The sequence below is a fragment of the Vanessa tameamea genome, chromosome 10, assembly GCF_037043105.1.
Source record: "Vanessa tameamea isolate UH-Manoa-2023 chromosome 10, ilVanTame1 primary haplotype, whole genome shotgun sequence".
Taxonomy (NCBI): domain Eukaryota; kingdom Metazoa; phylum Arthropoda; class Insecta; order Lepidoptera; family Nymphalidae; genus Vanessa; species Vanessa tameamea.
In genome coordinates, this window is record NC_087318.1 from 5,145,644 (window position 1) to 5,217,732 (window position 72,089).

The 72,089-nt window shown below is 29.9% G+C and overlaps 1 protein-coding gene across 1 annotated transcript; it reads right to left on the reverse strand.

Moving 5' to 3' along the window:
• Positions 1-1,546: 1,546 nt before the first annotated feature.
• LOC113391815 (zwei Ig domain protein zig-8-like) lies at positions 1,547-44,060 on the reverse strand. Its single transcript, XM_026627905.2, has 7 exons — positions 43,672-44,060; positions 24,791-24,885; positions 16,242-16,450; positions 12,890-13,100; positions 11,291-11,418; positions 5,171-5,339; positions 1,547-2,238 (listed from the first exon to the last, which is right to left on the reverse strand). The coding sequence occupies exons 2-7, from the start codon at positions 24,846-24,848 to the stop codon at positions 2,126-2,128; spliced, it is 888 nt and encodes a 295-aa protein (XP_026483690.1). The 5' UTR covers positions 24,849-24,885; positions 43,672-44,060; the 3' UTR covers positions 1,547-2,125.
• Positions 44,061-72,089: the final 28,029 nt, after the last annotated feature.

Consider the following 72,089-nt stretch of genomic DNA (forward strand, 5'->3'; position numbering starts at 1 on the left):
TTTCTTTTAATATAAAAATATAACTATAATATAAATAATAAAATTATTTTTTAAACTAAATAAAAAAAATACAATATTATATTTGGCTCATATAAATAAAATTATATAAGCCAAAGGTGTTGGATAAACAGTTCATTTTCGTGATCAAGCGTACCAGTTGTTCTTGTAGAATGAACGAAATCCAAATATTAAAACTTTTGCAAGAAGTATATTCATCAAATATAAATCTTAAATACACATTATGTGGGATTACAGCTTGGCTTGGATTGACGCGCATAAATTAAATAATAAATTTAATTATTATAAATGCGACCTAAAAGTATATTTTCATTAATTTATTTATTTTTACTTGTTGCCCGTCCCGACTTAGTATGGGTTAAAATCAAAGTTACATCTGTCAGTTCATTGAATTAAAATTCCAAAAATCGATATTAGACATTGTTGTAATATGTATGTTAAATTTCAAATTAAACACTATGGTAAGTTTCGGAGATCTTTTGATGATAGGTATTTCGCTCGCTGCTAAGAGTTTATGAAAATAGGATATCCAGATTGTATGTACGCGATTACTATGTATGCGACAGACGCGACGGCCACATGCCCGAAATCATATTCAAAGATAAATCCCATAAAATTACGTGTCAAATAAAGCCAATTTGATGGAGATTTAAATCATTTTTCTGTGTCTTATTTCAATTTATTGTTAACGGCCTAAAAAACTCACTTAACTAAATATTTGGATAAAAGTTTAGATTTTAAGTCTAATTTTTTTAGATATTCTTCATTTTAAGTATTTAAAGTCTATATTTTAATAAACAATTTTTACTGAAAAGAGTTAGTAAAAGTAAGAAATTGTCCATGTTGGCTTTCTATTGCTGTTTGAAGACGAGACATAATTGCGGCAAGTCGGAATGAGTGTTACCCGATGGAAACCATCCAGAATTATATAATATTTTTTAATCGATAACATATACTCGCAAAATTCGTATAATCGAGATATTTTGATATTAAATCCATGAAATTCTATGACATGTAGTTCAACGGGCGGCCATGTTGGCGGTGCATGCAGAAAGTCTGTTACAGATTACAATTTCGTGCGGAGGTACGGTAGTTCGTAATTTATATTTGTTTAATTGTATCATATTTTAGCGTTGCAGTCCAAGACTCACACTTAACTTACGTTGCTTTTATTTTATTTTATAATTTCTATTTATTGATCTATAATTTAAAAATTAATTGAAATGGATTGAGGGCTATGTATTTTCGCAAAAATCTGAAATCCACCCGGTGAAAAAAAAATGTATCGAAATAGCTTTTACACACTTTTCGTATGACTAAAAAACATAGTTATATGTTTAAAATATTCAATAATATAACTTTTATTTTGAAAGAAAAAATTATATTATGCAAAATTTAGTTTTTGAGTTATGTAATGATAAGTATATTTTTTCAACTTATCACTAGGTAACGTTTGTATGTATGTATGTGTGGGTGTGAAATGAGGGGGCGTGGGATGGGTTTTGATTGAATAAATACAAAGATAATATAAAAAAATTGTCTTTTATTTAAATCAACATCAAAGTTTTTAAAACAAGTAACTAGTCTATTACTTAATTCTTTCTACGAATATTTATGCTATTTAATTATGATACAACGATTGGAATTGAATTATACATTAGAAATATTCTAATGCTTAGTAAATTTATCGGATTCATTTACCCTGGTACTTAAGATATTATATGCGTCTTGGCACAGACGCATTTCATATTTGAGTTAATTCGATGTCTTACATCATAAAATTACAGATTGTAAAAATGTATCTATTGATGGTATTTTAATCATAAAATCGATATTTTTTTTACATATATAAGAATTGCATCTTGATGTTTCCTGTACATTATTGTGGTGTCATTCACAAAACAAATTTTAGAATCAGTTCAATTAAATGAAAAAAATAATCATAATTTAACTTGTTTTTTTTTTTTTTTATAAATGTCATGAATAAATACATTTTTTTTTATTTAATAAATATTTACAATATTATTTAAAATTTTACCAAACACAACGCTTACGCCACATCGTCTATATATCACTTAAGAGCACAATTAATAAACTATAATATGTTTTATATCACGATAACGGCTATGTATAATATTACAATAGCAACACACAAAATTGCGGGAAGTCCAAGGTCTCTCGTACAATGTGCTTTTCCTTGCATCGCAGCTGGAGTTTCACCTGTGAACAAAAAAAGGTTTTATAAGATAATATATTAATAATGAATACCCTAGTGTGTAAGTACTTATATTATCATTTTAGGAGGCATATTGAAGCGAAATCTAAGGTCACAGCGTACAATTATATTAAAATTTCAATTCAAAACAAATGCATTGCGTTAACACATTACATTCGATAATAATTTATTAATTTGTTCTAAGTTGTTAGGTATTTAATAATACGATTTCTCCCAAGATATTTTTAAATATTTGTTTTTTGTAAAAAAAATGTAATAATAAGTATTACTTTTTTTTTTGCTCCAAAATTACTCCATATTTAATATTATAAAATTTAACAGCAATTTAAATATACTTATATACATCGTCGACTAGTACAATGTCAGTAAAATTAAATTTTAGATTAAATATTAAAACACTGCAACTACAGCCAAAATACAGCGAGAAAACTATTTAAGTACATGAACATTTATGACAACATAAAAAAATAATATACTAGATTATACTCTAAAATAATAAAATTATATATATGTTATTAGTATCTTTTAATTAAAAAATCAACTTATATATTTTTTTAAATAAAACAGTATTCAAAAAAACTTCACAAGAATAATTATTACAGTATCCTTAATTTGTTGGCATTAAAATAGCAATAAAGATTACTTCGCCACAAAGTAAATAAAGCTGTCATAACCACAGTTATGACATTAATAATAAACTACTTCTAAAAACGACGCAGAAAGTCTACGTGCACGTACACGAAATGAAACTAACTTTCATTAAACTACAATTATTACATACGAGCCCGATATGAATTTTGTTTTTATGAAACCAAATCACGAAAATGCTAATTTTTTTAATTCACTCAACACAATTTATACTGTTATCACTACTAAAACAATAGCTTTTAATAGTACTAGTGTTATTCGATTTTTATGGTATTAATTCCAGAATCTCAAGTAAAGTTTAGGTGTTCATACCGAGGTATCGATCACTGATTTTATTTTAAGTAATATATGCGCAATGGTGAATGAAAACTATAGTAGAGTAGAGTGGAGAGTCTTAATTAGGAGCCAGTCCTTTCTAGACCTCGACCTTTCTTTTTAAGGTATAACTGAACCTATCATCAGTTTATAAAGAGTAATAAAATCGGTTAGGTCTCAAATATACTTGTAAATATATATTTGAGTAGCTCTACCCAATTTGAAATTATTTTGGTTTTCTTAACACCCTAAAGATTTTACGTTCACTTCAATTTTTAATTTTAAAGACTCGTACTAGCTTGGTCTCTTCATTGTGAAATTATTAATGTTATTATTATTTTTGCATGAACGGTTATAGTGTAATAATATTGGTTCGATCTTTTTATCTCTGATTGCTAGTATCTTGGTATTTTTTTCTCTTCCTTACTTTTATTTAAAACTGAGCTTGCCAATAATTGAATACAACACAAGTAAAAGTTAAATATTAAACGATTTAAATATAATATCTAATATTTATAATTTAAAGCTGTGCTTGCTCATATCAGGCGCATCGGCAGCTAAATTTTAACGTTGTTTAATTTAAGTAACCTTGAATTTCTCTTATTTCAATAAAATATTATGACGGGACCTTTACTGGCTTGTAAAATGTCGATTTTAAAATGTGTACGAGTACTGAAATAAATCATATATTGATTTTTATTTACTACTTATTTTATAGAAAATATTCTATCTTGTGCCGTTTAAATTTAATGTAGTAGTCGAGAAAATCTCGTTGGCTGAATGATAGCAGGATGACTAGATATAATACAGGAAGTCTATTCAGTGTTCAACTTTTACGCTCGAATCTAATAAATCCGCTTTTAAACTAAAATTGAGCAAGCGCCGGGTTGAATTTTCATTTGTTACAAAACATAATAAAATTTGTGGCTTGAAGCGTTTTTGAATAACTATTTCTATCAGAATTCAAATATTACTGACATAATTTGAGGTTAACACAATAAAATTTAATTTTAGTTCTAACTTCGGTACGTGCAATGATTAGATTTCGTGTTTTATGATTAACATCCAAATCTAAACCTTGTAATCATTCAATTGTTTTTTAATTATACATAATAAATTGTCACATTAATCAGTATTCTTGTAAAAATATAATGTTTGAGATAAAATTTTAAATAAAAATTAAATTTTTGAAAAGTGCTATTTATTATATTTATTCAGTTTTGCTTCCTATAATTTCACAATATTTTGTTTTGTGTAACGCTTATATATCAAAGATAAATATTTCAACAGCATTCGCCTTATGAAAATACAACATTTAGCAGTATTATTAATAATAACGGAATTACGCAATGCGCTTTGTTGTAAACAGAATTATCAATATTGTAAATGCATTATGCTGAACAAAATTTCGCCCCGAATTCAATTAGTGAATTGCCCGAATTTGACACTGTTCAATACACAGATTGAAATTTCATACACACCTCAATGAGCACTTGAGTAACAATATCGTAATTGAATACTTCAAGTAATATTAAGCTATTCAGTAACCAATAAAGTACATTGAGTGTACTGTAGGTAGTCTGCATAGATTTATGTATAGATAAAGATTCAATGATGTATAAAGCAACAAATAAGAGTACCAAAAACATAGGGACATCCATTGTGATTAATAATATTCATAGAATCAAAGTCGTCGAATATTTAATACATCGATTTTCCCCAAAAAGATTATATATATATATATACAAATCGTTATTAAAATGGTAACAAGTAAAGCACCAGTAATTTCTAAGAATCCAAATTTTTCAAAAATATGTAACACAGCAAAAATATTAATTACAAACATTTAGATTGTTATGAGCTGTTGTCGTATTTTTAATCTAGCATATACATTAATAATTTATTAATAACAAGCACTATTACTATAATTAAAAAAAAAACATTTCAACTTACCAGTAAGCACATGAACTCGCGCTGTAGCTGATTGAGCATTATCTGGGACGCACTGATAAGATCCAGCATCTGATGTGCGCGCCGCTTGCACAAGTAGCCTACTGCTACTATGGATCCCTTTTTCGGTGACAAGTGATATACCACCGCGTGTTGAATCGAAGTTTATCGTCTGTTAAAGTACATAAAATACTATTTAATTATTTATTTACTAGGCTATAATCCATGAAAGTTAAGTTACGGGGCAGCATGTCAATGTTTTACTGCTAGGGTACGCCTTCTCTCTTTTCAAGGTGAATATTTCGAAGCCATTTTAATGCGACAGATATACTAGATTTTGTCCGACATGTAAGTTATGTCACGATGTTTTCCTTTAGCATTGAATAAGAGATGAATTAAAGAATGAAATTCTGTATGTTTTTTCCGGTCCTGAACTCGTAATCATCGATTAAGATTGACTACAGGGCCATTTCGACTATTTGATTTACTGAATGATTATTCCACCGAAGTCACTAAGGACTGAATAAAATACTATATAAAGTATAGAAACATTATATACTTGTTATGATTTTAAGCAAAATCATATCATATCCACTTAAGGGCAAAAAAAAAGTAGAACAAAACAATTTTTAGAGCGCGTTATATTTCTATGTTTTTTTTTTATCTACGACAGCAATTATAAGTGGTCACCACTGCCCATAGATATGGGTGCCGTAAGAAATTTTAAACATTAACCTTAATCCAACTGAGATGTTATGTTACTTGTGCCTGTAGTTACATTGGTGATATCTTGAAACCCTCTAATATATAATTGTGTTTTAATTCCCACTACTACAAACAGATTTAGAATTTTACTTTTGACTTTGTGTTTAAAACCAATGAACGCCAACATCGCAATTGTGTGTCTCTTGATGCAGAATCTGTTTTTAACTCATTTAATTTTCATTGTAAAAATAAATAATTAATTTACTATCGTCATTAAATTATTTGATCAGTTAAATGTTTGACTAAGGTTAACGAAATGATTACACAAGCTACAATTATTATTGTTTACGCATAATAAACACTACATGTAGAACATACGTGAAGCGTAAATATGACACGGGTCGAATAATGAAATAACTTGAATAATAACAAAGTTGGTAAACGAAAGTTTGAAGCTGTCAGTAACAATGAGACTTTTGTGAGCTGTTCTACATATTCAACGTGTGTGCTCAGGATACTCGATTCTTCAAACTTTATAAATCAGCTTTCAAAGTATTAGTAGGCGAAAGCTGAAACTGTTATAGCCTTATGAAACATATATTTTATTCATTAATAAATTATATACAACTTTAAAAACATGCGTTTCCATTCTTATTTCAAAACGAAATGGTAATTTGAAACAGTCTTGCTGCGATATCAGTTACGGACAGAATTAATTCCAATTGAATGGAATGGAAATATTATCCGTATTAGTTGCGTTGGAAAAATAAATTCGACGTGTCTCTGTATATAGACTATAAAAACTATTTTTTAAAAAGGATTTTCAAAACAAAAAAAAATAAAATCAAATCAGATATTTGGTGGGGTTTTTTGCAACCAAATAGCAATACTGTGTATTAAGGGTGAGTACCCTTCAAACCGGTACACAACAGAGTCGAAGGACTCACAAGGAACATAACATCTTATTTGATGTGTATGGCGGGTGGTTACCAGTTACCATCAAGTGGTCCATTTGTCTACCAATACCAAAAAAAAAAATAACGAATGTAAAATAATAGCTGATACAAATTAAACTCTATTGAGTGCTTTATAAAATTATATATTTTTAAAAAATATGTCGCGTTCTTCGAAGTTTGTTAAATAGACTCGAGGATCTGACTAATTATAAAATACATAAGAAAATCAATACTAATATTATAAATGCGAAAGTAACTCTGTTATCTAATCACGCTTAAACCGATGAACCGATTTAGATGAAATTTCGCAGGGAGATAGTTTGAGTCCCGCGAAAGGACATAGGCTACTTTATTATTTCACTCATTGATAAAATTGAGGATGAGGGTTTGTATTCTATAGGTAGTTTTATTAATTCGCGTGGGTGTAGCCGCAAGTTCAGCTAGTATGTATATTTCATTAAAAAAAAAAATAAGGTCACGCTTTTCGATACTCTGGATAAAGGACTTTATGTAATAGTAAATTGAAAGCAGCCGGAATAAAATATTCAGAGTTTATTATCGTCCTCATCTTATAAGTTTATCAGTATGAAGAATCATTCGGTATTCGACAGATGTATTCCAGTGAAAATATTCGTAAATACAATAGTAAATATAGAATAGAATAAATTTCTCAAAACGCAGAAAGGCATACGAAATACAATTTGCCAGTTACCGCTACGGAACCAAGTTTGTTTGACGTGGCTTGTTGTTGTCGTAATACCGTATCGTGCAGAATGGAATATTTAACGAAATCCCAGAGGTTATTGTGAAAGCATCCAATTTACAGACCATTTGTGACGCCCAGAAACCAAATTGCGAATATACGAGTACTTTATTTACCTTGTCGTATATTAATTATGTTTTAGAAAAGGAACAATTGACTTAGTTACAGTAGAGATTTACAGTAGAGATAACAAGCTGAAATATTCACGCAAGGAAATAGAGTTATTCCTTATGTACGATTTTATATAATATTATTTTTGTTATTGCTTTATTCACACGGCATTTAAATAAAAAAATATATTTCTTGTCAATTTTATTGTGGCTGTTTCTTAATAAATAACATTAAGGGAAAGTCACTTCGCTTGAACCAAGTGTATCACGATACTTAATCCTCAATCCGTTATCATGAAATGTTACATGCACTATTTTTTTTATCTTTTTGGATATTGGGTATATAACACCTGAACTGAAAAATATACGAGCCAAGCTGTAGGTGGAAGCTAGTTCAGATATATGTTATAAAAATAACTTCACGTTTCATTTTACATTTGTTTTATTAATGAATTGTGAGACTTTGGCCCAGAGTATACGCTCTACGTATTTCCCACAATAAGTCATATTTTAGTAAGAACCATAAAATAGACGTTCATTCTTTTCCGCAATATCTTAAAAATAAATATTGTAAAAGATACGAAAACATCATGTCTTTGGGTAGCGAATATATATTTTATCTCAATGATATTCAAATCATTTCTGCTTGGTGAATATTTTTCATTATATTCGACTTGCCCCAGGCGAAATATTAAATACAATGCAATACTTATAATTTATAAAAAATATAAATCTCAAAAATAATCGTATTCTTTTCCGCAGTTTTATTATAAAAATCCTCTTATATCATGATTCAACATATCAAGTTTATATTATGTAATTACTTGATTTGGATATAAGTTGTTCGAATTTAATATCACGATTTATTCTTAGGAGTTGTCAAAGACATTCAATAATTGTTACATCAGTAGAAATCAAATTATTCTGGGAACGGTCCCAATTTTTATGGAAAAAGCGAAGATTTACAACTTCGAAAAAATGAAGAGTTAATAAAAGTATTATTCCAAGGAATAAAATTCATATTCTAGGTTACGGAGAATAGGATATACTTATACATACCGCTATAGGATATTTATTTCTCACGAATTAATAGAGTCTATCTAGCTTAGAACATTGACACGATTATATACGATACAATGAACGAGACATTTATTTACATAATCAGTAAGGTATGGATATATTGTGATATTCTTAGATTTTATTTCTAATTATTGTATGGGATTCGCAATGCCCTTTGTCGTTTAATAAATCAACGCGAGACCAGCCGTTATGCTGAACAGCCTTTTGACACTCTTAAGCGCATAGATTTAAGAGCGTAGTTTGTAAGCGTGGGAATTAATTTTAGAACACACACATAGGTACTTTTCAATAATACAGTTGCATTGTGCAGTGTATCGTACGCATCCCCGGAGATAATTAGTTGCTTGTTTTCGGTGCAACGAATAAATTAAATTTTCATTGCGCGTTCATAACGTAGAATTGATAAAAATACATTTAATTACGAGTAATGTATTAGCTATAAGGTTGTTACTCGCAAACGCAATTATAAATTATTTGTTAGCATAGGGTGCGGTCAGAGTGCATTAAGATGCCAAATATTCATTATGATTTTTATTGTTTCAACTGCTTTCGTCTAACTAAATAATAATAATTATTTTCTTGATATTTTAAGGTTAGTAGATATACCGAATTAAATTAAAGTAAAGACACATTAAATAATCACTTCTTAAATTTTATAAATATAAATAACGGAGTTAAATATAATTTTTTTTAATACTCTATTTTTAAGTAAAATATTCGAAATAAATATTTTAAATCAACTTCTCGTCCATTTCGGTACAAATACTATTTTTCATAGTGAGCAATTCGGTTTTACAAGAGGTCGCTCGACAACTGATGCGAGAATAGCACTTCTTAAACATATTTACGATGCTTGACAAAAATCACAGAATGCTATTGGAGTATTCTGAGATTTGTCTAAAGCATTTGATTGTGTAGAACACGAGACGCTTCTTTATAAGCTCAAATACTACGGTATTAAAGGTAAAGCTCTTGATCTCATTGCTTCATATTTAAGTCAAAGAGTCCAGCAAGTTTTCAATAATGGCATTAAGTTTTCTGGATCTACGTTATAAATGAGTGTTCCACAAGGATCAATTTTGGGTCCCTTTCTATTTCTAGTATATATAAATGATCTTCCTTTCTATGTTAAAGGTATTTGTGATATAATGTTGTTTGCTGACGATACTTCACTGATTTTTAAGGTAGACAGGAAAAAACTGACTATGACGATGTGAACGGTGCATTATCACAGATACACGATTGGTTTACAGTAAATAATTTAGTTTTGAATACTCAAAAAACAAAATGTGTAGTTTTTACCCTACCAAATTTTAGAAAGCAAAATTATAATATATCTATAAATAGTGGCCGTCTTGATGTAGCCAATACTACGGTTTTTTTTTATAGCATTGGATTCCAAACTTCAGTGGAGTCCTCATTTATCGTCCCTGACAGGAAGACTCAGCTCCGCAACATAAAAATTAACAATTGTGTCCCACGACACTCGCGCCCCACCCTTATGCTAACTTGTCTATGTGTGCGTAGACGTTTTGCGAAATTATAAGAGTCGGCTCGAAATAAAAATTGACGTGCTCTCACCTTGGGCTCTGGGGAGGGACTGAAAATTTATTGACAGCGATGTCGAATAATAAGTCAAAACCGTCAAATTATTTTCTCCATACTAAAATGTATGGACGACGAATGCCAAAAAGTAAGCAATATTTAAATAAAAATTACTATAATATTATGTGATATAATAGAAATTTAACACGGTGAACTTATTATTTACACTTTTGTGTCCACATTTAACCAAAAATACATGTATAAACTAGCAGCTAAATAGCTTAAAAAACGCTAATAGAAAAGGTCGATTTCAGTGTTTGGAGTGATGTTGACGATGAATTTACTGAGTTATTAATACAAATTTTATAAATATCACGCGGTGAAACTTGAGATCTATCTATTAAGATACTGAATGTCTTTTTTCATCCATAATCAATGCTCCAGTTTTAAGATATTTCGAAAATAGTAAGCGCTATTTAGGCGTTCCGCAAGGACTGTCCTCTTAAGGCATTGAGGATGTGGGGTTAGCGCGGGAAAGTTCACCATAACGTCCAATCGAGCAAGGTCAAAGTGTGAAGTAGATAAAAATAGACGTATATACAGATATACAATGTTCAAACCAAAAAAAAGGCTAAGCTAAGACATACCGTATTACGTATCGCATAGAAAAACAAATATTTTTGTTACGAAATCAATAACGCTTCAAAAGATTTATTTTCTCGTATCTAATTAAAAGAATTAAAACAAAATCAGATGAAATTAAATAGTATGCATTTTAACTAAATATAATAGTAATTTGTAGCTCATACAACTAGATCCCTAGTAAAAAATAAACGAGATAATTATGGTAACGTGTAAAATTAATGTGTATAATGCATATACTTAAAAAATACCAAACAATTAAGGTGTGGTATCACTTGTCGTATTTCACGAAAATTATATATTATTTATAAATCGAACATACCTTTCCTCTATGTGTCCAATTGATGGTGCTTGGAGGTTCTGGCGTGTGCCTCACTATGCACGTTAAGTTTATTGTAGAGCCAGCGTAGATAAACAAATCTGGACCACCCATTATTTCTGTTTCTGGTTCTGTAGGGACCAACATTTGTAAACGGTTAACAAGAGTATTTATTTATGTAAAAAATATTCAATATATTTAACCATATCTAACATAAATAGATAAGAATATATACAAAAAAAATAAACTTATGTAATATTTTACGATCATTAACAAAATATTATTACCGGCCTATCTTTCTTTTATTTTACGAGTTAGAATTAATTGATCAATACATTATTCTTTGTTAAAGTTTTTTGTATAAAAAAATATGTTAATGGATAGGTTCTTCCACTACAGTCAAATAGAGATTTCTTATTTGAATAGGTAGGAGCAAATATTCGTCGAGAGATTAGCTCTTTGACATGAACTCAAAAGTAAACAGAGCGTGTTTGGAAATGACAAGGAGCGTAAACAATTAAAAGCTTTTCATTATTTAACTAGGACTTCTGTACGCCTCGTTAATTCATCTAATATTTCCCTTATCTTGTCGAATGTGTTTGACCTTGAAATGTTTTAATCAAATTGTCGTCTCCTTATCAAACTTTAATATTAAAAATTTAATTACCAATGCTAGGAATGCAATCAAACACATATTTTGACGTTCTACGCCGTAATGTTTGCGTAGACGATGCTACGCCAGAAAAATTCAAAGTGTCAACAATAACTACATGTATGTACATCAATTGGATTAATGGTTTGGTACATGTATATGCCAAAAAAAAGCAATCCACAAAGTATGTAACAAATGCCATATATAATAAAATAAAATTAATAGTAAAGAATATAAAAGTAAGTCCAGAATATAACAAGTTAATGATCCATTAATAATATTCCATTGATCTAAATGCAAAATTATTATACAAAATGAATTAGGTAAGAAATACTTATTCATTTGCTTGTTGTTAAGGAATAAACTAAGCTTACAATGTTTTATGGGCTTCTAATTTTTGTTCGAGCCGCAATAGAAACATATAATAGGGGTGAGATAAGTGATCTATCAATGGGAAATCCGTGATTACTTTGTTTTATTTACTCCTAAATTCCACGCTTAATGAATTAAATTATGAAAAAAGTATTTGTCCAAATTTGTTTCGAATGTAACATACTAGTATTATGATATAATTAGAAGCATATCATTTTAATTATAATATTTAAATTTGGAATTCGAATTTATTCTTAACTTTAAATTTGAATTTTATGATTTATCTTTTTATTAATTATTCACACAGAAGTTGTAAAAAAAGGGAAAGATGTACTTTTGAATACTGAAACCTCTACCAAATACGACAAACGACCCAAATAATATTTTCTAGTATCTATTTGTAAAAATAAATGAAATGTTTCTTATATTATTTTGTAAGAAAACTTTTCACAATTCACACACGAAGTAGATAAAGAATTTAGATTCCAATTTATAACGAAGTGAATGCTGACCATTGAAATGGCCTGATTGTTTCTTTCATGAATAAACAAATAGTTTGCTACCGACCAAATTCTTACCCACTATATTGAGATACACCGCATGCCCAATCGGTGGTGTTGTTGATATTTGGCACTCGTATTGTCCAGAGTCTCTTCGCTGTGGGCTTCGTATACGTAACGCCCACTCTTCAGACCTCGGCTTGTGTTGCGCTTCGAAGCGTTGATCTGAAGTATACGTGTAGCGGCCAACGGTCAATAAATGGATGTCTCTATGACGCACCCATGACACCTGAATAAATATTGAGCGTATAAGTATTTTATTCTCACGGCATAGTTAAAAATAATGCATTTACCCTATTTTCGACTTTCAACTGTTCCTCTCAATTAGGCTTAAATAACGCGAATTATCGGCTTCGTAGTAACGTTATAAACGTGACAATGTTACACTCTTTGAAATTTGAAAACCTTTAAAACCTTAAAATGTTGTTGGTTTTATTAAAAAAAATACAATTTATAACTTTATATTTCACGATCTGATATTGATAATTAAACGTTTTAATTATAATTAAACTGCTATATCACCTATATTTATTTAATTACGTATTTTGGTTTGCTTATTTATTTTCATATATGTTTGATTACTTTTACTTGTACATTAGGAATAAATGAAGGAAAAATAAATTTATGAATAAAAAATAGAATTTCTTGAATATGTAATATTTGAATAGGACTACACCACAAATGTATTTTAAATTATTTTTTTCAACTACTCTGGTTTAAATTGAACATTAATATATACGACTACTCCAATGCGAGAGATATTGCAAAATAGGTTACGTAAATATTTTAGTACATGATCAAGTTTGCAAGGCCGGGTCTGAATGACGTTTTTATTTATATGCTTTGTGAAAACCACTACAGAAATACATTTTTCATTTGACCTTTTCTTTATTGTCCATTAACGTCCTTGAAATACATTATATTGTTTATCCTAGGGACTTTTCGACAGTTTTATTGTTAAACTTAAATAAAAAAGTGTAATAAAAACCTTTACTCTCACCACTGAGCAAAGGTTTCCCCTCTTTTTGATGAAAATATTCGGAGTTTATTTCACAATGTTCTAGAACAAGTTTGTAGATGTACGTGAAATTGATTCAACTCATGTTTGTTACCACACGATGTTTTTCTTCATTACCGTACAGATGAATTATAAACACAAATTAAGCACAAGCTAACTAAACTCTCAAAAATAACAAACAGTATGTTGTTATTAAATTTTGTAGTTACTGAGATGTGTGTTATATTCAGGTTACTGTATCTGTTTACTATTTAAAATATCTTATCCTTTCAAAAATAGTTGCTTCATGGAAGTTTAATCTTCAATCTTGATCAACTAGGTTTCCTTGCGAAGATTTTACACTCGACAGGTACAATAACGGATAGCAGGAAGTATTGTGATCTTATATTTTTATACAAACCTTCAATAAACTAAACTCTGATTTAGGAAAGGTATAAAGACAATGCTAAGGTTTTTGTCCACATAAGTATAATAACTTGGGCATGTATTATTAACTAAATACTAAGATTATTAAGATCTGGCGGTTGTCTATTGAAGAGTGTTACTATTCAGAGTATATTACTGAAACTCTAGCGAAGTATCGCGTCTACGCTAGCGAGGCAGCACTGGATTTTGTTTTGTTTTGTTAATAAATACTACTGAAAGATCATTATACTATATTGTGGACAAAAATTAGCTTGATATTTTTATTAATTTCCTACATATAGCGTTTAAGTTTATTGACAAGGTTTGTACTAAAACAAAAATAAATTTATGATATCAGATATTATTGTCACCTGTCGAGTGCTTATAAAATTTTAGAATAATTAGTTGAATCAAACAAGTTTGATCATATCCTGCTAAACTTCATTGAATTGACAAATACTCTTATCGAATATTATAAAGTTTCTGTTTGTCAAATTCGTCAACGATCAGTAATGAGAAACTGCCACATCTCTATAATTCTCACCTTTGGACTCATTTGATGACACTCCGATTAAGTTCAACAAGAAATAAATATTTAAGCTGTTGGTGTTTTAATTTTAATTACTTTAATATATTTTATCTTTTATTTTATTTACGTTTTTTTATTTATTTTACTATTAACAATATCTACTCATTAAATATCATTATAATGTGTTAATTTTAAGTAATTATTCTTTTTGTGTTGCCTTAATTTAACTTTATATTAACTCAACAGATAATAAAACTACTTCGAAGTAAGAAATAAATAAATGTATAAATGTTTAATTAGTGTAATTAAACCTGATGAATCTAAATAAAAATATTATTGAATACTAGTAAAAAGTAAATTAAGCTCGAAATCTTAAATTTCTAAAGGAGTGACAGACTTTGATACTTTTACTTTCACAAAACATTTTAATCTATGTTCAACTTAAAGCACAATGCACAACATTACGAAGATTTAAAGAGAGCAAAGGTAGATTTTCCTACACGTCGATTTACCGCCGTACATTAAGACTTCCCTAAATTTATGACCCATTTCCGTTCTTAAGATGGGAATTTCAGTGCAGCAAATACTATGATAAGGACATCTTTGCCAAAACGTTTCTGAAGCCAAGGAACGTCTAATTCATCATTCAGTTTAAATTATGCTTGAAAAACGTTTTATTATTTTCAATTTAGAAAGAAATTCTCTTAGCGATTTTTTTAAAAAATGTAATTATATTATTCATGAATTCCGTTAAAAACGGAAATGTCTCAAGCAAAATGAAATATTAACTTTAATTAAAATATTTCAATATCGCTCGTAATTCTAACTCGATTAAATCATTTCAATAGGTAGGGTTCGATTGTATTTTATTTTCAAGAAGACTATCTATATTTTTATATTTTACTCAAGACGTATCTGTGGTACGGAATGATTTTTTTTTTCTTAGAGTCGCGTCACACCGGCTGGTGCGCAGCGTGTAATATTTTTCACTGTTTATTAATTAATTACAATATTGCTTACATTGAAATAAAATCTATACTAAATAATTTGAACTATTGATTTTTAAGATGAAGAATGTTGAATGAGTTGCCAAAAAAACGCGAAGAACCGCGTTTGTACGAGCGAACGCGCAGTAGATTAAATATGCGCAATAATATGAATGATATGATAAAAATGTTCGACGCTAAACTCCGCTAGCTGTATGAAGGTTCAAGATTATTTGGAATTAATCATGGAGAACTTGGAGTAATTACTCGTGTGATGGTATAGTATCATTTTCTTTGTACTTTTATACATATATTTATTACTTATAATAATGAGATTAAGCTCTTGCAGATACAAGATGATCCTAAAAATCTATAACTTTTATCTATAACAAAGAAATGTAGATATTATTAAAAAAAATGTACTTAGCTTACAGTTCTATTTTGTAAATTCTTCACTTTGCATAGTAAAGTGACCGGATGTCCTACTAAGCCGGTTACGTTGTCCTGTGTGCTGGGGTCAAAGTATGGTGAACCAGGGGCTTGAGGCCAGTCTTCCAAGAACTCCGTTCGAAACCGACGAGACGACTCGGAGACTGTGCTCTGGTCTCGTGGCCGATTGTTTCCGCTGTCTTGTCGACATACTGTCAACAATTGGTAAGTTGTATCAACATCAAATAATGAAAACTAAAGTTGTATTATTAATATAATATATTAATTACTTTACCATTACTTTAGCAGATTTTAATTGACACGTATTTGTAACTTTTCAATAAGTTACTTTAAAAGCTATCAAAAGTTCTGATGAGAAATTTCGAATTTTGATTAAATATAAATAAATATATTCCAAAGATAAAAGGAACAGGAAATCCTATAAAAAATCTTATAAAACTTTGTCAACTTCAAAAGAATAATAAAAAGATCACCCTTATCAAAACTCTCAACATATTAAACAAAATAACGTATCTAATTAACAACCAAGAATAAACATTACATAATATATTAATTTTAAAATTATTTTCAATAGTAGACGGTAGGTAAACTTTTTCTTATACACGATTTTAATCGACGACTTTGTGCAAGCCGGTATTAGTAGTACTACCCACTCATCATATATTGAACCACATAACATACATAATATTAGCAGCCTGTAAATTTTTCACGGCTGGGCTAAGGCCTCCTCTTCCTTTGAGGAGAAGGTTTGGACCATATTCCACCACACTGCTCCAATGCGCATTGGTGGATACACATTTGGCAGAATTTCATTGAAATTAGACTCATGCAGGTTTCCTCACAATGTTTTCCTTCACCGCCGAGCTCGAGATGAATTATAAACACAAATTAAGCACATGAAAATTCAGTGGTGCTTGCCTGGATTTGAACCCATAATCATCGGTTAAGATGCACGCGTTCTAACCGGTGGGCCATCTCGGCTCTAAAAATGGTGATTGGTAATTGGATAAAACTCGTAAAATACAAAACCTTGTAGCAATAAGAGATTTTTACAACAATTTAAAATATAAATTGAATGTTTGTAAAAGTTCAACCTCTACAGTTAAAAGTTTCAAATATTCATTTACACTGATAGGCTGTTAATTTTTTTTTTTCCACCAATAGTTAAGAGACGCATTATTGTCGACAAAGTTGAATTCAGATAATTCCCTTGATGTAAAAATCAGCAAATTATATATTTTTTTTAAATCTGTGTACAATTGTAAACCTCAGATCAAGGCCTTTAAAGATTAATAAAAGTTATTGTTAATTTTATATATTTCATTGGACTTTCATTGACAATGAATTATTATTAATTCGTCACGGCAAGATAAATATGATTTCATTTGCTTAGTCATAATTAAAAGAAAATTTACTAACTTATGTTAGGAAAAACTCTCTTTCCGAGTGATAGTATCATGCCAAAATAGTTTTATTTGGTCCAGAGGACCACGTTTTGAATAGATCATATATACATATATTTACAGTTTTCACTAGAGCCTTAAGCCACATTTTATTAACTTTAAATTTGACGTATTAAGTCGAGGTTAGTTTCATTTTTTTATTTCGCAATCGAGTTACAGAATACCAATGATTGTCAAATAAAACGTTTTCACTGAAAATTAGTTCGTATTACTTACAATCTCACAAAGTGGCGCTAGTCTAGATTTAATTCGAGTTTCTGAATACCAAACAGAGTTTTCATTACAAATTCTACATGTGGAATCGAAATACGGGTTTCTGAATCACCTAGCAGATATGAAAATTGTTTCAAATCCTATCGTGGTTTTTGCAGAATCACACTACAGGTCTTGTCGTTAAAAGTAAATTTATACCGGAATATACACAGTAGATAACTTTATAAAATAAATTGATTTTTTTTTTAGTATTTCCATATACATACATAGCTTTAATGGATTTCATGTATCTGTCAAAAAAAATGGAGCAGATTTTTATATTGAATCATTTTTGGGAGCTGAGCCAAAAGCGGGTAACATTGTTTCGTTACGACATTCCGTAGCACTAACATAAAAAATAACTTTTTCCAAAAACTATTTAAAAAATGAAGTAACGCAAGTCACATATGGACTAATAATAAAGAAAAAAAAAACGATTATTTTCTTTGTTATATTTTCCGACAAATTGGTTGCCTGCGTAAACTTCCGAAAATTTAAATTATCATAATATATTTAATGTTAGCTACACGTTCCGACTTACGGACGACGCACGGATACAATAAATGTCAACGTAAAACGTCAAGGTCCTTCAATTTTATTGTAGATCAAAAATTCACTGACGTTTTTTTTTTCTTTTTTTTGTCTAGGATCATACTTGAGTATAAGTGGAAGAACCTACCAAAATTTCAACATAACGCTTTTGAACGCAAAGAAGACGAGCATACAAACATTTGTTTTTGTATATAAAGATACATTTATTTTATTTCATAGCCTTAGGTAACAAATATGATCCATTTATAAAAAGGACGTCTCGTAGAACATCTAGAGATAGAGAGAAAGATAAAAAGAGGGTAAGGTAAGTAAGTAACCTTTACCTTTCGTGACGATTTCTGCCAGTTCACTGAACTGTAACCCACGTAAAAGAACTTCATTCCAAAATTAAAAATTAACTACAATTTGCAAAGATAGAGTCTCTTCTATCTTTGCAAATATACAAATTCTATGAATGACACTACATGAGTTACGGCAAACATTTCAAAAAAATATTAGTAGGCATTTGTTATTCAACTTATGTTTACCTAAATAATAATCGATATAATTATTCAATAAAAAAAATGCTGGTATATTCAGACCAACGCAATAATGCAAAACTAAATGCATTAGTAACTTTGTCAGTCCATTTATAACGCTAAGCCGCTGAGCCGATTGCTCACAATTTATATGATAAAGGCCTGAACCTAGAAAAAGTTGGTACTTTTTGTAGGTTTATTTCTAGGTACTAGCCTAGGTAAAAGGGGTAATTCTATTTTAATTAAAAAACAAAAGCGCTAATGTATAATAATGTTAAATAAAAAGTATTATTCTATCACGAAATTTAATTTAAAAACCAGATAAGTTAATTGAAATAAAAACATTGTTAGCGATAAAAATATTTACCTTACTTAAGGACGTATATAATAAGTATAATGTACAAATAAAAAATAAAAATACCTAAATTGCAGAAGTATTGACTGCACGGAAAACAGCAAGAATGCCAGCAGTGCTACTCCATTGAATAATTGTAATTATTCCGATCCCCGTAGTGAAACATGAACCCGATTTCTAAATAAATGTAGAGCACAATAAGTATGATGTAATATATTTAACATTTTTTTTTGTGTATAATTACTTCAAGGTCTTAATATTTAAAGTTTAAATGACTAAAAGATATAAATTGGAATTAATACACAATGGTTTATTTTCAGGTATTTATGATATTAAATTTTCTATTTATTGTCAATACACTTCGTAATATAGGCTCGAAACTGGTATGTCCCTTGTGTAATAACGCAGCATCCTAAAAAAAGAAAACACACGATAACAGTATAATTTCTGAAAAGTACACAAATAATTTAAATATTGATGTTATTTGAGATTTTTTTCTATATGCCGAGAGCCAATACTAAAATTGTTTTTCATCAACATTTTACTGCTAAACATACTAAATATACAAACCACAATAACATATGACGGTCTACAAAAATATCTGTCTGAGTATGGAGAATGGAATAATAGTGGATTTCAAATCGTGATTATGTTTTTGTTTTTTTTTTTAATTCTTCCGGGGTATGTGTTATTTTCTCCATTGAAAAATGTATGTAAGTACGATTTCTGTAAATTGTTTGTATTTTTTTACATCGTGTTCTCATGTAAATGATGTAATTTTCTTTATGAGAATAAATAATCTTTAATCTTAAATATATTCCATTACATTTTTTTTTAACATTTTTACATTAACAGCCTGTAAATTTCCCACTGCTGGGCTAAGGCCTCCTCTCTCATTGAGGAGAAGGTATGGATCATATTCCACCACACTGCTCCAATGTGGGCTGGTGGAATACACATGTGACAGAATTTCGTTGAAATTAGACACATGTAGGTTTCCTCACGATGTTTTATTTCGCCGCCGATCACGTAATGAATTATAAACACAAATTAAGCGCATGAAAATTCAGTGGTGCTTGCCTGGGTTTGAACCCGTAATCATCGGTTAAGACGCACGCGTTCTAACCACTTGGCCATTCCGAGACTTTGCAATGTAGTCAAAGCTCATTCAAAACTCATTCTAAAAAGTAATATCGACTTCGCAAAAATATTTGTTTTACAACTGAAATCAGATTGCGCTATAACTAAAGCTATGAGATATCACGTCACCGAGCTAAGGGATCATAATTTAAAATTTAACACTTAATCAAGCTGACAATCAGGATTTACGTCTGGTCCCTGAGGCTATTATATTTTCCGAACCATTTCTTACCACGTCTTTTAAAATGTTCGTGATTTATATTTATTTTGGTACTGTTAGTATTACTGATGACACGACACTCTTTTGGGACATATTGTGAATATTTACATAATTAAAATTTTATTGAATATCGGGTTAGTTTATTACTTAAGGCCAGACGATTAAATTTAAAAACATCTTAACTAATATTTTTACAACAGATTTATTCCTCATTTTGTAACATTTTCGATACACTGTCAAATATTTATTGATTATTTACATTTTATGTAATTTGCAAAGACTGTACATTCAATTTCGATTGTATTGTCAATCAGTACATTGACGATTTCATTATAACTCCTATCAAAAAGGAAATATAAAGAGTAACTAATTATGGTCACATAGGTGGAGTTGATAGTCTAAGGTCTGTTAAGGAACTGTATATGGATTCCAATTTTGCTAAGTATGAGCATTTTAGTATGACAACGAAGTCTTAATTCTAGTCAGTCTTAGTTGATGATCGTTGTTAAAATACGGGGATTTTTTTTTTTTAATTTGTACTTAAAATTGTTTAATTGCTCGACGTTGAACAAAAACATCCTTAAGAAATCTACATGTCTCGCTCATACATTATTTAAGCAAACACTTACAGTCATTAAATACTAATAAAATACGTATTATACTTCAATATAAATTCATTCTTAAAGTAAAATCCATTATTAATTACAACATGAAAGTTTCTCTATAAAGATGTGGTTGAAACTCTTTAAAGCCAAGACCCAAACTATGTTTTAGAAGAATTGATAAAAAATCTCAGGAAGCGTCTTTAAGAAAATAGTAGGCAGGTAAAAAGCAAAATATGTACGACAAACCGTTAAGCCAGGAATAACTCCTGCCCTGTCTATGAAACCGCATTAAAAAACAAAAAAAAATTGGACCAAATAATATAATTCTAAAAATATCGTATAAAAGATAACGTAGTACATGTAACTGTCTTATTAAAAAACTCAAACGTAACTATAATAGATGAACTTAACCAAATTAATAGATTGTTCCAAATTAATCACTTATTCAGAAACGTCAATAAATAGCAACATTGATATTTTAAAGTTAACGTTGGTTTTATACAATCTTGCGAAAAATCTCGGTTGATGATTCTATACAATGTATTTATTTAGATTTAATTTTCTCAAAGTCTTTTGTGATATAATAGGATACTTTTCCTAAAGAGGAATACAGTGTTCTCATGTCGAGTGCCTCAGGCTGTGACAACATTCTCATGAGATTTCTGAAACTTGCAGAAAGTTAAATAGTACTTATACTCTGCTACCTGATTAATCTTTGTTTTCACAAAGGATTTTTTTTTCTTCGCATTTAAAATATTATGTTATTACACCAGACTATAATAGTGGGATAAAAGTGATGCAAGTAATTGTAGGCGAATTCCTGTGTCACCTGTCATTCGATCTAAGATCTAAGAAAATTAATGAATCTTCAATGCGATATTATCCAATCGAAATACGGTTTCAGATAAGGTACGTCAGCTGAAGAGGCTATTCCATCACTCTCTTCTTAAAATGTCGAACAACTTGACGCTGGTGAACGCCTTATCCTTGACTTAAAAAAAATTATACCGTTTCTCTCCCCATCCGTAAAAGCTTGAGCATATAGGAATAAAATGCAAGCACCTTAAAAATAGAGCAATGTATAAAAAAAGATCAATTTAAAGATACAGAGTAAGTTTGTCCTATGATGTACCACAAGGTAGTTTTCTAGGATCTACATTGTTTTTTATTGTATTATGATGATCTTTGCAACATGAACTGACTGATTGCCTTTCAAGTAAATATTCTCATAAGTCGATAACATCACTTTTTAGTGGTAGGAACTAGGAAAATGTACAAAATGTTATCGAAATCAATTTCGTTAGGGTTGCTAGTTGGTATGATAATAGCTCCATTGTTAGTCCATTGATAGCACAAAACAACCAAATAGTAACGTTATTGTTATGACTTTCAGTTTATTCTTATATTGTCGTTGACAGTTTTTCATATTGTACAAGAGTGCACCCTCATGTTATATTTTTGTTGCCATAAGTATTCATTCGTGGCTACCAAATTAGTATTTTGTTTTCCTTTCTAAGGCTATGATTAATAGTTATTGGTATACATTTTAGATTATAACGTACAATTTTAGAAGTAATACATTCTAACTTTTCTATTTTAAAAACATATAAAAATCTAAACAAAAAACAACCGCCCGCATGCATACACTCACACACACAAACAATAACGCGGGCGCGCGCGCAGGTTTTAATTCACATACATAGTCTACGATGCATAAAATCAATATTTTGGATTTTTTTTTCTTTTCGTTTTGTTCGCAGAAAAATTTTATTTCAATTGTTTAAATTTATGTTTATCTATTTCTTGCATATACTTCTGATATTAGTTATGGAAGAGCGAGACCTCCAAGTACAGAGTTATTATAACTAGGAGTTCTCAACCTTGTACATTAAAATGTTAGAGAGGAATTAATAAGCTTATGAATATTATTATTATGACTCGCATTAAATGGCACCGTACCGGTAGTTGAGCGGCGTGGTGAAATAGGCTCTAAATTTTCTCCTTAACAGGAGAAGAGGCCTTTGTCCGGTAACAATTTAAGACGCTAAGTAACAGCCTGTAAATTATTACGGGACAAGGGTCACATTTCCTACAAGAATAAAGTATAACTAAGTACTTTCATTATACTTTATTGAATTAATCTTATTAATTTTATTTATATAAAAATTACATAAAAAAAATACGCGGTTTAAGTTATATTTTACTATACTATTTTAATATAAAAATGAATATAGATAAGCAATAATGGCTGTGCTATATTATATACACTACAAACAGTCATTGATTGACACATTTTTATTTATAATACAACACTATTGTGCTCGACTACTTATTTTCACTTTTATTTCACTTCTAATGTACCGATAATGAGTTCACTGATATAAATTATAATGAATTCCGTTAATTAAAGATTTCGATGTTATGTCAATCCAATGCAGAATTGTTTATTCATCTTTATCCCTCTCGTGATTGGAATAAGCATAATCTCTAGATGTCGTTGCCTCGCCAATTAAAAATAAAATATATATTGTAAATTAATATTATAGCAATTTCTTGCAATACCGATTTTTTAGACGAAAATAGATGAAAAATAAAATAGAATAAGACTAAATTATACAATAAATCTTATTATTCATTAAAATAATACTTTTTAGACAATAAACACTTGGTGTTAGACTCGGGTTTTAAATTAAAAAAAAAAAGATTTAACACTGATTGTGAATTTGAAAAGAGCAACTATGCGAGTTTCTTGCCGTTTCTTCTCGCTGGAGGATTTCCGAAATTGTGGAAGTTTTTAAATATTGACAATTCAAAAACGCTTCATTGTTAAGTTTACTTGAATAAAATACATTTGATTTGATATGAAGAATGAGACCACTCTGTGATAAATTAGTAACTAAAATACGTTACAAGTATTATAACTAAAAACGAACTAAAAACACGAAAAGGTCGAGAGGATGATACATACATATTTTTTATTTTTATTTTATTCAATGTGTTTTTTATGAAGTAGGAAATTCGTTTACATAATATATTGTTATATAAATGACCTCGTATAATATTACTCGGTCTTTGAATTTTGATATATTATTGTAATATTATACACATTTATACGATTCCCTCGACCTGCCATGACTGCGTCAAAAAAAAAAAACAAATAAGTAAGCCAAAAAATCCTACTACATTATAATACTCATCATTAATCCGAACGTCATAATAAGTCATAGTACAGAACTCACATTATAAATAAAATATTTTAAAATTCTGTAGAAGTAATCCTCGACTATCAGCTCGTCACGTACGCAGTGAATTGACACATAAATCGTCATGTTTTTACATAATGGCATCGTTGCAAAAATGGTCATATAAAGGTCAAAATCGCTTACAAACGTTTCATAAAACAAGGCACGGGTACAAATAACTCACCAATAATGCACGAGAGAAAATGGACCGTAAAGAGGCAGGCGGCTGTAGTACGCGCCATCGCTTTCACAGGCCCCCAGGGTAAGGGTACATCGTTCCTGAAAACAAAGACTGCGTTAATAACTCCTCAAATAAACCTTTGGTCTTTTGTTTGAGCTGAGAATAAATAGACTCCAGACGTATGTAGGTTGCAGTCAAATGTTTCAACCGACGTCAAAATTGTGAGATTAATGTTACTTCGTCGTTTGAAAATGTTATTTATTAGTACTGCGAAGCGTTACTCTGTGTAAATATTGAAATGGTTACTTAAAATAATGCGCTTATACACGAGTGTTTATTATTATTTCTTTTAAATCAATGATACAAATCAAATGTGTATATTTATGAATGAGTTCTGCAATTATTTTTTTTTTGTTATTTTAATAATTTTTAACAGTTTCAATGTACCCTCTACAAAAGTTGTGTATGATTTGAAATAGTCAAGAGCCACGAAGCGTCTGTACAGCTCACCGTAATGCATTTTTGTAATATTACCGTAACAAATGTACGTACTATCCAAAATACTTAAAAAGAAAAAACAAAAAAATGCGTTACAATATTTATGTGCATACTTGAACTTCAACGGTCGAGCAAAATCAACCTTGTATGAAGTGATCACTATCGCCAATAGACGCTGACGCTGGAAGAAATAAAAGCTATTTCTTACACAGTTCATACATCACCAACTATAAAGTTCCGTATTCCCGTAATTATAGCGGCTAATTTGCTTCCAACCGAAGCATAGCTGTACTTACAAAAAAATATAACATTTTTGTTTACCGATAACATAACGCACGAGCAATATATAGCCCTAATAATTATAAACATTCAGTATTAATTTGTATTCAGATTTATTATTATAATATGCAAATATCTTTGATTAATTAATAATAAATACTTCAATAAATTGCAGATGATAAACGCTAAATATAACAGAAGTGATTATAACGATACTTTCCAATGATGAAGTTTTATTACCGCCTAGATTGTGTATGAAAGAAAATATAGCTTATTCAATATTTAAGGTAATCCTAAATTATACGGAGAAATACAATTTCCGATTTTCCCTAATAATTCAAACAATCATTTCTCCGTCGACCTGAGCTCGTTTCTTCAGTAAACACATATTTAATATATTTTCATGTTAACGTCACGGTTAAGTTACTATAATCGCCCGTTATCGATTTCCTTTGTTTGGCTTTGTCATGGAACACTTGAAAATTATTCGTTTAGCTACATAATAGGAGCAGGAGAATTAAATTTCATTTAAAATACCCTGCCTCTGTTCATGAGCTTCAAATTGTTCGAGAAAATTTAATGAAATTATCCGCTGAGCAACGTTAAGGTGATTATACATTGGTTTGGTGTTAATCAATTCAAAGTGAATAGTCAGAATTCTCGGAAAAATTGCCTCTAAATTTAAGAAATTTTCTTTATTTCCTTTTCACTGAGAGCATTTGTCATTGAGAGGATTTCAACAATACAATTGACAAAGTTTGGAGATATGAATGTAGTCCGCAATTTACAAGTAAAATTAATTTTCATTATTTTTTTGTTTCGTACCAGCTATGTTAAATGGGATATCCCCATCTATTAGATGATGAATTTCCTTAAATAGAGTCTCAACTTTTTTTTATTCATAAACACATGCTATACCGTTTTTCATGTTTCTAACATCAGAAATGACGAATTTCCATACAAAATTTTATCCACCATATAACCCTTAAGACAGAAATTCAGAAAAATCCTTTCTTTGTGCTCACCGACGTTTTATAAGGAATTTCATCTAGTTAAAGCTGTGTATTCTATGTGTGTGTGAATTAAGGTAAGTTGTTTGTAAGCACTCATATAGGAACCTTGCATTTCATTATAGGCACTACTTTTATACCTTATTTACTTTTTTTTATACAAAATATGATCCGCGTGGTAAAATAACATTTTATTCGTTTGTAGAATAATATTGACTTGGATTCCGTATATATCGTCAAGACGTGCGAGATAGAAGAAATATACAGGAAAATAAACAAGTAAATAGTATTATGTATATGTACAAGAGACATCTCCAAAAATAATTTCTTTATTGAAAATTAGAAAACACAAACAATGCAATTAAAGCTTTTTTCAAAATTGCTATAAATATTATTTATACAAGTAGGCTCATAAAATCACATTTGAATGAATCAATGTAAAGCTACCATCAGTTCGGAAAGTAGATTCTACCGAGAAGAACCGGAAAGTCCGAAAGAACCGGTCAGTAGTTACTTTTTTCCACTATTATATTTATATATATTATTGTGCCTAGAAATCAGCAAATACTGAGTTAAAGCTTTTTTTTTATCTTTAATATAATCATGTATTGAGCAATATGCCTTATCTATCAATGTTTTTTTTTACATGAGCTTTTTTTTTTTTAATAGGCCAATTTAAAACTTTACTAATCTACTATTATTTGTCTAATATCGACTACTGTGTCTTCTGACGACCAATTATTTTAGTATGTCATTTCAGTGTACATACATCTTTAGAAGGTTTAATCCATATTTGGTAATTTTATTTATTGTTGTTATAAAATTCAAATGAAGTTTATTCTTTGGCTCTCTTTCATGTTTCATTTCTTGTTGACACGAGAGCGATTTTGTCCCATTTATTTGTAACTTTATTGCGACTTAATAAACTTACAATGATATTTTTAGTAATATAAGATTTATAAGAAACAGATTTTTTCTTCTTTCATATGCTAAGAAATAAAAAAAAAATCTTATTATAATATAATATTAAAATAGTATACTGCAATTCTTATGTAAAACGCTCGCTAATAATATAAAAGTTATGTAGTTTCTTTAGTAGTTTATCAATAAAATAAACCTCAACTTTTTTTAAACTGAGATTCGACGCATTTTTTAATAATTATTTTATAAGATTAATAAATCATTTATTCAGAACTGGCAAGGAACTGTAGATAGAGAAATTATATTTGGTTAAGATGACATGATGAAGTTTTTGTCTTAAAATAAAACGCTATGATACTAATAATACAAATATTTCGTTAATAGTATGGTACTGTTGTCGTCAAGTAAGAATAAAATGTTGTAATTTATGTTATTTTTATTATTATTTTGTCTTATTTAAAGACACCAAAAAGTGATTTGTTTTGGCCTGTAATTTCGGTTTCATCTTCGATCTTTATGGTATGTTCGTAAATACAAGTTAAGGAGACTAAGTATGCCCGATAAAGTTTAAGCAAAGTCATCTTTCTGGCCTACTTAACAGGTTGAACCGATAAACTTAGTATTTTAGCATAATCGCTGTTGAATTTTGTTTCGTGTTAAAATTTTGAGAGCCTCTGAAAGCTTCAGAAAGAGTAAATTTACGACTTCGTTTTAAGTAGAACAGTTTTGTGTCCCCCTTTCGAATAATAAATGATCATCAGAATGAATTATTATTATTTTAGTTGAACCACCATTTAATAACTTATTTTAAGTTTATTTGAATTTTTTATTGGCAAACGACATGAGGTTCTCTCATACCGTTAAGACCCTTTCCGACGACGCTTTGTATGAACGTGGTGCGTACACTGTATATTATTTATAAATGTGTTAAATATAAATCAATTCAATATTTAGCTTTGTCTGTCAGATTTTGGTGAGCATTGCTATTTAATAAGCGGTATGTGTATCATTACTCCGATATCACATATATTATTTATGACAGTCCATTTCTCGTAAAGCAATTCTTGATAGCTGAATAAATAAAATTAATAAAATTTTAAAATGATGACTGATTATAAAGGTACCATTCGTAAATTTTCAAGTGCAAAACGGAAGTTTTTATATATTAGATAATTCTAGAAATAAATACGAACACAATAACTCAAAAACATTAATAATAAATTTATTTTTACTAATTACGTTAACAATCTGAGACACCATTACATTTTTTTTAATCTGTAAGACTTTGTACAAATATTATATGTACCTACATTGTACATGCAAAGTCCTAGAATTGAAGCGCAGATGCAATCCAAGGATACTACTAAGATGAGTGGTATGTACTCGCAATTAAAGACACAAAGGATGCTACTAGAATTGCTGCATTAGAAATAAAAGGCATGACTAATGTATTCTACAAAAGATCTATTGAGGCGAAGATAACCGCTAACATTGAGGGGCTTTATCTTGTCTTTCTAATAGAATTCAGAGTGTCGTAAAATGTTAAAGAAAGAATTTAATCAGACTTAATGCCGTTTCATATTCCATATGTACAAGATCACGGTACGGTCACCGTGCTGTATAAAGTAGTGTATGAGCTGTTACAGTTTTCACAAAATACGGCGTCCTCGTCCACTACAAACAAGGTTCAACGCGGTTATGACTACTATAGGCTCTTTCATATACACATGACAACATCACGACGCGGGCAACAAGAGCCTCGCCGTTTTGAACATCACATAATGTCAAACAAACTATTATTGTATGATCAATTATAATCTCACGTATGTTAGGAAGCTAACGCCGACGACGTCGATACAATAGTGGATACTGTCTTCGTTCCATCTAATAATGAACAAGACCTCTTCACCCTGTTACCTTAACAATACTGCGACTGTCGCCGCTCGGCGACCGAACACCGTACGTAGTGTTTAGGCTTAACACGTTACGGCACCGTGCCTTTAGTGGCAGCCGTTTCATGTGAAAATTCCCTATAGTTTGTTGTGTCAATATCGCCATTTAGAAAATTGACAATTGAGCAATGTTAGGAAAATTATAAGTAGCGTGGCAAAATTTAATAGGATATTTGTAGATGGAATCAGAATCTAGAAAAAGTGAAAATAGTGTTATTAATAATTATTAAAAGTTATTATTTTGTTTGTTATGCATTATACTAAGTTTTTTACAGAAAAGTCTAAAATATCTTAAGAAAAACAATGATATAAATTCAATCATCTTTACATAAACACTTTCATCTCAATTCATTTCATCTACCTCTCGAATAAATACGACGGATTACTAAGCAATGATTGCTAAGATTAGCCACGTTGTACTGGTTTTGTTACTTACAATGATCAATAAATAATTGAATTATAATACAGCAATATTTAAAGAAACAATTCGCTACATTTTGCATGACTTGTGAATAGTAATAAAATTTATACTCTTATGTAAATCAGATGACTTTCAAACATTTGTACATAAGATAATTTTTTTTTTTTTAATAATTTTTTTCTCGCACGAGGCTTTGGCAAAATAATCTGTGCCCTCTCAGCACAGATAAAAGCCAAAATAAAAAAATAATAAAGTTATTTTTAATCTACATTCACCTGGAATTTCAGTGAACGTGCATAAAATATTAGTGCCATTACCGTTCGCGGGGATGTACCAATTTGTCGGCGTCCGCGTAAACAAGACAGATGACTTCCTCCGTTATCCATCATACTTGCGGTGACCGTCTCTGTTAAGTCACAGCCTTATTCATTATTATTTGCATGACCCACTTACTATGAAATGACAGTTTTGACATTTATTGTAATTAATATATATTGTATATCTTTTGAGTTTGTTATCTCAACCGTACCGATCAATCTCATTCGTGTCTTCTCCATCCTACGTGACATTGGCGATATAATCTGTGCCCTGTGGCACAACTAAAAGCCATTAAACTAAGAATAGAATATTGTATATCTTATGATGAGTATAAAAAATAAATCAAATTAAAAAAAAAATGCTTAAAGTGTATTTACAATCACAGGGACATAACATTCTAGTTCCCAAGGTTGGTGTCGCATTGGCGATATACTTCTTACAACACCAATATCAATAGGCGATGGTGACTATGTACCATCAGGGTTCCATTTATGCGTCCGCCTACATACTACAAAAGAGCCAGTAGGAAAATTGTTTAATTAAGTAACATCTATTCCTATATATAATAAACTTGAAATTTGCTTGGTATAATATATTACTATCCATATTATTTTAAATCATGAAAACTATAATCTATAATATATAATCATAAAAAATCCAGTGAATAAAACACCACTCGTTCCCAAGACAAAGACAGTTTATTAACTTGTATTTCTAGTCTTATATAATTTCCTTTCACAAAGGATAGCGTGATTCAGAAACACGAATAAAATGAACCACGACATCTATTGATATATAATAGAAACTAAATATATGTTTAAAAATTATACATCCAAAATAGTGTAGAATTAGAAAGTTATAATAATAAAGGATGCAAGAATCAATACAACGTCTGAACTTAAGTTAGTTTTTGATATTTGAATTTGGAATTCTCCGATGAGTTTCTAATTTGTTCTTAGATGAAGCTCTACACAATCAGAACCGCTCATTGTTCTACAATAGGTAGTAGTATACGCGATATATCTAGAGACAAAGGACAACTTCACAGAGATTCTAAAAGATAATATTGAATTACAAACATCTCAGTCACTCGGGCTAATTTGAAAAAAATTTGTAAGTTGTAAAATTGAAAAAGATAGATTTACTACTAAAATAATAATTATTTTTTTAAATTTTAAATTTTACAATCGACTATTCTTGAACGTTCTCTAGAATCTTGAAGACGTCAGATACACAATAGATTTTGTGATTAAGGTAATAAGTCATTTCCAAATACATTACAAATTCAAATTACTTATAGAAGCACTCATTTATTGAAAGTAAAAGTGACAACCGATGTTGAAAAGAAAAAACCGTGACCTGAGAGGGACTAGAGAATAAAACTCGGCGGGATTTTTCTCTCGTTTTCAATATTCGGAGGCAATTGTTTTATTTCCATAATGCGCTTACCTCTATGAACTCATTATTTGTAAATAATAAAAGTTTTATTTTGTAAATTATGTCTGACATAGAAAGTATTGCAGTTTTTGGTCCAAAAATGCCATAAGTTATTTAACACAACTATTTTATAATAAATTCCAATTGCATACACGAATTAACAAAAAAAATCCCGAACACTTTATATATAATTCTCCCGTTCCTGAAACAAAATCGTGGTTAAACTTTTCAAGCGATTTATTCGAATTGAGTTATTCGCGGAAATATTTTATTACCAACCACATTCAGTATTCAAGTGTTGTTTTCCTATCTATTAAATAATTTAACTGGGGATATCGCTGTAATACAAAACACCATCGTTGTATTGAGGTTTATCGTAATTAGTGAACCATCATTATGTCGGTTTAAGCTTGTATTATTTATTACACGAATACAGTATTGTCACGTTGTGCATTTTAATATTACATTTATAAACGCTTATATATAATTTTCCAAAATTATATAAGCACTGTTTATGTTTTATTATAAGCAGCATTTTTGTTTTCATTCTATGAATATTTGGCTTTATTAATTAAATCAATCATAGTTTAAATAAGCAAATTTTTCTGTATTTCATGTTATCCGATCTGAGTAATAAAATATAATTTTATCAGTTTTTATTTAACGAAGGCGTAAGGAGTCAATAGCCGGTAAAATACTTTTAAAATATACGTTAAAGTTGATAGTGCAGATCGATTAATCAAACGTCTTATTAGTATAAAAGTGCAAAGTGAGTGAGCCTCGTAATAACTCTCTCAGAGTAAAGTACCGTCGATTCGATGGCCATCAATCATTTTTGTATAGACTTCGAGAACCACTTCAGGCATATCGATGTTTGAAGGATTTCTTTTAACGTATAAAAAATATTTATAGAATTCATGTATACGTTAATATATGTATAATAAAGTTGTAACCGCATTGTATTTAAAAATCAAATATTCTCGGATTAATCGTACTGGATGTTAAATATTCTCGATACTGAGTAAAACGACGCTACAAATATTGGATGTCAACTGCAAACCACTGGATATAATGAAGCTTGACTCAAATGGTCTTTAATTAAACAATGTCTTAAACAGCGTAGCTTAAAAATAAATCTTCAATACATTAGTATTAGCCCTGTTCGTCTTTATTACAGACTAACAAATTTATTAATAAAAAAAAAAAAAATATAAATATAATTCACATTCTATAGCACCCAGGAATAATTTCGTATCCTACGAGTGAAAATATTGTTGAATTGAATCATTAGTTCCTAAGATTACTCCCTAACAAACAAACTAATTTTATCCCTTTATAATATTAATATGGAAATACGTATACACTTCCTAGCACTTTTATCAAAAATTGGTCCTTCAAGCCGGATGTTCTTTATGATTATCAATACTATAAAAACATACATAGAAAACGAGCTATTACTTACATGTATTAATAAATTTGTGGGTAAATAATATCTTGTGTTATATAAGGAGAAAATATTTCTGAAAGCTAAGACGATAACGTTAGTTTTGTATACCATTTGTTTTATGAGGCACTATTCAGTGTTCGTATCTTATTGTTTATGACACGAGCAACTGTTCGGCAATACAGTCACGTTACCAAAGCTAAATTTAATAATAAACGTCGCGTCTAAACTATTTTTATTTATTAATAAGTTTCACCAACGATTACGTTCCTGTGGAATTACGATTTAGCTCGGTAGGGGGTGATTTATTTAAGTAAGCTTTCCTTGATCTTAGTGATTTCTTTGAATACATCAAAATCAGCGTAAAAGTATCTATTCGTTCATGAAGGCGTGCCCCACGTTAAATAATCGGCGTTCATTAGTATTGAGTGATGCTTGTACTTACAAGATATTTTAGCGTGCGTGAGGCGATTAACATTACAGGAAAGATAGCACAAAAATAAAAAAAAAATTGTCGTAAACCTTTTTTTTTTTACGAGTTTTACGTGTAGTTTAACATAAAGATACCCTGGTGTGTGAATTTTAATAACAGCATAATCATAAGCTATACGTGTGGTGGTAGACTTTTTTGCTAGTCCTTGTAGTAGGAGCACTCTCATCATAGATTACACGAGCAGACTTAATGCTTAAACCACGTCAGCTTCATTTCGTTCATCAGCTCCTTTAAAAAGTGCATCAAAAATGTTTTTCATTCAAAAAAATACTCAAGAGTACATAGGTCCAACTACAGAAAATATTTTCATAAATAAACCCTATACGTCATCATCGTTTGTTTTTAAGATACAACTTTATTAAAGAAGACTCTTGCGAGCACTTTTGAATTTATTTTATATGATAAAATTAAATTTAAAGCTACATTCAGAATGTAGATTCTCCCGAGAAAAACCGACAAAAAACTTAGCATTTACTCTTTTTCGACAAAGTGTTGCATATATTATTATATGCAATAACTGAATTATTATTATTTCTGCATGAAAATAAACGAATACTAACTCTACATTTTTCATACACAATTAGTATACCAATTTTTTAAAAACATTTTCTATAGTCTCGAACTCTGAGATTGTAAGCAGCCCTGACGGCTCCATTTTGATGAATGAATATAGTTTATATATCAGCAACATCACTCCAAAGTAATATACTAGGAACATATGCAAAATATACCAATGGAACATTATCAGTGTCAGTTAGCTATCTTAGCTTCCTAATCGCGTCGGTTGGGGAGCTGAGTCTACCTGCAAAGGATGACAAATGAATATTCCACTGGAGTTTTTAATCTATCGTAATAGCTAAAAGGCGGTATTATCTATTACACTAAGATTTTTATATTACATTCTGTTTTACATTTCATACGGTAAGTATTAAACATTTTGTTTTACTAGCGTTCCAAACCAAAATATTTTTCGTAAACCACGTTTATATCAGAGATAGTGTACTGTTTTATTTTTGTGTCAGCTACAAATAATTGCCAACCCCAAGATGAGTTATATCTTATTAAAGATAAATCATAAAAATGTGGAGATTGATGACCATATTGTATTAAAAAATATGTAGAATGTTTGTATTAAAAAATCAAGCATGTGAAAACGAAAATTAAAAAATATAAAATATATTTCCAAATTCTTTATAGTGTATGAATGTTTAAAACTAATAGTAGGTATATTCATATCCCAACGAAAAATAAAACGGCCTGAGTGGTTTATATATTATAATACTTTCTGTTTTACTACAACAAATTAGTGTACGTCAGAGTTTTGACCACGTTGAATTAGTTATTCTGTTTTAGAGAGCCACAAATGTCTTTGTATTAGTAGACGGGGAGGTAAATAAGGATAAGGTGGTTGTTATTTCGCTGAAACCCTTTTTTGAGATAAATACCTGTAAATATTGCTGAGTGTTTTGTTCTATTATTTGATGTTTTATGGGTTTGTGTTTTTACTAAGTGACATTAATTGGTTCTTTATAGTATACGCGTTAAGAAACTTCTAATCAACATATAACTAAACCAATTATAAAATTGGGTTAAAATCTTAAAAAAGATATAATAGCAGATATAAAACTTAACACATTAAATATTATGAAGAAATCTTTTTTTTTATGTTATTAAGCAGGCAGGCAGGTACGCAAACGCCCATAGATATTAGCGCTATAAGAAATATTACCATTTATTATATCACCATGCGCCACCAACCTTCAGAACTAATATGTGAATATGTATGATCCTTGTTCCTGTAGTTATTCTGGTATGTTCCAGTCAAACATATTTATAAAAAAAAAAAATGCGAAAATAATATTAACATAAATACTTTTAATCGTATGGCTATGACATTATAAAAAAATGGAACAATCCGCGTTCATCATTCTTACACTATTTTAATTATGAAAATGTTCCAAGCTAATTATCATAGTATTATGACGAATCTACAAGCTAAGTCAGGCGACTGTTAAATAACAAAAATCACATAAAACGCAATATAGAAAAGATTTCCGAAAATATGTTAGTTTGCAAACTTATATGCTATAACTAGAGTACTCAACGATGAGTTAATATTAATTATTTTATTAATGAAGCAATGAAAACGATTAGCTCTGGCGAAATAGTAAGATCATCATAATTTTTGTCTTTTTTAATAAAACGAAAATCTTTTATAATCACAAATGTGTTCCAAGTATAAATACTTGGTTCGACAACGTGTGTTAAAGTTGTAAGACAGTTTTCATTTGGTTTGATTTTAATTGTTCTAAACCAACACAATTGATTCCATCACAACGTGAAATAGTACCATTGCTATTTGAATAAAAATAAACTTAAGTGTGTATATAACAAGAAGTGTATAATAATAATTGAAATAAAAACTGGAACTCACTTTCGCAACAAATTTAATTAAATTCAAAATGTCGGCGTTTTCTAATCCACTCGCGTCTGAATGAAATATCCAAACATGAAAACGGCAAAGCGAAATGGAAATCTTTGATAACATTTTGTTATAAAATTATATAGAATATATAGTATTGAGTTAAAGCTTTAAATCATGTTATAAAAGATAATTTACTTTGTATAGCCATAAAACATACATAGACCCATATGTATATAAATATATACAAAGGAAAATTTCAGTAAATTATTAAGTTTAGTATATTCACCTTAACGCGTAAGTGCTCGTACATTATCTGCCTTCATGCTATTACCGTACTTTGGGTATAAACGTTGACGATGCTGTTTCTAAACTCAAGATAAAGAACAGTAATTTTGCTTGTTATATGATATTATAATTTGTGTTTATAAAATTATGATATTGGCTACAGACACCTGACTGCATGAGAGTTATTTGAACACTGTACACAAGTGTGTGAGTAAATATTGGTGTGGATTTAGCTCTTATATTCTAATGGAATCCAGAGATCAATCAGAAACGACGAACATTAGTAGTATTTAAATTTCGACGATTCAAAAACGCTTCATTGTGAAGTTTACTCGAATAAAATTGATTTGATTTGATTATTACTCCGCTTATTTCAAACCTTACTTCTTTATTCGGAAGAGTACTGCCAATCAACTTACTCTGGGCTAGGGATGATTATTTCTAGAGAGGAAACCAAGTAACTTGTTGTTGAAATTTAATCCAAGATCTCGGGATCTGTACTGGACCTAGTCGTATACTATCTATACACTGTTCAGTAGATCACTTATATAAAATACCTCTTATTGCTACTTTTTGCAAGTTAAGAGTATTTATACGCCCTTGCTACAAAAATGTCATAGTCTCGTTGGTCGTGCGCCTTAATTCTTTCCAGTCGTACTGTTGTCGTGCCCTTGGATTTCGAGAATAAATAAAAATATAATGAAAGACAATGCACTTGTGTTGTTACACACACTCAGCTTTCCTTATTTAAGTGTCAGTAAAAAGATATAATATAAACCAAAGGTTTATTATTATATTATATTATATATTTTTACCTCATTATTTTACTTGGCTACGTTTAATATATAAAAAGATGCTGCGAAAAAATAATCAATCATCTATGAATTATTAAAGAGTAACCAACTTCAAGACCTAAAGTGTTCGCGTCGTCTAGAAATCTCTAGACTTTGATAGATTATACCAGCAACGTTATTTAGAAAAATAAGGCAACACTTTAGGAGAATAGCTTGAAATGAAATATTTTATAGTTCTGAGGGACATTTTTTATATATTTCATGGATACAGATGTCTCATCTTTGTCTGGATATCAGTTACCTTGATTGATATTCTCACTACACTATTAATAATAAAACCTTAGTTATCATTTCTTTCAGACCTTTAATAATTTACACTAGGCCACTCACTTATTTGAAACTAAATATGACACTGAAAATAAATATTGATGGTAAATATATCAATGAAATATCTATTTTTATAAATTGGCGTAATTTTTCCTGTTTCCATAATGCCTAAAGGCAAAAATAGACCTTTTGATGCTTTAAGTTTATCTGAAAAAACAATTTAAATGTTTTTATCGCGTTTTAATGAAATCTGATGCGTCTTATAAAATATTATGAATAACTTCCTGATTACAGTATAGAATATTCTATGCTATTTTCTATGCTAAATATTTTTAATAATTCTCTGGCAGTCAAATTACGCTATCCATATTGTATGCAATTGGAGCATGCCTTATCTGTCTTTAAAGCTACACCCTTCTCTTTTGAATTTCTTTATTGGCGTGGACAGCTCTCAAGGATAGATGCCAAAATCTGAACAAAGCAAATATTGGCTGGGAGCTCGAGACCTTTCTTGGCCTAGATATAAGCATAAGCGAGTCGTTATGTCGACCCAGTTGATATTGGTAACACTTACAAAAGTTCAAACATTATTTCCTTCTCTTTGATTTTATCTATCAGAAAAAAATAAAGCGACAGCCATATTTATATTGCAATAAGTCATTATCAATATTGAAACTAACGGAGAAAGAAAATATTGAGCTCATAGGTCAAAATGTTTTTTTCTTTTCTTTTTAATTTAAGTCAGTAAGGCATAGGGTTATATGTGCTGCCATATTGGCATTGTAAAATATATAAATCTTTTCTTGTTCAGTTCATATGTCTACTCGAGTAATTTAAAATATATTGCATTCAATTTTGATTTACTCGTCGATCTAACCAGTAATTGTGAAATTAATTAAAAAAAAAAAACAAAAAGAGTAAGCATGCAATATGAAATGTTGACGTACTTATATTTGTAACAACATAACAGGATAAAAAAATTTGTAAAGTTGTAGATATCGTACAAGCTGGTATTACATTTTTTGCAATTCACTATTGTTAAATGAAAATAGTTCAAGTTGCACGAGCGAGTCTGTCAGAATTCGTTCTCGAACGAAATCCGAAATATGGGTAATGGTTATACATAATATAGGGATGTACAATATTTGTAACTGTTATGACTTCAAATATACGTCAGTATTTTGTATTTCGTTTTGTATTTTTTTTAAATGTAATAAACCTTAACATGTTATACTGACATTACTAAATCTAGTATTCGAAAAATCCTTCTATGTTTCAGGAGTCATTTCGTAGATAATTTCATGTAATTCATTAAGTTCTTTACATGTATTGTATAGTGTCGAAATTATATATTCTCTATTCTTCTAATAAACGTGTCCATCGATATACTAAATTTTATTAGCATCATTCGAGTTCGTCTGCATGATACGATAGGATTAGTATCCCCTTCACATCCGAATAGTATTCAGGTGCAGAACGGGTTTTCCCCTTTTTAAGGGTATATTATCAGCCAATTATGAAACCTTTTATTGAACATTTCTTGAAAGATGAATTAAAATAGTTTTTACTGTATCAGCTCTGGAATTGAATCAAAAACTCAGGTTCTACGGAAGGAAGAAAACTAATGAGATGTACAAGATCAACGAGACAGGCTATGATAAAGTACCGAACATCTAAACACACTAATCTTTTGCATCTAAATTTGCGTATTGTAGGTTGATGACCAAACAGCCTACTTGATAAAACGTACTTACCACAAAGTAGACGATGGCACTGTATGAAATATACTTCTTACAACGCTAATGCGAATCACGTCTATTTAGTTATATGGTACATATGCATCTTTATCTATCTACATACTTTTGTATCACTAGAAATAAAAAAAATAAAGATAATATTAACACAGTTAAGATACTTTTGCGCGTAACTTAAATAATAATTATTTCTTAGAATAACTTGCCAATAACGTGCCAATATCATTCAGAATACGTAATAGTTTTCATTCGATTTAAATAAGAATTGAAACTTGTGATTAATCTTTCTTGGAGACCTTTCTCAGACGCTTTTTCCATTTTAACTTCGGAAAGTTTTATTGAAACAACAAATTCTTCTGTAAAAATGCTTTTCGTACGTTCAAAGGAATGTGATGAGTAGAATTAATTTAGTTGATCAGTATTTTTTCTCTTATAATTTATAGCCTTTAATGAGAAATCATTTTAAATTTTTTTATAGAATGTCAATTGCAAAATAGTATATTGTTTGATTTGTTTTGGCTGCTATCTGTACTTATAGATAATTGTGTTTTTTTTTTAAATTGTATACAATAAAGAGCATTTTTGTATTAGTATTTTGTACCCATTTAGTTATTCGTGATTTTTATTAACTGCTATTATAAAAATATTATATATAATAATACGCATTGTATTTATTGCCATTATAGGCCATGTTTTTCGCGTAAATGACCAACAATTCCTCGAAAATAGCCAGAAAAATTTGGATTAAGTATTGCAGAAAAGTCTGAGACAATACGTATCTACTATTCTAAGCTAAATTCATAATAACTATTTATATCTTTTACAAATTAAAAAAAATCTATACGCGATTCTTGAAGTAATATTCTTCAATTTATTATTCATTAAAAAATCTGAATAATATGTAAATTACCTTGGACATTTAATATTTAATATAAACCTTCATCGCGCTATAACGTACGATTGAATACTTAAGATTATATCATAATTTAAAATAATGTACGACAAAACAAAAAACGTTCGCTGCTAAATATGTAGTCGGAACGGGTTGTGCTATTAAATTTTGATCTCGGCAGTTCAAAATACCCAAATATGAATCTGTTAGCTGTGGTCAAATTTAGATATATGTATGTTTCACAATAAAATGAATATTCATGTTCCTCATTTATGACACACTGTAATAAACGTTAACAATTTATAAAATAAAAAATCCTACTTCTACTGTGTGCACTTCTCGTTTATTATATGTTTAATACTATTGCACCCATGCAAAGCCGGAGTGGGCCTCTAGTGTATTTTAAAAGAGAAACCTCCATTAGCAGATAAAAAGCCCGTATTTTAGACTACGACTTAAAAATATTTTAAATTTGAACTGAATTATTTTGAAAATTTGTATTCTGTGTTCGCGTTCCCGAGACGAATGCAATATATCTGTCGAGTTTATTTATGTTACCATTGAAATAAGATATTGTTGCATCGAGTATGCTGACGTCAGTATTTTATTTGCGAGAGAGTTTTAGTTTCAGCTGGTAGTACTACAAAAGTAGTACTACAACGAAAATTACAAAGGAACATTTCTTTATATTGTTTTTGAATGTCGAAACTGTAACTGTTGTTGTAAAAAATACAATATGCAGGCAAATTGCAGGCTTACTAAATATTTTAAAATAATATTTACGAGATGATAAGATATTTATAATTATATATACATATATATGATTTGTAGTAGCTCCGCGCGGTTTCTAATTTCTGGTTTCTCGTTTTTGCTTTTCCGTTAATCATTTCTGCTCCGCCAAAGAGTTTGAATGTTTGTAGTATTTATAAAAAAATAATAAATAAATATTGGACAACATACATTATTCTGATCCCAATGTAAGTAGCTAAAGTACTTGTGTTATGGAAAATCAGAAGTAACGACGGTACTACAAACACCAAGACCCAAGACAACATAGAAAACTAATGAACTTCTTCTACATCGACTCGGTCGGGAATCGAATCCGGGACCTCGGAGTGGCGTACCCATGAAAACCGGTGTACACACTACTCGACCACGGAGGTCGTACTATTAAAATATTTTTACTACTTTATATTATAACAATACCTTATAACAATAGTAAGTAACAAAATAATACTTTCGAGAAACAAATATGTATATGTATATGTTGTATTTCTTTCTTTTCAATTCCAAACCCCATTGGCTTTGATGCACATAACGCCACATTTAATATTTTTTTATTCTTTGATAAAAGCTACTTATGTCAAGAAGGCGCTATATAAAATGTAGATTTCATTTAACATAGCCGTTAATCAGCGGACGATCCAGACGCTTGTAAAGATACCTCGTTTTCGAATTATGATAACTAGTTTAGAGATTATGCTCGAACACATACAAACTAAAAGGCTGAGAACACAAACCCTCATTTTGACAACGCCGTAGTCGGGTAAAATTGGTTTATAGTGGTATCATCGTGTGTTCCACGTCGCATACGTGTGGACGAATAAATAACAAAGTCCAACTGAAAATGTCAACTGATTTATAATCTTGTTAAAAAATCTTAAGCATTCCCGATTTATTTTAACACTATTTTGCTGATGCAGTTGGAATTTCTATTTTACAGTAAATCTTTAATGATTTTCATTTGTAAACTATATTTTTCGACACATGCCTTCTTAAAAAGGTTTAAAAAAAAGAAATTACAAAATGACGAATAATATAAATAATAAATAAATAAATAAATAAAAATGTTTATTGTGTGTGTACTTAATATAAAACGGGTTAGGAACCAAAACCTTGTAAGTTACTAGTAAGGACTACTACTTGTGTTAGGAGGGCCGTTCTTCCTTTATAAATAAATTAAATGTATATAATCTATTCTAATTTTCCGCAATAGAAATAAGTTAAACCAAACCTAAGTGTAATATGCCTGTGTATATGAGTGTGAATGAGTATGGGTTTGTGTGTGAAAATACGAATCGAATACGAATTTCCACCAGCGTCCTTTGTGGTTATTTTATTTCAATTGCTTTGAAATAAGTTCCTAATTGTTATACATTTTTGGAAAGCTAAGAAAACGGTTATGTTTTTAAAATAATCTGCAGGACAAGTTTCATAACGATTTTTTTAGTTTTTAAGGCATTTTTGTAGAAAAAAAAAATATTGAAATAATATCTTTTTCCGTCTCGCATTTTTAAATTTGGACGGATAATTACTATTTTAATATTAACAAATAACCAGTTTTTAATCGTTTTTATAAATCAGAAGAAAAAAATAGAATTCAATTGATACTTATTTTTAAATAAATTTTTGAAGTTGCATTTTTGACTTATTTTGAAAAAAACTAAAAAACGTAATAGCTCAAAAATGGTTCACATTTGCGTCATGCATTTGGGGATTAAAATTATCGCAAATAGTCACCCCTATCACCTCCTAACGGGAATACGTCGAATTACCAATAACCCTGTATATATATATATATATATTATACTAATCTTATTATAATTATTTAACACACAAAGATGGTTTTGCTTGTTTTAAAATTAATAGTAAAATAACAGCAATAAAAATAAAAAAATAACAGCGTTCGTGTAGGTAGGATAAGATATAATTAATGTGAACGGCGACCTAAAATATTTCGCCTGAAATTCCTAATAGAGCCTTTAATCTAAAAAAGTGAAGTGTTATTTCCCGTATGAAAATAATACCAAAAATATTTTTTAATATATAAGTTAAATTTTGCACATATTATCTGATAAGTGAACAACTCTGTTTTATTAATAATAATAATACAAATATAATTTTTAACATTGCGTAATGCTTAAAAAAATACTAGCTATTAAGATACCTGTCACTACGCTATGACGTCAAATGAGATTGAGTCACGTAAAAACAATTATATACATATACTAGTCTTGTTTTATACATATAAGCCCTCGTGATAAGTTAGATAGATATCTTAAACACCAGCTTTCGGACTGCTTAAGAGAAACACATTAAAAAAAATAGATTTTCGAAACATATCTGAATTTTGTAAATAGTGTAGAGCTTAGATTTTAATCCAATTTAGTAAAATGTTTTGTTTTAAAAAATATATATATGGTTGTGGATTATAATATTTTTTGTGGTGTTGATGGGCGGACAGGCAAACCTGGGTTAAACCTGGGTTACCTGTCGGTAAAGAGTTATCACCGCCCAAAGACATTGGCGCTGTAAGAAATATTAACCATTCCTTACATCACCAACGCGCCACCAACCTTGATAGCTAAGTTGTTATGTCCCTTGTTACACTGGCTCACTCATCCTTTAAAACGACTCAAAAAAGCCTTTTAAAACAAAGACAACAGTCCTAAATGTTGCTGTTTGGCGGTAGGATGTCTGACCAGTGGGTGGTACAGGTGATAGCCGGGTTTGCACAAATCCCAACTACCAAGTATTTTTTTTTTTTAAATATTACAATAATTTATAAAACATTTAATGAAGAAATAATATTATCTTAGAAATAGTGTTAAAAAAAAAGTTGTCAAGTACTTACTTGGTTTTTATGACTTTTAGAAATAAAGATGCCGCACAATAGCAGTCCTTAATACAAAAGTATAATATTGAATACCCGCAAAACTGTTTTCAACTTCGCAACTCAGCAAATTAATCACTCCGAGTCCCGTTTAATTTTTCGTAACACTTAGCAACACTTAAAAAAACAATACACTTCGCGAACACAAAAGTAGGAAATACAAAAGACCGTCGAAATCACTTCACAGCTAAAGTTTTCAAACTCGGAACATTGTTATAAATTTTTAAACGCGCTACGACAAAGACTACGTTTTTTAAAAGTACCATTTAAATTTCGTTACACATCGCGCGGGAACCGGCGAGATCAGAACGGGTGTCCCTAGTGATAGAAAGTCCGAGACTGCGATGTGGGTATTAACGCGCCTGCGTCGCTTTGCACCACGGGTAGCCTGCACTTGTGATACATTTCTGCTTCAATTAATCCCTACTCTATACTCAATTACACCTCCAAGTGTCGTTATCTTATAGCGAAATTTAATTTTGAAATAAATGTTGCACTGGGTGATGAGCCGAGGAACCGTTTCCTCGAAAATCTCCATTTAAGAAGTATTCATTTAACTTGCAATGTTTGTTCAGGAAAATCACTCCATGTTATCCTATAGAATTGAAATTTTACATGTTAATTTAATTTCGACGACAACTAACTAGCGGTTACTAAAATTATTTATATTAAAGGTTATTTTAAACTTATATTTTTAGTAAAAAATTAATAGTTATGTTGTTACCGCTGTTTTTTTATTTATTGTTTTTGTGATTATTTATTATAATACTTTTTAACGTATTTGGTGATGAATTGGAAGTAGGTATTATCAAAAGTATACACTTATAGCAGTACGTTTTATGTGGTTTTGTTAGCAAAACTTATTTTATTAAACTTTTAATTAAATTGTTCATTCTGAAAATAAAAACTATAGTCACCTAGGAATACAGAGTATAGGTTAAAAGGTTTGAATTTAAGTTTTTGCACTATTTGGATTTAACATTAACCAAGTTTTTTTTTTTATTTTCAATAAAAAAATACTGGCAATTATTTACCGCAAATTTTATACAGATAAAATAAAAGATATTTAAATGAATTAAAAATTAAAATGAAAAGATTTTAGTGAGCGTAACCATCTAATTTTCTATATACCTTCGACAATCTTGGGCCCACAATTTTTACACATTTAATTATTCGTCTGGTGATAGTTTTTTAAGGCTGATTACGTCATTGTTTCCGGTACGAATACGGACAACCGGTAAAGATTATTAAGGTCGGAACCCTGAAATCATGGCTCAATGATTTGATCGAATGAGTCTTTACGGACGGTTTAGTCTCTCGTTATTTTGAAATCTTTTTTTCTTTTTATGTAAGGGCTTTATAGAGCTGAGGACCGTGGTCAAAGATAATGATTATATTTCTACTGCTTAAGTTTCTTTTACTCAGCTGTCTGTAGGCGGGGAGTTACATTAGGCTGGTTTTCTTTTATTTCGTACTGTCGATATTTGTTCGACCGAAAAAGGTTTCAAAGTACTACTACAAAGTTAAACACATTCAGAAATGTTTTAGTCTACATCGGACATTTTGTAAGTAAAATTATAAGTTTAATAGCATCAGAAATTGAATGAGAATAGAATAATTATACTATTTACAAGCATTATAAATCTCTCCCTTACAAGATGAAAGTAAATTTAAAACTGTATGCCTACAAGTAATGCAGTAGTCTCTTTTTCACACTTAAAATGACGTCATCTACTACAAAAGCACGGACAGATAAGTTCTTGTCAGAAAACCACACATACTTGGACTGACCCTGATTGAAGTTTCGGAACCAGAGTATTTGAGATGCTCCATTGACCATTAAAATAACAAGTCGTAAACACACTGACGCATTCTACAACAACTTAAATATTTAAACTTTTTATACAAATTTAAATTGAAACCTATAGTTTGCCTCGTTAACTTTATAACAGCATAGTATCAAATCCTTAAATGTATGTTTGTATAGAGGAAAGGAATATTCTATGTTTATTTTACCAAAAACCATAAATGTAACAAAAATTGGTTTTGGTTGGTTTATTGAAATATTGATTTTAAAAAAACTATTTTTATATTCAAAAGAGTTTTTTTTTTCTTTTAAAAAGGTGTATTTATATAGGCCTCTAAGTGTCCTTATAACAGATTCTAATCGGTTGCGCATAGTTCTGATTAAGATTACTATACGTTTTTACAGAATATTGTTCCATTCTTGTAAAATTGCTATTCTTAGTGCTGTTGTGTGTACAGGATTTCTCGCATATATAGCTTTTTTAAACGGACCCATACAATGAGATTAAGATCCGGGCTACGTGCTAGCCCATTCATGGTACATACACCAACCTCTTCGCAATGTTATCGAACTTGTGGAGCGGCGTGTGGTCGGGCATTATCTTGCGTTACAGTAAAATTTGCGCCTATTAATCATTTAAGGTACCACGCAAGCTTCTAAAACCTCTGCTATATACATAGCGCTATACCATCAAACCACTTCTTCGACAGTTTTTTCGAACCATGTCGATAAACACAAGTTCCTTTCGCCCGATCATCGAAATGCCACCCCACACCACAAACCGCCTCCAAAAGAAACATGCTCCTCAAAGCAACTTTGAGCATATTTCTCCCCACGTCGACATAAGACTCTTCTGCGACCGTCTGCACCAGTTTAACATGCCCTACACTAATCAGTGAACAATATGGAGGCCCATTGCTCTTCAGTCGAATTAAGATGTTCACGCAAAGATCTGAAACGAGCTTTTCTGTGAGCTGCAGACAGCTTTGGACCATTTGATGGTCTAAAAGTGGTAATTACCGCTTCCTTAAGCCTCATTTTTATTGTTTGTGTACTCACGTTAATTCAGCTTTGTTTCTATGTTTAGTAACGCGAAGAGACGATTTCGTTGTGAATTTGAAATAATAAATCGGTTGTTGCGAAGGATGGTTGCTAGAGCTCTGCCGGTACCGGGTCTTTTTTTTTGTAAGAACTTGTCTCTACAAAACTTTGCTATACTAAAACCGTGACCTGGTTTAAATTAAAATTTCTAGCAATTGTTCGTCGATTCAAGCCTTCCCGCACCGATGTCACATTTGAGTGACTTGTTCGGACGAAGTATCCATATTTATAGTTACGAAACTTTAATTGAGCTTAAAAGACTAATAATCAATACTATTAGTAACAATGATTTAAATCGCAAATGAAAAAAAAAGAGTTAATTTTACACTTTACTCTAATAACACACGTGTTTGAGACTATGCATAATATTCATTTTCCCGGCAAAAAAATTACCTTTTACTGCAGTTCTATTTTTAAATTGTGTTTTATTATTAATTGATTGTCTTGTCATTTTTATTTATTTTAATCTACAAAAAAAAAAAAGAAAATCCTTATTTTATTCTATAGCGACAAGGATCTTGAACTAGTATCATTACACAGAAGAAACATAACTACTTGTAACTTTCCGTCTTTCAGCATTAACAAAGTTTCAAAAACAGCTGACTGTTGATTTTAAGAACGCCGGCATTTTTATTTTTTATTTTATCTGACTTTAATATATCAATTATGCAAATTTACTGTTATATATATAAAAGCATTTAGTATACATAAGTAAGTATTGTAGGTTGAATTTTGACTCCTTAGGCTATTGATACAACTAGGCTGTATATATTTTACTTCCCGATAGCTGAGCATTGTTTGAAACGAAATATAAGCTTAAATTTATTAAGTCTTCCAAACGATTATTATTGTATTATATTAATACTTTTAATACCTGTATTAAAATCAATATAATTCTATAAGGTAGTCTATCAATTAATATAAGAGAAAAGAAAAAATGAAAAGAATGAAATCATTAGTTCTGTGCGACAGTTTTTTACAATACTAAGAAATAAAGTATATATAAATATAAATTTAAATACTAAGGCGGATATTTCATTACAATTTTTTTCTACACCTACTTCTATATATTTGTAAATATAATATCGAACAGTAATATTTTATGTTTTAGTAAAAAAAGTTGATCATTGTCACAGAATCTGGATGTTTTTATAAGAATAGAACAACTTACTGTTATATTTTCATTGTTGTACTTAAAATAAAATCAGTATCACCTCTCCTTTCAAAAGCTCAAGCAAACGTTATAAATCACACGAAGGAAATCAATTCAAATCTCGATGGATGATACTATTTTTAAATCAAATAAAATCACACAATTATGGTGACATACTATTATCTTTGACATGTGATTTTTTTTCATAAGTGTAATGCTTCTATATTAAACATAAATATTACTAATATATTTATATAACTATATTTTATCATCTAGTCTGTAAAAAAGTTCAAGATATTCAACTTTTACGATTCATACAAAAATAAAAAAAAGGGTTGATCAATGTATTGCCATAGAAGAATTTGAGGCCAGATATGATTATATTGTCGCGCATAGGAAAAACAGAAAAATAACGGGTACTTTTAAGACACGAAACATGAACGTTAATATATTAATAGATGATCAGGGAAATCTTACCAAAACAATTGAAGATAAGCTTAATACAACAATGCATAAAAACACTATTCCGTAACGTAAGACCTTCTCCGGAATCAAGTGCACGTGGAAGAAATTAACTGGACCACCCATTAATAGAAGTGAAATTGCTTATGCCAGTAAAATTTAGTAAGTCAAGAAAATATGTAGGCGGTAATGAATTAATTATGGTACTATTGAAAGTGCCTGGGAATTGTAGTAAAGTTTTTCAATACAATATATGATTTACACCAACACTTTTGTCACCTTGCCTCAAGTTACTTCTAAGAAGAAATGTAGGGAGCACAGAACCAGTTACTTAATAAGTCAGATCCTTAAATTATTCCTTTAAGTAATTCATAAAAGAATTTATATCAAATGTGACGACCTAATTTAAGTATGCAGTTTGGATTCATCAATAGCCTGCAAACGAGAGATGCACATTTGAGTATCAAGAGATGCTGGGACATTAATCAAGATGTGTTTGTAAGTTTTATTGGTTATGAAAAAGCGTTTGATAGATTACAGCATTCAAGAATATTCGACATATTACAATCCATCGGACTCGACTCTAAGGACGTAAGGTTTATTAAACACCTATATTGAACCATATAGAAGGTAGACTAACAGAATAATTGGTTATCTTACAAGGAGTTCGACAGTCGTGTGTTCTGTCGCCCATTCTTTTTAATTCGGAGATGATTTTCAGATCATTGGGCATCATAGTGAAGGGTCAGATTATGAGCAATATCCGTCTTGCTAGTAGATGCAAATGTACAATTGAAGAACTTTAGATCCTAATAAATAAAGTTCAGTCTCTTAGTTCAACATATGGCCTCAGTATCAATAACAAAAAAATCGAATATATGACAGTTTGTAAAATATCACACGCTAACCCCACTCTCTAAAGAAGTAGAAGATTTATATATCATAAAAATAGAAACCGAAAATATCAGCTATTACAACTTATCACACAGGGCAAGTTCAAAGGAAGACGAAGTGTGGGTCGAAGACGAATCTTGGCTAAAAAACCTACACAAATGGCGTGGAAAAAACACCCGTTCATTATTCAGCGCCATGGCATCGAAGGTACAAGTTGCCTTAATGATCGCCTACCTTCGAAATAAGATGGCACTTTAAGAAGAAAACAGGTGCATACGCACGATTTAAACTACATATGTCCTCAACAACTCATACGTGTTAAATATATAAATGAGGCATTTGATCAGTTTTTTAAATTTTAAAAGTTGTAAAATTGTAAAAGAGGAATGTGCCACTAGTAAATTTAACCCCAGATCCATCGCAATATAGAGTACTTCTTAGATAGTGAAGAATCCAGCACATGATTTCCATTGAGATTCATTATAACTGTAATTAAATTGACTTAGCTCACTCTGTGCACAATATCTGGTCGTAATCCCTCTGCAATTCACATGAACGATTCTAATATGCTTATGTAATTGTAGTTATTACTTCTATTATGTGTAGTGATTTATGATGATTTAAAAGTTTTCATTTGGATAAAATAATTAAAATACTTTCATATTAAATTATTTTTTGGACCGTGGTGTATGTTTTTCTTTATCGTATACCACCACGCATTTCGAATATTTTTTGTGTTCAATTGCTTTTACTGTTAAAAAAATAATATAAAAAAATTGTCCCAATATTGTGCCGTATACTAAAAATCATTCATATTTTATTATAAAAACATAAAAAGACGTACCATCTATTAGGAAAAAACAATTGTGTTTGTTTTTACGTACAACAGCTTTACACGTGACCGCGTTCGCGGTTCCACGCTCTCGGAATATCAATTATTCGTTTCCAACTGTTAGCATTCGAATACTTGCTTAACTCGTACGTACAATATGTTATGCTGCGCAATAAAGTTGGCACCTTCAACTAAAAGTTCACATTCATATGGAAAATAAAAATGCATACAAACAATTGTATGTGCTGTCATTTTAATAGTTCTATCTTAACAATTATTTGGCTTTCCAGCTGAATAGAAATAAATTAAGATACATATGCAATATGCCTATAGAAGCTAACTTGGGGTAACTTAATGGATATACATAAATATTAAAACATTTGAAATTCTTGAGTTAAATCACGATCAAATGGGGCTTCAATTTTAAAATTCATCTGAGTACACTAATCTTCAAGAAACACAAAATAATACCTTGGGGTAAATTATTATGAGTAGGCGGAACCCAGGTCTGTCTAAAAAGGGTGCTAGGGCTTAAATATTAGTTCTCTGTAGTGGATTTATCTTTAAGCACATTGTTATTCATGAGATCCTTTATATACCAGTTGTTTTCGACATTTAACCATAAAAAATCTTGATACATTTTTGATCTGTAGTCGATAAGACCTAGAAAATACAAAAACTGTATATTTATATTATAGTAAAATTTATTATTTTCGTATACTAATTATATATATATATCGACAAAACAAAATAATACCAGCGGATCTAACAAAATAAAATTTTGAACAGAAATTTCTAATTAAAGGTAGGTAGATTATATAAGAGATGAAATATGGAAATTAATCATTGTGCTTATGTCAATGAGTATCAAAAATTGATACATTTATTTTAAAAGGACTAGTTTGGGCTTAAAGTTATATCGAAAATTCGTCATTTTCATAATTTGTAATATAGAAATTGGTCTAAAGCCTACCAATAATACTTAAGTCAGTTGCTTTCAATATAATCCGATTGGATATCCCATTGCGAACGCGGCTAGTTTCGCAATGTTTTTCTGTACCATATTTATAACAGATTAATACGAAAGAAAAATAATAATAAATAATAAAGACATTAAAGTTAGTTTTTGAATGCGATACTCTAAAAAATCTTGGGACACTTTTCGATATTAAATGTTTTCGCATAGGTCTCCGACTGGGACGGCGGTTTCCCAGTCGGAGACCTATGCTTTACCACTTTTTCCACTTTGAGTTCTGTTTGTAAATTAAGTGGACTTTTGTGTCTTTACTCTTAAAAGAGTTTAGGTAGGCTTTTTCATTCAAATATTCTTAAAGATACTATACAAATACTTCTTGCTACCATCGACGTTACTTTTAAATTTATGTAATATTTCTTCTACATGTGGAGGTTTTTTACCCATGCCTCCTCCGTCCGCCTAAAGAGGGCGTAGTTAACTACAGTAGGGTAGAGAATAACCTATATTATTTTCATTCAATTTACAAATACAGCTTGCTACGTGGTTTACGCTTATAATCACTGTTCCACTCTTACGGATCGAACCGTGAAATTATGTAGCTTGTATACTTTCCCGAATAAACTAACTACCTCATTTTTTCCAATAGGATTGTAGTTTTTACAATCTATCCAGCTTTATAAAGCTTAAGATATTTATTAATTCTCATAATATTTATTATTATCACATACAGAGAAAATAATAATTATAAATTCAACAAAAATTTCATTAACCAATTACTGTGGTCAATATTATTTATAAAATGGAGGATTGTGTAAAACAAAAATCTGTAAGTAACGTAAATTGAAATTGTTATATTGTATTTAGATTTTCGTATTATTATTTATCGTGTATTAATTGAATTCACTTATTAAATATTATTAATTTAAGTTTTTTATCAATAACTTTTAACAGATTTAACAAAACGAAGAACAAAGAGAGACATGCTTAGCTGATAATATATTATTGACTGCAATGTTTAAAAGAGAAATATTTATTGCTCAAGAGAGAACTTTTACGAGATGATATCGTTTCTTGTGGAAAGCGAAAAGTTAAATGTCGAAAGATAGAATTGTCTCATTATTGTTTGTTCTTAGTTACGTTTCTGTAGAAAGACATAATGATATTACATTTCAAGAATTTAATCATACATTTATCGTCATTATTTATTTATAAAATAATATTACATTATTATTATATATGTATCGTTAACTATTTAATATGTTTCTTATCAGTCAACTATTGAAATATAATATGAAATACCACTACTAAAGCTGTTTATATAAAAGAAAAATGTATAAAAAAATATATAGTCCGGATTCTTTCGCAAAAGAGTGTTTCATATTTTTGGTAAATGATCTTACTATGTTAAACGTTTTTTTTATTATGAGACAGTTTTATTTGCTGGTAATTTTACAGTCAGGCATAACGCTACATATATTAAAATGTAGTAATTTTTGTGTGAAAACAGACTATTAATAGAAACAAAGTCATAATTATATTATAATGTATTGTCAAACAAAGACCTTTTCGGGCTATTTGTAATATTAATAGAAATCAAAGCTCCCTTTGGCATATATTTAACAAAGTGAGAATACTTACGAAAGCGTTACTTTTATAATATTCACAATAGCATTGAACATAAAAAAGTTATTCTTTATTGTGATGAAATCCATGGAACATTTTTTTCTTTGCCAATTAATGTCACATTTCACTTAAAAAAAAAAAGAAATAATATTATAGGTATATGAATGATATTATATGTAGAAATGCTGCTTTAAAATTTAATTGTTTCTAATTATAAAATACAAAATGTATTTATTGAGGTTTAAATTGTACTTGAACTACTGCTGAACTTGTAGTTTTATATATAACTTAATATATGAAATATAGTATTTAAGGACTAATCTAGTTTTCGGTACGGTAATAACTTTTTTAATTATGTTGATATTTAACTGCATTTAATTCTGAAGATAAGAAAGCAAATAAGTAAGATGAACTTCAGAGAATCTTGTGTAAGTCAGAACTTTTTTCCTGAAGTTACCAACTTAATTCAAGTTATTTATGTACAGAAAATATGTTATGTTATTAAGATCGTACTCGTGTAGTAGTTTCAGTGTGGATTAATATCTATTTTAAATAAGTAATTATTTTTATTTATTTAAAGTTCATTAAAATAATATAAGTGCTTATAACTTATATTTATCTACTTGAACGAAGCATACAAAAATTTTTTTTTTGGTAATAAATATTCATACATAATATGTATAAATATTTATTTTATTGGATTTTGCGTAACTTTTTACATTTTTCTAAAATTATTATTATACTGTAAAAATAAATGTAAATTTATATATATTTGTACAATTTTATTTAGTTTAACGATTTTCATCGAGAAAATATCAAGGATACAATAATGATGATCACATATATATAAATTACACGTACAGTTTTAATTGGGACATTTGTCCTCGAATTGTTCTGTTGAGATCAGATTGCTGCCAATCTTAATCTAAATGAGGCAATTACCTATTGTTACGTTACCATCTGCATACGATATACGCCTATTTCTTGTGAAAATACCCAGGAATATAATATAAATTTGTAAGAAAACAAATGAGAATTATCACGCCAAGCAAGCAAATGTCATGACACGATGACAACTTATTTTGATCAGTGAAACTTATGTAATATTTTTCAGAAGACAACATTTTGTAAATTGAAAAAAAATCTAATAAACGATTAAACTTTAACATTGCTGTAAATGCTGTAAGTTAGAATTCAAACAAAATTTAATCTGATTCACAATGTTGACCGAAGGTTCCATACAATGTGATTAAAACCTCTGGGCTTGACATGCCAACATTTATTTTCAAGTAAGTAAAGTTAGTAAAAATTTTGGAGGCGTTTCCACTAAGATCATTGTGATGCAATTATTTATTAATGTATTGTATCTTTTGGGAATATTTCGAACGATAATAGTTCGTTAATGAGGATTTATTTAGTAACTATGTTGTAAAGATATATTTTATTAAAAATTTGAATATAATGATGGTTATAAAAAGTACTAAAGCGTTTGAAGATTTTTTGGTGGATCTAAATACGCTATGCTTTAAAAAAATGTATAATGAGTTCAGTACAATAAATAAGGAAGTTGTTAAAAGTCTTTAGATACGAGGGAGCGTTTTTATATTCGCGGAATGGGGCATATAGGGGGGACATAAAAAAAACAATTTATTTTTCCTTTTAAATATATTCACCTGCAAGACGGTTACATTTTAAGATCTTTCAAATAATTTATTTATAACCTCATAAAAAATAACATCATAATTCGCCGAAACTGCATCCTTGACTTCATCGATGGTAAATTTCATAACCCGTAGCTCTTTTTTCATTTTAGGAAATCACTTGAGGCCAGGTCTGGATTGGAATGTACTCGTATCGTATTTATACCTAAATTATTAATATTGACCAACATGCTAAAGTTTCTTCTCTTCAGGAAAAATATTTGGTAATTTTTCTCTTCACAAAATTATTCAAACGTTCATAAAGGTTCGAGTGTTCTCGGCCATAATTCTCAATTATTAAAAGAGGAATTTATCTTCGCATCTCAAGCGTTCAACTGGCTCAGTCAGTCAATTTTATGAATCGTGGTTTTGCGTGCTTAATGCTAAACGTGACGAGCCATCCCAACTCGATCCTTAAGGTAACTGCGCATAAAATTCACGATCCAAAAATGTATAATAATAAAACGATTTTCATCGTCTTGTCCTTGAAGGCCCTGTCAACATTTTAAGAAGAAGCGTAAGGGAATTGGCTGTTTTGTTCATACAATTTGTAATAATATGAATTTTGTAACACTTCTTCATTTTTGTCGAAAAATACTTATTTTTTAAAACGTAGACTGAACTAAAGATTAAACAAATAGATAAATCATTAAATAAGAAAATTCAACAACGCAGATTACGATTAAAAAATTATAATTTGAAGCCCTAAAATTAGATATACAGCCAGCATAGCTTTATAGTAATGGCTTTCTTTTAAATTGTTGTATTTTACTGTCAAGGTTATGAGAAAGTTTGTACTTCTAAGCCTTCAGCCTAAATCGGAAATATGACCTGGCATCATTAAATATCACGTAATAATTAAACTAAATGAGTGTTAATAGAAGTTAATTATAACAGCCTCTTAATGATTACGCAATACTTGCGCGGATAAATCCGTTTGACAGAAATTATGACAGGACGATGTTCTTCTAATAAATATGGGTTCAACCCCGATCTAATCTGGAAACGTGGTTAGTTGAGAATTGCTGTTATACACCTGGATTGAAGCAGAGAAAACTTGCTGAAATTGAGCTGGAGAAAATACACTCTGTCTTCCTTTCTGATTGCATCGAATAAATAGCTATGTTGGTTGACGTCAAATATGTACAAATTCATCAAATATTTCCACTTTTTGCAAACTTTGCGGATAATATATGTCATATGTGAGGGATATCATAAGCCAAATCAGTTTGAATAAGGAAACCGGAAATTTTAATGAGTCGTATTTTCGTCTCTATTCAATAAGGTTTTGTATTGATCAGTCGCTATGACGATTTCGGCGGTAAGTTAAAATAACGCTGGTGAAGAACTGCAAGTATACAAAAACGGGCAAATGCATAGTCGCTTGTTAAAAATATTACCTAAAAGTATTAGGTAAAGCAAAAGAAAATCGATTAAATCAGAAAAACAATGAAACCCAGGCTAAGCTCACAACCTGGGGAGAATGTAGGAACCACATTAACTAGATTGTCAAGTATGTCTAAGTGATATTACCATTTAATTATATTTTCTTAGAAAAACTTTAACTCGATTACTTTCAACATATTTCATTTCTGATGCAAACACTATTTGTTCATTTTATTAAAATCAACTTTTAATTGAACTATTTACAAAATATCAAGAACGTGAAGTGAACTTAAAACTGTAATGATCATACCGGTTATCGGTACGTAAATAGATTAGAAAAATACACCCATAAACAAACACAATCATGAGTTGACTTACTTTATGCGGATTAATGGAATTTCTTTATAAAAGACTTGTCCCAAATACGTTTCGAATGGACATGTCAGTCGCATTCTATTTGCCGAAATTAGATCGAAATGAGATGTAAGATATATGTACTCTTTATAAAAAGGACAAGATCAAAAGATAAATGTCGATATGAATGGAAGAATTGACATGTTAATTATTATTATTTTTTTTTTTATCTTTTTTTTTTTTTTAATTTCTATTTTATTTATTTTTTTCTCTCTCTTGAACAAGACATTCGTAGATAATGTCGAAATATCGAGCTCCACCAAATAAAAATAAAAAAACATGGTAAATATCCCGTTTTAAATACTGTTACTAATGTTCATTATGTTTCAAAAATATATGTTCTCGTAACCTTATAAAAAATAAGCGTTGTTTCTCTTATAAATTTTTAGTTATTTTGGGTTTTAAGTTCAAGGTTCAATATTCGATCCGTCACTTAAAATTATATTTAGTATTTTCTTATTGACAATACTTCTGTAGTTACTAGTTGATACTGTACTCTTTAGTTCGTACAAAGGACTTGAATAGCGCAAAAACTAACGACCGAACTGCGTAGATAGTAAAATTTTAACCCGCATGTAATTTCGTTCTTCTCAAATATTTGGGCTCTTATCCTCACTATCGCACAAGACCCGCAAAAGACCTTCCCTGCATACAGTTTCAGATTTAGAGATCAGCAAAAGCACCTATTATTTGGTGGTAAGTACGTCTATAAATGGAGTTATATGTTTTACTCCTTGAATTTTAAATTCGTTTTATCTTATTAAAAGCAATAATTAAATAAAACAATGCTAAATATAATTCTTCTTCCTACACTGAGTTCAAATCAGAGTCAACGTATTTTTTTCAAAGGTATTTTGAATGTAAAATGTAGCGAGTAACTACGTTAGAGCTATTACAACTGTATACAATCGTGCAAACCGTTGCATTAAAGGAACAATTACTCGACGAAGGCATACAGAAACAAACGTTAGCATCGTTCAAGCATAAGCATGCACAGGAAATTGCTTCAAACAAGTTTAATTGGACTCTCACAAGAAAAAACTTTTCCAATCTGCCTTTGCAACTGGCCACGCTTTTGACGTCGAGATTAAAACAGTTGTTTATGAGGATACGTCGTTTATTCATGGCGTCTTACGGTCTTTATTTTAACTTGGAATAATAATGAGCGTATCAAATTTAATATGAACGACGCTCTGATAAATCGCCGAGCTTTGTTAAGATAAGACAGAAGTTTGAAACAATGGAGCTGATGGTTGTATTAAAATTATAGATATTTTACTCGTATGTTGTTTAGTAATAAAATACACAAAAAAAAAAATAGGTAATTTGAAAAAAAAAAGGGAAATATAAATAATTATATGTATATTCAGAAATTTAATAAGGCTTTGAGTTGCCTTTTGATTAACCTGCGATACTATCTATGAAGTATTTATTTGTAATTGGTCGATCGATATTTAACATATTTAAATATATACTAAACTAGGTTTTATTATAGAAAAATAATAAGGATACTTAAACGACCTTTTATTTTATGTGTAATAAAAACAAATTCATATTACACGCTCGAAAACACATGATTAAGGTACTTTTTTTATGTTACCTTTTTTAGTATTATATCGTATACATATATATCTTATAAAGATATCGCTTGGAAACTTTTAGTATAGATTTTCAGCATCTCAGAGTTTCAACTTGGTCTTTAAGAACATTGTCTAGTCGGATAGATTTTCAGACAGACGTTGATGTTTACAAAAACTTGTAAGGTTGTTATAAATACACTAGACTAGAGTATTGATATCTCCGCAATATATATATTTCTCATCGAAATTCCATAATAATTCAAGTATTCTTGAATAATGTAAAAGTAATGCTCGAGCATTCTGTGGTAATATGCTATGGTAATAATTCTTCATAACACATAACGTGGGATTGGTACGAGTTGCAACTTCAAGACCACCGAAGAATCACCGCCAACCATCAGTACCGATTACGAAGGAAACTTCACTTTCACAACGCGTTACGCGTTTCCCCCACGTGGAAGTGGGGGGGTGTATGTGGAGCTCGTCGGTGCCCAAGATGCCGAGTGCGCCCCGGTACACCGGAATACCCACAAAAAAACCAGCAGTACCCTCTCCGTCTCTTCGGCGGGCGCTACGGGCTCGCTTTCACATGCTATATTGCTAGCAGTAGACACTAGTTAAATTAGTTGACAGGATAAATGTAATTTCTTTACTTCTTTTTTTAATAAATCGTTTATGTAATTGAACGTTTTATTTGTGTCTCTCGGGCTCACTCTTACGTAGCTTCTAACGTCTACCTGTCACTCGTCAAGCCTTGATAAATAATTGGAGGGTAGGAAATGCTTGCTATGTCTTATTTTCTTGAAAATTCTCTAACTATATATATATATATATATATATATATATGTATTAAATCTTAACAAATTAATTAACCCCGAGACTGAACTGGTAACTAGCGAAATATAAGTGTATTTATTTTAATCAGTGCCTACATAAAAGGAAAACGATATCTATATACGAATATATTGTTTATTTTTATAAGCGATATGTGAAAAAACACTGTATCATTCTAGCCCTCGTTTTTATATTTAAATATTGACGCGAACTTTTTACGATATTAAAACATCTGAAAGTATTCTATAATTGAAGAAAGTTAGACTCGAATTACATAATCAGCCTGTAAATTTCCCACTGCTGGGCTAAGGCCTCCTCTCCCGTTGAGGAGAAGGTATGGAGCATATTCCACCACGCTGCTCCAATGCGGGTTAGTGGAATACACATGTGGCAGAATTTCGTTGAAATTAGACACATGCAGGTTTCCTCACGATGTTTTCCTTCACCGCCGAGCACGACATGAATTATAAACACAAATTAAGCACATGAAAATTCAGTGGTGCTGCCTGGGTTTGAACCCGAAATCATCGGTTAAGATGCACGCGTTCTAACCACTGGGCCATCTCGACTCGAATTATCTCTGTCATATTATATTTTTATAATAATTGACTGTATTTACTTCTATTTACGTCTCAACTGTCATTCGTCAAGTTATAACGTAATTACCGTATTTTCATTGAATTATAGATCTATTCACTCACGAAAGCGCGACCCCTCAACTAAATCCATTATTAATATCGACGTGCATTAGTATGTGTGAGTGACGCTCGTTCTTACAAGATTTCTTCGTGTGCGTAATGTGGCTTTGAATAAAGATAATATATATAATTTAATATTAAAATTAAATTTATTTATTTAGGTAGATACCACCTACTTATAACAAATTCTGCCACCAAGTGTACGGTACTTAATATGGTTGCTTGATTGGTTACTAACATAAAATTAGAACATAACATTTTGGTTCTCAACTTTGGTGGCAAAATGGCAATGTAAGGGGTGCTTACAGTGTTAATGTCTAGTGTCAGTGGGGACCATTAACTACCAGGCAGTTCATTTGCCAGGCCTGCCTTCCTCCATAAAGTGGAATATTTCATTGATCCATCAATAGTTTAAAGTATGTTAACTAATATTAACTTATGTCCTGTTCAAAAGATAGATACGTTTTAAGACTTCTAACCAATAAACTCTTTGGTTAATTAGAACACGTATGACTTTGTTATAAATATATTAATCAGCGGTATTCAAACGACCAAAAGGCTTGTTTTCGCTAGGTAATTATTAACACGTTTCTAGAACTCGTGATCCAATCAATCACCTCTCATTACGATTACGCGATGCTTTTATTCGCTTAATCGCTTGTAAATTGTAACCGATAACAAATAAATGAGGTTTTAATTACGATGTTTAGTTTTTTTATGTGTTCCCTGATTTATTGGAAACAGCTAGATCGATTAAGGTGATTACTTAAACTAAACGTCCCTATGTTTTGCAAACAAAATATTAACCATTTCTTACATAGGCAATGCGCCCTCAGCCTTAGGAATATTTTACGACTAATAATTAAATAACCTTTCTTATCTGTTGCTATATTTCTATGCTACACTAAATAAAAAATCTTGTATATAATAAATTCTCAAAAAATAAAGCGATTCAAAGATAAAAGAAGGAAAAGTCACTAAAATTGTATTTTTTATTAAAGAGTTATATTATAATAATATAAGGTAACGTGAAAAGCTATATAATAATACTATTAAACTGTCCGAAGTCGGCGCCAAGCCCAAGAAATATGTTTAGCTTAGCAATATAAACAGCTGTATTAATTAAAAACAATATAAAATTACAGTTAAGTTCAAAATACAAAAGGAGATAAAAAATAATAAAGATTTGAAACCTTTATAAACCACCACGACCAAATTAAAAGATTTATTTTCAAGGCGTATGTTACGAAAATATTATACTTACAATATAATAAAAACGTATCTGAACTTTCCTTTAAAGAAAAAATAATAAACCAAAGTAAGTCCTACGAAACCCTTTTTCTGTTGGTATATCTTTATCATACTATTCTGGGAAAAACGGAATATATGACAGAATTTACTTTCAAAATTCCAAAGAATATTAATAATATTAACATTTGTATTATTTTCACCTACAACAATCTCTATGATATGATTCAACAACTTTGATAGTCTTTTGTTAATTTTTTTTAAGCTTGTTTATTAAAATGTTTTTATCGACACTTATAAATTATTTTAAAAAGATTATTAGTGAAATATCCGTGTCTTCTTCTTTCAAATGTAAAATCAACTTATTCAGAAAGAGATAACTGAGATGTGTGTGGCCAAACTATTTATAATTAAGCTATCGCTCTATCTTATCGTGTGCTAAAGACTGAGCTCAAATAAATAATTGGTCAATATTTTAGCCAAACGACTACAAACGGTTGACCAGAATGACTATTGATGGTCACCTTTGTTCTCGAACATTGACGCTTCAAGAGCTCCGGAGCGTATGAGATAGATAACAGAGGTAGATGGGTAGATTAACGATGTCCTTCGTGAAACAAGCCTACCTTACGTTTTGTTCTTTAATCCTACAATTATAGTTACATTTTTATTTCGATCAGATAGTAATCAATTTGTTTTATTTGTGCTAACTTACAAAATAGTTGTGTCCGATTATAATTAACAACCTGATGACTTGAACAACCGTAGCAATCATTTATATTATAGCCAAGTATTTCTCTATAACGTAATTAATTATTCATTTTTAATTTTCGCTAATTAATTATAAATATTGGCTAAATTCTAAATATATTGTGGTCTCATGTATAATGATAAGATTATACAATAACACATTCTCAATGCTATTATTAGGACTATACGTATCCCTTTATTGCTTGGCACCGGTCAATCGCTTCCTTTAGACATCAGGTTAGGCTAAAATAGCTATTATTTAGAATATGCAATAGATCCAATTTCCATATTAATATTCCCGTCGTCGACAGTTTAGGCGTAACTGCGGTTGGAACACAGAACAGTGAGTGTCGTAACAGAAATACAGGATCGAAATAAGTATCTCAGCAATGTTCCGTATCTGGTGAAGAATTTAACGCGCACCATTAATTAAACTTTGAATTTATTCCAATACATTTAAAAACAAACGAATCGATTTTGAAATATATTCTTTATTGATGTTTATTTTTTTTTTCCTACATAGAATTTGCCTGATGCTATTTCATTTATGATCACTACTCTGGACGTGACAAACGCGTTGTTAGACACACTAACACACAGTGTGTAGGCACTGTGATGATTGGCTTTTGGAATTTAGAGAATGTAATAGACGTAGAGTGGATAGGTTTGTAGATGGAAAACGCGTTCTGGCCCATTGCCAGTATGAAGGAGTCTGACAGTATTGATTATTTAATGTTATGAATGTTAGATGAAGTGGCTTTTGAGAGCATGAATTACGAATGAGCCGAGAAATGTTTAACACTTTGTAATCCTTTTGGGTATTCGTTGAATATTAATCAAACTATAAACGATTCAATATCGTATCGCATAGGGTAATAAGCTATTGTATCAACTATTTTAATTACAAATCTGTTGTTAAGGTCAAAAGCCTGGTCTACTTTTAAAGAGAGTGCTTGGAGATTATTTCACCTCACTGCTCCAGTGCGGTTTGATGGATACACTTATTTTATAAGACAGGTCCTCACGATATTATAATACAACACCAAGCACGACATTGGTTATAAACACAAAACAACCAATGATAATTTATAAGCATAAATTATCATTGGTTATATCGTTATATTCGAGTAAGATCTAGAACTAGTAGATTCTATACATTTAAACAGCTCAATAGATTTAGCGTATACAATTAATGTAAGCAAATGTTACCATAATATACGTCCAATGACGTCACAGTTCAAAACAAAAGCATAACGATTAAATTTATGAAGAACAAAAATTCATTTCCAAATTGCAACAACCACTTAGAAAGGAAAATATAAAACAGGACTAATGGAATAATTACTTAACTATTACTCCTTTAATAAATTGCATTTCAGTCATGAAGTTTACACAAATGCATTTGGCATGTTGCCAAAGAGCAGAACCTTTGCGTATCGATTCGGAAGGAGCCGCATCTATAGCACGCCGTGTTATTAACAAGTTTTCGGGTACAAGTTAATGAAAGTAACACGAAGTACGTGTGAACATGCTATATCTGAGCATTGATTTGTCTGATTTTATAATTGCTATATATCTAATTACAATTCATGTAAAATGTTTAATAAGACGAATAAACAAAAACGGTTTGCATTTCATTTCGTTTTTAAAAACTATCATTAATTTTTCTTTAAGACAATATATGCTTCACCGTTTTTTTTTTTTTGTTTTGTTGTTTTAATAAAATGAGGCAATTATAAAATTCCAATTGCAGGTTCGAGACTTCCTCTTCTCTTAAGTCTAATGCGAGTTCGTAATACATTTGTGGTAGAATCTCATACAAATGCAGGCTATTTCAGAATGTTCTTTCGCTTTTGAAAACGAAATGAATTATAAAAACATGAGCTCAGACTCCGTTCATAACACGTGGTGTAACAACTTCTTTTTCAAGAAGGAGATTACATACACTAATTTGAGCACCCGGTTTTCTAACCGCTGTTCTTGAATCTTGGATCTGTATATAGTTATTCAAATGGTATAAAAATGTAATATGCAATTACATTTAAACATGACGAAGCAAAACAAATGTTTACTAATAAAGGTACATATTATATCATATTATAAACACAGATACATACATATACTGTATTGATATAATTCTTCAATAAAATGTAATTATAAGCAGTATCAATTTCCTCAGTGTCCTAGATCGATATAGTTGCAATTTGAACGTATCGGACAGAGATCAGCTGCAGGATCAACAGTTTGCGTGCTTCTTGATGCACTTGAATGTAACACTTCCTAACGGCTAAAAGTTGCTCGGAAGCAACTATTGAGAATTTTTAGATGAATCCTAATAAAATTTATTAGGTTGAGCCTGCAGTTTGAAGTCGTTTAAGTTAAAAATATACCAACAAGACAGATTGACAAATTAAAAGATGAACACAAGTAAAAGTGAAGTATGAAAACATAAACAAACTTACTCCTGTTCAAAATTTAATGTAAGTTATATTCAGGTAACGATTTTCACTAGGAATTGCTGTCCGCTTATTTCTAATACATCTTTATATTTTAAGTCTAACCTGAAAGTTGGTATGTACAGACGACGACCTTGTAACACTAACAAATTTATATTTTTTCTATGTAGAATTTATTTATTTTATTTAATTATAAATTGTTTTTTTTTTTTTTTATTTTAATTTCAATTAGCTTAAGGTGAATTATTTTGTTTTCTAAGTGAATCAATTATGATATTTTTATGTTCATATATTTGAGGTCTTTAAAAAGAGACAATGATTGGTAGCTTCTGTACTATTATTACAAGCTACAAGAGCTTGGATAATGAACGACAAAAAGATAATAATTATATTTCAAACAGAATATGAATATTTACGTCGTATTTTCGGTTTGGTAATATCCGCTGTGGCTGCCTTCCTAAACGCCGTTTTACTTTGCAAATAGAAGCTAAAGAAAATATTTCCGAATAGATATCCTCCGCAGACATATTTCGTTGAATTGTACTAAAGCGAATTGTAATTGCATTGTAATTCTCAGCTTACAGAGAATACTTCAACAGACCCCTAGGCGCACGGTTTCAAGGAAGAGCTTGGTTGGTTTCATTTAGCAACCCGTTGTTTGATGTAATGCATAATTGGGATTATTCAGAGGTGTGACTGCAGCAAAACATGCCCTTGTTTCAATAAAATGTAGCGTAATACGTATAACGAAAGAATTAATGTTACATAAGACGAAAGCCCTTGAAAAAAACGAAACTTAGAATTATGACCGCGGATCGGCAAACGGATCGTAGGACCCGAAAGAGGCGAAAGCGGATACGGAAGTACGGTAGTAGAAAACGAATGGCATCTGCAATTCTATCCTTCTAGTGATGTTGATACTAAAAGGCAGCATTCTTAGGCATATAATTATTTGTCGGCTAGTTTTCAGTCACTAGAGTGTCGTGCTAATTTGGATATTCATCAAAAAAAACTCTTAGTCAATTCTTGTGAATTATTAACGTAAAGGTACGTTAATAATTCAAAAATTCATCTTATTTAATCAAGAGAAAAATAAACAGTCTTTACTGAAAAGACAAAATTCTGATTCTTCAATTATCTTCGTGATACTACGCTGTTCTAAATAACGATAGCAATAATACCGTTCTAAACAATAATACTGAAGTTTGAAGCGTCTGAAGTTACGTAAAGGAAGCGTTCTAGGTAAATTACAATAATATTATTATTTTTGACTATTCTGAAAATTATATTTAAAAGACGATTTACTAGTAATTATTTTATAATGACATACAATTAAAGTATATTTATTTATTGTATTATTATTAGTAGCATTTACTGAAGAAGTACTCAAATGTCCCAAATAATAATTCAATTAAAACATATTATATCATTAAAACAAGATTTTTATTATAATTAAATAGTTTATTGAAACAGTTAAGCAAACTGAAAGCAAAGAAACATCTGCCTAGACTCGATCTAGCACCAAGTTGAGACTACACTGCTGAAGTATAATTTTTATATTATATTTAATGTTATTTATATATAAATTATTATTCTAAAACCATTCATAACACCTCATGACATGGTCTTATGAATGACATACACACACATACGAACAAGCGATACTAACTGATTATTATATAATTAAATTGTAAATACATATTAAAATTATATCTCGTGGATGGTTTTTAGATAACAAATTTTAACTAGTTGACAAACAAATTTAGTTTTATAACCGACATAGTTTTTACTTCCATTATATTATTCCATTTTAACATAGACTTGTTGTTCACATACATATCGACATTTAGAAAATAATTTTGAAATATGGTGAAAATTATAGCCCAACCTGTAATGACAATAGTTACTACACATTATAAGCAACTCCGCCAGTCAGATAGCAACCTAGGGATACAACATTACATGCCCCATGTGCCTGTTATATCTGTATCTCACTTACCCTTAAAATTAATATTATTGTGACTCTGATATTTGATAGTAAAATTACTAAATAGTGTTTAAAATTCGTTAATATCATGGTAAGTTTCAACAAAATAATAACACCAGTACATGTATTTTATGAAGCCGGCTTTGTGAGCATTCTATATGTATCGCATGCATCACAATTCAACCTCTTCATATTCGTCTGTGGTATTATATACGATCTTTTTAAATTCGCTATTAAAATAATCAGTTATCATTTTCCATACGTTCATTGAATACCATACGACTACACCTATTGAACATAATAAACGAAATATAAACGCTAACATATTTGTTAGAAAAAATTAAGTAACGTTTTTAATAAACATAAAATTTAAATAATAAATGAAAATGATTTTAAGTTAATATATGTTCAAAATATTAAATTCAGTATAAACAATTAAATATTTCGAATCCGTTCGAAACTCAAATATTAGCACATAAAGATAAACACCAACCAAAGATTGTTTCACAATTACGAATGGGAGGATAATAATGAATGAAATGAAAAAGGATAATAATAAGAAATTCTGAGCTACTAAACTGAGACAACCGTTCTAACTGAAAATAATATAAGTGTATTAATAGTGAATATAATTATTCTTAAATACAATATTATTTTTAATTCGTATCATATATTTTAAAAAACATAGGTAAATAATATAATTCTACCAAATAAGACAATATTGATATGATTGAAAATGAAACAATAAGCTATTTAATTCTTCTCGTAAAACATATATCAATTCACATAAATAATGAACCTATCCTTAATTAATTCTTCATGAAACAATCCTTTAAAAAAAACTTACTGCGAGATATTAAAAATACACTTCAATACGAGTGTTACAAACTATATTTTATAAATATTTATTAATTGGTATAAATAGAAATAAAAAATGAAAGTTAGATAATAAATCCTTTGACGTGTGCTAAATTAAGCTATCAGGTCCGTATAAAGCATCGGTTATGAATTCAATTACAAATTGTATGTGAGGATACGTGATCGTCGTGAGTAGTACAATACTGTTGGCTATTACAAATAGTTTCATATTCTCCAAGCCCTCACTTGATCTGAAAAAGAAAATAGAGTAACTTAAAATACGTACATATGTATTGTTAATGCTCTTAGATGATATCGGTTTGAATAGAGACATTATATTCCAAAGATAAGTTGTATGTAAGATCAGCTGTAGGACACGAAATATAAATTATCAACAATTCAAACAGCGCGCTTTTTCAGCCTTGCACAACCTCTCTTTGGAACCAGCTTTCGCTGGCATTTTTTCCGAACCAATATGACTTTTTTGCACCTGCAAGCCCCGGTGTTGCCAATGTCTATGGGCGGTGGTAGTCACTTTCCATCAGGTGAGCGTCCTGCTCGTTTGACAGTTATATCATTAAAATAAAAACAGATAACATATACCTTTCCTTCTATATAAATAATGATGGTCGATATTATTAAATTAAATCAATACGAATATTTGTAACCTTTTTAATTATGTACATCAATGGTAATATTATTGGAAATGCGAAAGTAAGTCTGTCTGTTAAGTCTTCACTTCTTCTATTATTCTTTCACTTAGATGAAATTTAGTATCTAGATATTTTGAATCCTAGAAAAGGACATTTTTAGTCACCCCTCGAGGGGTCAAAACATCGATATATTATCAATACGTGACTAAGTCTATACTTCGTTCAAACGTTTCTGATGGGATTTCTGTGCACACCTCTTGTTTTTCACTCCAATGTGCATGTTGGTTTGTAGGATAATGAAATTGTCTGTGCTATTTAATAGTGCGATTACATTGTTATAATACACGCGTTTGTTTTTGCCTAATTCAGTTAATCACAGAGGAAAATTACTTAATTATAATATTAGCTTATTTGTCATGTAAATAATAAATGACTGAACTGACCAATAAAGTTTTTGCTATAGCAAATAGTATCAACAATAACTGTACAAACTCCTAACTTAATCGAATGAACAGCATAGGATAGCATACGATACACACAAAGAAAAAAATATTTATATACTGACGTATTCAAATATATAAAGCTGTCAAAAATTCGATCTATGTTTATACAACTAAAGTACGCAAATAAAATTAACAAAATGAAAATATACCACCATCCTATATAAATATATTCAAGTAATATAACTCTACTGCATGTTTATATTTAAATAAGACGGAGGACATTAAATATAGAATTAAATTAGACCTCAATTATGTTACAAATGTTTTATTTCTAAAATAAATATTATAAAAACTCTCAAATTGAAAGACCAAAGCCAAAATCGTTTTAGAACTTCAACTAAAGTAAAGGTCGGCTTATGAGCTAACAAAATATAACATTTTATTGCTGCTTTATTGCAGATAACTACAAAAGAGCCTAAGTGTCAGTACTTTACTGTGTCTGTGTTGGTCTAAGAGTAATTATGTCGTTCATGTCAGGTTTGTTTACTTGCTTTAGTCTAGATTAAAACGTAGTGATTGTGTTCTCTTTGGCCTAGATAAGTTTGCTTTCAATATTTGAATAAACCTGCTCGTATTTCGTTTAATTAAAGGTAAGGAAAATATTGATTTATGCTTCTATAAACGAATTTGCTTAATATGCATATATAATTATGTATATGCTGACGACTTCCGTGGTCGAGTAGTGCGTACACCGGTTTTTATGGGTACGCCACTCCCGGGTTCGATTCCCGACTGAGTCGATGTAGAAAAAGTTCATTGGTTTTCTATGTTGTCTTGGGTCTGGGTGTTTGTGGTACCGTCGTTACTTCTGATTTTCCATAACACAAGTGCTTTAGCTACTTACAATGGGAACAGAGTAATGTATGTGATGTTGTCCAATATTTATTATTATTATTTATATAATAAACATATTAACGATGTCGACTTTTGAAAACTTAAATGTGATAAATGTTTTTTTTTTTGAGACAAAGACTATTTGTCATAAATATTTGATTGAAAATTGTAATTTTTTTTAACTAGGTACATACATTCTTTTTCACCTTAGTAAACATATAAGGCGTAAATAATTGTTTTTTAATTACTAAAATTCATTATCAACAGCTTGTATCTGTACAAAGTTGAGTATTTTTGATGCTCGGAAAAATTTATTTTTTATTTGGTAACCAAAAAAAATACAGTTATTTAATTGATGAAAGCTGTCATATGAACTCTCCAGCGGTCTATGTCGATACTAATCAAACGCAAATACCCCTTATGTTCCATACAATTACATTATTTGCCATTAGCGGAAATAAAACTCGTAAGCCTAATCGAAGCAGTCATTTCAAGAGATTCATCTTAGATTTAAAATATACCTCTCTGTTACCAAGTTATCGTAGTATAATCTACAGGTTATGCAGTATATTATTTTAATACATAATTACAATATATACGAGTAATTTGAATATAATACAATAAATGCATATCTAGTATATATTAAAGATAAAAAATAATATACCTACAACACAACAAAACATATAATGTATAATAAATGTAAAATAAATATATAATATTTCAACCCAAAATGTTTACTCCGTCACACCCATAGCTGTTCTAGTTCAATGAGACTAAATTATGACTAAACGTTTACAAAAGTTTTAATAGTAAAATTTAGTGAGAATTGCTCGAATGCGGTCGTTGCAGCAAATTTTACAGCATTTCGGTTTTAAAGCTATTACTTGTCAATTCTAACTTGATCCCTATCAAGTTTTTACTGGAAGGAAGCCAAGAATGCCTTCTTGCTGAGGAGTGAAAATAGTTTCGTATGTATAACAGACAAGAAGCAACAGTGTACTCGAATCTTTTTTATCAACTGCACATTTATTTTTTAAGTAAAACATTTCGTAAATAATGTTTTTATAATTCTATCCTTTACAAAAGCAATAATAAACTCTACACCCGCTTCAGTAAAGCGTTCCTTAGTACAACTGTATTGCTTGCCATGCATAAAGTATTTAAACGATCAAACTGGAGTTAATTATTTCTATTAAATTTTTATTTAATAGATGTATAGATGTTAGTCTGTGAGTACAATAATTTGGTTGTGAAAAGTTCATTCTCCAACACTTTAAGATATTTAAAAAAAAGAAAATTTTTGACTGAAGCAAAGTTTTATAACACCTTTAGTGTTACACTAATGATAATGTAACCATATGACTTAAATTTCAGTCGGTGATTTGTGACATTAAATTCGCAATTTATTTGTCTATTGCCTACGTTCAATTATTCGACGTGTTTTGCTTAATAGGTTTCGCACAAACGCTATTAATTATATCCCGCGTAGTCCTGATTTTAGTATTAGAATTTCTGATTTTATTCGTGATTTAACTGCACAAAAGACGATGAATATTTCGTCTAAATGTGCGTTTTCACTGAAATAGTATTCTCTGTTGTCACATATTTTACAATAAATAAATTATATTATTTTATTTTTAAATTCATATTGTTACCTGAGCCATCCTCCAAATCCTTGCTCGTCTTCATCAATTGAATCTAATTTTGGTTTGGCGTTTGCTTCGGGTGTGATTGGATTATTGGTTTTCAATGACTTTTTTCCAGACACGTGGCTGTTTTTTGATTTCTTCATCCCTGTGTATTAATCTAAAACAGACATTAACATATCAAAATGTATAGTAAATATCCACTTTAAAAAGCCTTCTTGACTGTTACATGTTTATTATAAATATATTTATTATTGAAATACTTGGGACAGACAAAAAATAAATGATATTTGCTGGTTTTTAAAACCATCATCATTATCATTTTCTTTAATTTAATTACATAAATAACAATAATAAACAAGAATTGAATAATATATAAACAACAAAATCCGGGTCTAATATTATGTAAGAACACACAATTGTTTTTCAACGCGAAAGGAATTAAGCATCCTTCTAAGATCTGATCAATATTTATAGCTTCTAAGTTTGTACTCGTAACATTTAATTAGTTCTAAAGATTTATATAACAAAGGCAACGGTAAAGATCTTTAAATATTGAATACAAGTAAGATTAATTTAATGTAATTAATTTAACGACGTTTTAATCTATTTTAAAATTGAATTTATTTTATCACATAATTACCACAATATTTTTGATCAGTAAATTATTGAATATATAAATAAACACAATTTATCTAGAAGATAATTCTTTCAAATAGTTTCTTTAAGATACCACATATTACAATTCACTGCACATAACTTAACTAGTTTAAATACACAGTACAAACAGTTGAATAAAACACCGATACCTACATGTCCTAATCAAATATTGCCTGATATAATATTGCTTGAGAACTGGCGTGGGGTGTTCGCAACGCTAACGAACCACATTCAGAAGCCTTCTAAACGCTGATCAATACTTACACGTTCTAATTTTATTAGTGTGAGTTCTTTAAGGATTTATTTTATGTCGTAATATATGAAGCCAATTTCTTACCTTAGGTTTATAGCTTGATTACCTTTAACTTAAATAACGAGAAGTAGTTCTAGAATTTTCTCATGAACATAGCAATATATTTCATTAACCAATTAAATATTTTCCAACTATGTACTTCTTAGTGAACTGAGCTTAGATTTTCATTGTTCCCTCTGCGATGGGAACTGAAATCTCTGAGATAGCTGTAAAGTTTTGGTTCAGATGTGTTTGGTTTAAAGTTTATTTTAAGCAATAACATTATTATGGTCTGAATATCATAAGTATATCACATGCATTGATGATATTTGAGAAAATAACTCGTTGAATGGGCAAACGTTGATAACAATCAAATTAAACATTTATTAACATTCAAATGAACTAAAGAACATATAATTAATTACACAGTCATCTGCAATGTGTTATATGAATAAAATTCCTTTCCTCATATTAATTTTTCTTTAAAAAAAATTCGTTGCAAAACGTTTTGAATAATTGTTATGGAATCTCGCAAATGCCGTTGCATAATTTTTATTCTGCTATTACTGCTATTAGAAAACCTACATAATAGGTAAATATTAGCTTATTGTAATCTATTTTTAATTTACATTAAAAAAAATCTACAAGCTGCATTTATAATAAGAACTTTTAATAAAAACAGAATGAAAAAAGAATGTTGTCATACACTTGACCTGAAATAGCCAAACGAGACCATATAAATATAATAAGTTGAACAGAGATAACTTGTATTCGCTAAGGAGACAAAAATCAACCCTTGTTTATTTAATCCCTCTATCTAACAATGCGTTTCTTTGAGAATAAATTGGATCATTGGTTGAAGTCTTTGCTTTGTACCTGATGAGATAGACAAGAGATAGGTATAAGCCTTATCGTATATTTTGTAAGGATTTGTCAGATTTCCTTTTAAATGGTGAGAGAAATCCATTTCGCTCGATTCGCTCATCATTTAACACTAGAAAGACGGGCAGGGGTCTTTTGACCCATTTTGAA

Coding starts and splice junctions, on each gene's coding strand:
- LOC113391815 (XM_026627905.2), bottom strand. CDS start 24,848: ATGGCGCGTACTACAGCCGCCTGCCTCTTTACGGTCCATTTTCTCTCG. Junction 11,419..12,889: donor GGTGTATCTCAATATAGTGG/GTAAGAATTTGG, acceptor TGGTCCCTACAG/AACCAGAAACAGAAATAATG. Junction 2,239..5,170: donor GCGAGTTCATGTGCTTACTG/GTAAGTTGAAAT, acceptor TTTTGTTCACAG/GTGAAACTCCAGCTGCGATG.